The sequence below is a fragment of the Hevea brasiliensis genome, chromosome 15 (assembly GCF_030052815.1).
Source record: "Hevea brasiliensis isolate MT/VB/25A 57/8 chromosome 15, ASM3005281v1, whole genome shotgun sequence".
In the NCBI taxonomy this organism is placed as follows: domain Eukaryota; kingdom Viridiplantae; phylum Streptophyta; class Magnoliopsida; order Malpighiales; family Euphorbiaceae; genus Hevea; species Hevea brasiliensis.
This window is the reverse complement of record NC_079507.1, coordinates 46669887-46741975: the sequence shown is the minus strand read 5'-3', so window position 1 is coordinate 46741975 and position 72089 is coordinate 46669887. Positions and strand designations below refer to the sequence as shown.

Below are 72089 nucleotides of genomic sequence, written 5' to 3'. Positions count from 1 at the left end.
TTCATTTTTACAAGTGGCACCATGAGATGGTGACACATGGCATAACACATAAGCTTGCCAAATGTTTTTTTTTTTAATCATGTAAGATGATTAAAATCAAGATTAAATATAGGTTTGACACTTGGCACAATGTGATTGGGTCACTTAAACCTAGAGCTAATCAAAAGGTGACATGTGGCTAGGGTTTAATGTGTTAACCTAGCTATTTAAGTGTGGTTATGAAAAGAAAACATAACCAGCAGCCTCTCCTCTCAATTGTCACGCCACTTTGAGCCTCTCCAGCTATTTCTCTTCATCTCTCATCAATTCAAAGAGATTAGCCATCAATCTCTTGAATTAAGAACACTAGAAATTGTTTCTCGTGTCCTGTTTACATCTCTAATCTCTTAAAAGGCAGAACTTGAATTTCTAATTAATAGAAAAGGCTTTGGAAGCTGTTCAAGGGCTGCCATAGGTGTTCTTGGTGTGGACAAGCTAGAGGGACAACATCCGTGTCCTCAAGACGATCTCAAAGGCGCAGACACGCTGCAGCACATCAAGAGGTTAGTGTAATCGTTCTTGATTTAATCTAGGGTTCTAAAATTAATCTGATTAATTTTAAAATCTTAAATGGCAAATACAGATCCAAAAACATATTAAAAGAGTTTTAATATGTTGTTTATCATTGAAATCAAATAGATAAAAATAAATCTTGTATGGTGCATGTGACCCTAGGTGAAAATTTTTGAATTCAATGGTATAAACTTGTGTTTTTCACGCTTCCGTTCCTTCACCAGGCCACCAATACTAAAGCTTCAGATCATGATACATTTTTGTTCTTCCTGGGTGCATAGCATAAACACTGATATGTGCCTCTTTCAGGATAGTGGCTTTCAATTCCCCATTATCTGGTACACATAATCTTCCTTTGAAGTACAGACACCCATCTGTTTTCACTTCATAGTCAGTTTCTTTCCCTTCTAGGATTTTGCTCATAATAGCCTTTAGCTTATCATCTACCTTCTGCCCATTTAAAATCTGCTGTAGCAGGTTTGGCCTCACTTGCAACTCAGCCAAAATAGCTCCATCTCGAGCCAAGGATAGACGGGCATTCAATGATCTCAAAGCTGTGATGGATTTTCTACTCAAAACATCAGCAACTACATTTGCCTTCCCAAGATGGTAGTCAATTACACAATCATAGTCCTTCAGGAACTCAATCCATCGCCTCTGTCTAAGGTTGAGCTTGTAACACCCCTATTTGTATAGCCTGGTATATTTCACTGTTCCAGTGACCGGAGTCTGTCCGGACAATTAAGGGGATTAGAACCATACTTAAGACAACTAGAGAAGCCATAAACACAAAAAATTAGTAATGTTCATTCAGTTAAGTATAAACAAGAAAAACAGAACATAAGAGGTTAAACGAGCCGAGAGTCACAGCGATGGGTGACCTTCTCGGGAATGACTGCGAAGTCTTTTTAAACTCAAATTTCGAACCGTAAAATGTGACGCTGCGGTCCTTAGGACCATTATAAACACAGTGGAAAAGAGAAAATCACGAAAAGAACTATTAAGCCAGTCAAATAATTAGGTCAGGGAGCCGGAAGAAATATTAGATTATTTGCAAACTGGGATGAATCGGCGAGGGGCAATTTGGTCAATTGACCCCGAGAGCTGACTCCTGACCTAACTGTCAAATAAAATCGGAGAAAAGAAAATTTCGGAGTCAAGAATTAAATTAAAGAACTAATAGAAAAATAAATAAATAAAAAAAGAAAAAGGTGTAGGGAGATGACATCATGCATGACATCATGCATGATGCCATAAGTATTTTAACTAAAATTTTATTTAATTGGAATTTATGGTCTTCCATAAGATAAAGACATAAAAAAAAGAAAATAAAAAAAATATAATAAACCAAAAGTCTTCATCTTCCATTCTTGCCGCCTCACTCTCTCCCTCACCCTCTCCCTCACTTAAACCACCATTAAAGCTCATTTTGAGCTTGAAGAACCCTAAATCCCAACCTAGAAAATTTACTTACTAACCTTAAACCTTGTTGATTTCACTTGAAAAGAAGTTTGAGCAAGAAAAGGAAAGGAAAAAAAAAAAAGAAGAGAATTGAGGAAGAGGAATTTCAAGTGAGGTAAGCAATCTAAATTGAAAATTTTAGTTATTGGTTATGTTTGTGGTTTGAGTAACCTAGAAATTTATTTAAAATCAAAAGAAAACATTTGTAGAGGACCAAAGGGAATTTCAACCAGCCATGGATGTATGAGAATATGATGCGTTTTGAATGAATTAAATTTGTTAGTAAGCTTGAATGAAAGTGGTAGTAAGATTGAAATGCTTAAATGTGATTAAATGCAATGAATTAGTGTGGTTAGGGTTTGAGACCTAGGGTTTTGAGGCAAAAATTTGGAGAAATGGGTAAATGATATGTTTGATCTATTGTGAAGTGAAAAATGATCATTTGTGACCAAATGAGTTGTGTTGGAATGGTTGGAGTTAAAGCTAAATTCGGAGGGAGTGTGGTCATGTTGCTGGCAGCATGACCAAACTTCCTTTGAGGGACCAAAAATGAAATTTTACAAGTTCAATTGATATGGGACCAATTGGGGATGAAAATAAACACTAAATGACACAATTTTCATTGAGGAACCATGCCCAAAAAGTGACCAAAACCTAGTGAACAAATTGACTCAATTCGGAAAATCTTAGTCTGTCCTTGTACAAACTGACCAAATGAACAGTATTTGTTCGTTTGGCCATAACTTGAGCTAGGCAGGTCCAAATGACTTGAAATTTTACCAGTGGTTAGATGAGATATAGATCTAAAACTTTCATGAAGAATACAAACCCAAATTATGCCATTAACCAAGTCGTTTGGCCACCCAAAATTGGTGACCCAAAACTGCTAGAATCAAGAATTGCCCAGAATTCTGGGTTGAGTCCAATCCGGCAGCCATGATTCAAATGGCCATAACTTGAGCTACAAAACTCCAATTAGGGTGATTCAAAAAGGAGAATAAACTTAAGACAATATCACATTATTCCTCCTCCATTTATGGGGTTGAGATTGTTCATTTTTGTTCACACTTAGCATAACAGTATCACATTATTCCTCCTCCATTTATGGGGTTGAGATCGTTCATTTTCCTCCCTCTCTGGTTTACCAGTTGAGGTTGTAAATCGGATGAGTACTCATTAGCTAGCTAGCCACCTCCCTCATTGATTTCGATTAGTGAGGTTGTAGATTACTTTGTCATGGTGTACAACACGGCATTGATCAAAATTTTTGTGTCATGGCTTAAGTTGTGTATGAATTGGCAACACTCAGTTTCTTAAATTATTTGACTAAATTGTGTTATTATGAGCTTGGATAATTTGTGAAATGTGATTGAGAAATATTTAAACTGTGTTTTGATAATGAATGATTTATGTATTGTATTTCAAATTTTTATTATGCACCACTGAGTATTTTTATACTCAGCGATAGCTTATTTTGCTGTCGCAGATAAGAGCAAGGAGAAAGCAGCAGAGTGATCTGCTATTGAATTGAGGACTATACTGGTCTTTTTGTACGGGTATTATTTTATACCCTTGTAGTTAATTTTGATGTAAATATAGTAATGTTGTATGTATCAATGTAAAGTTGAGCAGTTGTAAAATAAATTTTAATATTATTTTTGAATTTTCTTCTGTAAATTAAGATTTGTATTTGTGAATTTCATACTATATACACTGTGGATGGAGTTATGAAATATTTTAAGTAGATAAATTTTTGAAATGACTTAAATTGTGTTGACTTGAGATTATTTGGAGGTTGGGAGTTGTGAAAAATTATTGGAAGTGTTTTTCTCAGGTATTTGAAGAACTGTTTTCTCCAAATACAAACGGAACTCTGTCAAAATTTTTATAAAATTTGCAGAAAAATTAAAATGGACAAAAATTTATACTAGTAATTAAACTTTGAATAAATGGTTTTAATTCCTACCAATATGCTCACCACTTCCAAAATGCTAGAAAATAGTTTTAAAATCCCTTGTAGTGTACTTAATGAATTATCAGTAGGTGAAGTTCGGTAGTTCATTAAGTATTCTACGGGATCATGTTAGGCCTTACAGAAGAGTAAGGTGTGACATGTTTTAGTGGTATCAGAGCATGGTTTTGCAATAAATTTTGACTATGCATGTGAATATTTCTTTGATAAGTACAACTGCTCAAGTGTCTTTAATTGATACGTATGACATATTTACATCATGAATATGCACTAACAGAGGTCAACCTCCTTGTGTTTGATCTCAGGAAGTAGAAAATTTGGGAAAACGAATGGAAGGAGGAGATCATTCCGAAGAATAATCTGTTGAGGCTGAGGTTCAAGGGGAAGCCCCAGCACTCCAGAACGTGGGTGGGTCAGCTACTCTAGCTCCTACTCTAGCACCGCAGTTCCCTGCTCAGTTTGTACAGCAGATGGCTGTGTTTTTCCAGCAAATGGCAGGAAATGTGCCACCCCAAGCTCAGATGCAAGTACCTGTAGCAAAACCACAGCCCTCAGCTCGGCAATATGAAAAATTGATGAAATTTGGGGCCACCGAGTTTAAACGCACTGTGGATCCACTGGAAGCAGAACAGTGGTTGAAAAGAATGGAACGGGTTTTTAGAAAGCTGCAGTGTACGGAAGAGCTAAAGTTCAAGTATTCTGTTTCCTTGTTGCAAGGGGATGCGTACGAATGGTGGAAGACCATCCCCCATAGCCTGGTTGAGCCACCTGTGTTAACTCGGTCGACTTTTGAGGAGTTTCGGCGTATGGGTTCCCGATGCATATGTGGATATGAAGTTACAAGAATTCCTGAGTTTGAAATAAGAGGATAGAACCATAGCAGAATATGAGAGAGACTTCTTAAGGCTCAGTCTCCACCCCCAGAGACAGATGTAAGAGGTTTGAGTCCGGATTAAGGCCGAATTTGAGGATGCAAGTTGTGGGTTTCCGACATCAGAATTTCGCTAAGTTGATCTCACAAGCCCTGGAACTGGAAAGTATAGAATCAGAAGGGGCAGTAAAGAAGGGTACACAAGAGAAAGAGAAGACTAAAAAGACTACGGGACAAACATCTGAGAGTGGTTCTGGAAAGAGGAAACAGTTTGGGGGATCCAGCTCCCGTAGATCTGGCAGAGGCAGATTCTCTGGCCAAAGACCACCTCGATCTGGTCAGCAGACCCAGCAAGCACCCCGAGGAGCTCTATCAGTACGGTAGTGTGAAACTTGTGGTAGAACTCATGGTGGGGTTTGTTTCAAAGCTACCGGTGCATGTTTTAACTGTGGAGGGAGCGGACATTTCGCTAAGGATTACACTAGTCCATGCCGGTCTGGACCTTCTGCTATATCTGAGGGATCAGCCCAAGTCTCTGCACCTAGAGGGTCACAGTCAGCTGCTAGAGGTAGAGGTAAGGGTCCTGGTAACACTCCTGGAAGTCAAAGCACTGTTAACCAGCCAGTATCCAGTGGCGCACCAGTCAGAGTGTATACCATGCGTCAGAAGGAGGAAGCTGAAACATCAGACGTAGTAGCTGGTATTTTCTCCATCCTTGACCAAGATGTACATGTGTTATTTGATCCTGGCTCCACACATTCGTATGTTAGTGCTAGTGTGATGTGTTCTACTGCTATTCAGTGTGTACCAATGGATTATGATGTGCTAGTAACTAGTCCATTAGGCTAAGAGGTCAGGGTAAATAAATTATGTAGGGATTGTCCATTGGTGATCCAAGGACACACTTTTCTGTCTGATTTAATTGAAATGCCCTTCAGAGATTATGACATTATCTTGGGCATGGATTGGTTAGTCAGGCATCATGCGATGATTGACTGTAGACTGAAGATAGTCACTTTTGGTCTTCCTCAGTATGGTGATGTAGTAATTCATGGGGAGAGGCAGCTATTGCCTTCAAACATCATTTCAGCTGCACTGGCCAGAAAAATGATTAGGAAAGGGTGTGAGGCGTACTTTGCACATGTGATAGACACCCAAGTGGGGAGTCCAGCACTGAAGGACATTCCTACTATATGTGACTTTTCGAATGTATTTCCTGATGAATTGCCAGGATTACCTCCAGAAAGAGAAGTGTAGTTTGAAATTGATGTTATGCCTGCTGTGGACCCAATCTCCATAACACCATACAGAATGGCACCTGTAGAATTGAAGGAGTTAAAAGTGTAATTGCAAGAATTGCTTGACAAGGGCTTTATCCACCCTAGTGTGTCACCTTAGGGACCGCCAGTGTTGTTTGTTAAGAAGAAGGATGGCACTCTCCGGTTATGCATTGACTATCGGCAGTTGAATAAGGTGACAATAAAGAATAGATATCCATTGCCCCGTATTGATGACTTGTTTGATCAGTTGAGGGGTGCAACTGTGTTCTCCAAAATTGACCTGAGATCAGGTTACTATCAGCTGAGAGTACAAGAGCAGAGTATTTCTAAAACTGCCTTCAGAACCCGCTATGGCCATTATGAGTTCTTGTTCGCCATTCGGGTTAACTAATGCTCCGGCTACTTTTATGGATCTGATGAACACTATCTTCATACCATACCTCGACCAGTTTGTTATGGTATTTATTGATGATATATTGGTCTATTCGAGGAATGTAGAAGAGCATGATAGACATTTGCGGATTATACTACAAACTTTGAGGGAGAAACAGCTATACGCCAAATTGTCGAAATGTGAATTTTGGCTGAAGGGTATCAGCAGAGGGTATTAAGGTAGATCCTAGCAAGATAGAAGCTGTCCTTAATTGGAAGCCACCCAGAAATATTATGGAAATTCGCAGTTTTCTAGGGTTAGCCGGATACTACCGTCGATTTGTGAAGGGATTCTCCATGTTGGCATCTCCATTGACCAAGCTGCTTAGAAAAGATGTGAAATTTCAGTGGACAAACAAATGCCAACAGAGTTTTGATGAATTGAATAGATGTTTGACTGAGGCTCCAGTCCTGACTTTACCTACACCGGGTAAAGAATATACAGATTATAGTGATGCTTCTCACAATGGGTTAGGCTGCGTATTGATGCAAGATCGAAATGTCATTGCCTATGCATCACGCCAGCTAAAACCGCATGAGAGGAATTATCCGACACATGACTTAGAGCTTACAGCTATTGTGTTTACTCTTAAGATCTGGAGACATTATTTGTATGGGGAGAAGTGCTACATCTACATAGATCATAAGAGTTTGAAGTATTTGGGCACCCAGAAAGAGTTGAATTTGAGACAGAGGAGATGGTTAGAGTTGATAAAAGACTATGATTGTCTAATAGACTATCACCCAGGGAAAGCTAATGTTGTGGCTGACGCCTTAAGTCGCAAGACTATGGCAAGTCTACGAGTTACTCCTTTATCTTTGGTGCATGAGTTAAGATTATTGCATGCCAGCTTAGAGATTAATGATGGTGGGCAGACAACAGTTGCATGGCATGTACAGCCAATGTTGATTGATCAGATTAGAATGGCTGCTCAGAATGATCAGAAGTATCAGAGATTGTTGGAAGAAGTCCAGCAGGGCAAGAAACCAGAATTCTCAATAAGAGATGATGGTCTATTGCTACACCAGGGCAGAATGTGTGTTCCTAATGATATTGATTTGAGGCAGATCATTTTGAAGGAAGCACATGAGTCTCCTTTTGCCATGCATCCTGGTGGTACAAAATGTATAGAGGGCTAAAGGAGCATTACTGGTGGATGGGTATGAAGAGAGATGTGGCAGAGTTTGTATCCAAATGCCTAACTTGTCAGCAAGTAAAGGCAGAGCATCAAGTACCCACTGGGTTGTTACATCCACTACCAGTGCCAAAATGGAAATGGGAGAGAATAACTATGGATTTTGTGATGGGACTTCTAAAGACACAAAAGAGTCATGATGCAGTATGGGTCATTATCGACAGACTGACTAAGTCTGCTCATTTTCTGTCAGTCCGAATGGACTACAGTTTAGACAGATTGGCCAGGTTGTACATCAATGAGATTGTGAGACTTCATGGAGTGCCAGTATCTATTGTATCAGACAGAGATCCTAGGTTCACTTCTAGATTCTGGGGTAGTCTTCAAAAAGCCTTAGGAACTAGATTGAACTTTAGTACGGCATTCCACCACAGACAGATGGCCAGTCTGAGAGGGTAATTCAGATCTTGGAGGATATGCTACGGGCTTGTGTGATTGAGTTTGAGGGCAGTTGGGATACACACTTTCCTTTGATTGAGTTTGCTTATAATAACAGCTACCAATCAAGCATTGGGATGCCTCCATATGAAGCTTTGTATGGCAGAAAATGTAGAACCCTGTTGCGTTGGGATGACGTGGGTGAAAGAAAGATGATTGGACCTGAAATTGTTCAGCAGACTGAAGAGAAAATAAGAGTGATCAGAGAACGACTTAAGACTGCACTGCATCAGACCGTCAGAAGTCCTACATTGATCTAAAGAGAATGGATATTGAGTATGCAGTAGGTGAGAAAGTTTTCCTCAAAGTTTCTCCTTGGAAGAGAATTATGAGATTTGGCAGAAAGGGGAAACTGAGTCCTCGTTTCATTGGGCCTTATGAGGTTCTGGAAAGAGTAGGTCCTTTGGCATATCGGTTGGCATTACCTCCAGAGTTGAAGAAGATACATAATGTCTTCCATGTGTCCATGTTAAGGAGGTATCGATCAGACCCATCTCATGTACTACCAGTAGAAGAAATTGAAGTAAATCTAGACCTCACACATAAGGAAGAACCCATAAAGATTCTAGCTTATGAGGTGAAGCAGCTACGGAACAAGCAGATACCATTGGTAAAAGTGCTATGGAACCATCATTCGGGCCAAGAAGCTACTTGGGAACGAGAGGAGGACATGAGGAGACAGCACCCACAAATTGCTCGTAAATTGATACTGTAAAATTTCGAGACGAAATTTATTTTAAGGGAGGGAGAATTGTAACACCCCTATTTGTATAGCCTGGTATATTTCACTGTTCCAGTGACCGGAGTCGGTCCGAACAATTAAGGGGATTAGAACCATACTTAAGTCAACTAGAGAAGCCATAAATATAAATAATTAGTAATGTTCAATTAGTTAAGTATAAACAAGAAAAACAGAACATAAGAGGTTAAACGAGCCGAGAGTCACAACGATGGGTGACCTTCTCGGGAACGACTGCGAAGTCTTTTTAAACTCAAATTTCGAACCGTAAAATGTGACGCTACGGTCCTTAGGACCATTATAAACACAGTGGAAAAGAGAAAATCACGAAAAGAACTGTTAAACCAGTCAATTAATTAGGTCAGTGAGCCGAAAGAAATATTAGATTATTTGCAAACCGGGATGAATCAGCGAGGGGCAATTTGGTCAATTGACCCCGAGAGCTGACTCCTGACCTAACTGTCAAATAAAATCGGAGAAAAGAAAATTTCGGAGTCGGGAATTAAATTAAAGAACTAATAGAAAAATAAATAAATAAAAAAAGAAAAAGGTGTAGGGAGATGACATCATGCTTGACATCATGCATGATGCCATAAGTATTTTAACTAAAATTTTATTTAATTGGAATTTATGGTCTTCCATAAGATAAAGACATAAAGAAAAGAAAAGAAAAAAAAATAATAAACCAAAAGTCTTCATCTTCCATTCTTGCCGCCTCACTCTCTCCCTCACCCTCTCCCTCACTTAAACCACCATTAAAGCTCATTTTGAGCTTGAAGAACCCTAAATCCCAACCTAGAAAATTTACTTACCAACCTTAAACCTTGTTGATTTCACTTGAAAAGAAGTTTGAGCAAGAAAAGGAAAGGAAAAAAAAGAGAAGAGAATTGAGAAAGAGGAATTTCAAGTGAGGTAAGCAATCTAAATTGAAAATTTTAGTTATTGGTTATGTTTGTGGTTTGAGTAACCTAAAAATTTATTTAAAATCAAAAGAAAACATTTGTAGAGGACCAAAGGGAATTTTAGCCAGCCATAGATGTATGAGAATATGATGTGTTTTGAATGAATTAAATTTGTTAGTAAGCTTGTATGAAAGTGGTAGTAAGATTGAAATGCTTAAATGTGATTAAATGCAATGAATTAGTGTGGTTAGGGTTTGAGACCTAGGGTTTTGAGGCAAAGATTTGGAGAAATAGGTAAATAATATTTTTGACCTATTGTGAAGTGAAAAATGGTCATTTGTGACCAAATGAGTTGTGTTGGAATGGTTGGAGTTAAAGTTAAATTCGGAGGGAGTGTGGTCATGCTACTGACAGCATGACCAAACTTCCTTTGAGGGACCAAAAATGAAATTTTACAAGTCCAATTGATATGGGACCAATTGGGGATGAAAATAGACACTAAATGACATAATTTTCATTGAGGAACCATGCTTAAAAAGTGACCAAAACCTAGCGAACAAATTGACTCAATTCGAAAAATCTCAGTCTGTCCTTGTACAAACTGACCAAATGAACAATATTTGTTCGTTTGGCCATAACTTGAGCTAGGCAGGTCCAAATGACTTGAAATTTTACCAGTGGTTAGATGAGATATAGATCTAAAACTTTCATGAAGAATACAAACCCAAATTATGCCATTAACCAAGTCGTTTGGCCACCCAAAATTGGTGACCCAAAACTGCTAGAATCAAGAATTGCCCAGAATTCTGGGTTGAGTCCAATCCGGCAGCCATGATTCAAATGGCCATAACTTGAGCTACAAAACTCCAATTGAGGTGATTCAAAAAGGAGAATAAACTTAAAACAATAAGGAACATTTTCTATGAAGGAAGTTTTTCCAAATTCCAACAGTAAAATGACCAATGGAACAGTGCAACTAGGAACACCAAAACTGAAAATTGACAATTTTGCCTAAAAGACTTAAGCTTTGAGAAAATGACCAAAACCAACAAGTTTGGTGATCAAAACGTGGTATGTGGGTGAAGTTGGAATTCCCATACCTATTAAGCTTTAGAAAGTCAACAATTTGACTTGAATAGTGTAGTGAATAGTAACCCAAAACACAAAAATTTTAAGAATGTCGAGTTTAGCACAATAGAGCTAGATAAAAGTGAAGTTAAATTTATTTTTGGATTTATGCTAAGTTATGGTACTGAAACACTATGAAACTGTGTGTTTCAGCTGAAAAGACTTGAAAGCTCGAAGAGACTGAGTCAAGGCCTAGAGGCGACTCACGTCAGGTCTGTGCACAGTAATTTTTGTTTAAATATATGATTCTTGAAAATTTGATTTTTTTTTAGTTAATTATGAATTGTGTTGCCATTTATGATTGTGAATATGACTTTGAAAATTGACTAGATTTCCAATAAATTATTTGAATAAATTGTTTTGAATTGATTTTGTATTCACACTTAGCATGACAGTATCACATTATTCCTCCTCCATTTATGGGGTTGAGATCGTTCATTTTCCTCCCTCTCTGGTTTACCAGTTGAGGTTGTAGATCGGATGAGTACTCATTAGCTAGCTAGCCACCTCCCTCATTGATTTCGATTAGTGAGGTTGTAGTTTGCTTTGTCGTGGTGTACAACACGGCATTGATCGAAAATTTTATGTCATGGCTTAAGTTGTGTATGAATTGGCAACACTGAGTTTCTTAAATTATTTGACTAAATTGTGTTATTATGAGCTTGGATAATTTGTGAAATGTGATTGAGAAATATTTAAACTGTGTTTTGATAATGAATGATTTATGTATTATATTTCAAATTTTTATTGTGCACCACTGAGTATTTTTATACTCAGCGATAGCTTAGTTTGCTGTCGCAGATAAGAGCAAGGAGAAAGCAGCAGAGTGAGCTGCTATTGAATTGAGGACTACACTGGTCTTTTTGTACGGGTATTATTTTATACCCTTGTAGTTAATTTTGATGTAAATATAGTAATGTTGTATGTATCAATGTAAAGTTGAGCAATTGTAAAATAAATTTTAATATTATTTTTGAATTTTCTTCTGTAAATTAAGATTTGTATTTGTGAATTTCATACTATATGCACTGTGGATGGAGTTATGAAATATTTTAAGTAGATAAATTTTTGGAATGACTTGAATTGTGTTGACTTGAGATTATTTGGAGGTTGGGAGTTGTGAAAAATTATTGGAAGTGTTTTTCTCAGGTATTTGAAGAACTGTTTTCTCCAAATACAAATGGAACTCTGTCAAAATTTTTATAAAATTTGCGAAAAAATTAAAATGGACAAAAATTTATACTAGTAATTAAACTTTGAATAAATGGTTTTAATTTCTACCAACATGCTCACCACTTCCAAAATGTGAGAAAATAGTTTTAAAATCCCTTGTAGTGTACTTAATGAATTATCGGTAGGTGAAGTTCGGTAGTTCATTAAGTATTCTACGGAATCATGTTAGGCCTTACAGAACAGTAAGGTGTGACAGAGCTCCTTTTGAGTTGGCAAATATTTTAGACTTTTGTGGTCTGTGTAAATGTAGCACTTTTCACCATATAAGTAGTGCCTCCATATTTTCAGTGCGAAGATAATTGCTGCAAGCTCTAGATCATGGGTAGGGTAATTCTGTTCATGTGGCCTTAGCTGCCTGGAAGCATAAGCGACCACCTTCCCCTCTTGCATCAATACACACCCTAACCCATTATGAGAGGCATCACTGTAGACCACAAAGTCCTTTCCTGACACTGGCTGTGTTAACACTGGTGCCTCTGTCAACATAGCCTTCAACTTCTCAAAACTGGTCTGACACTTATCATTCCAGTCAAATCTGACATTCTTGTGTAACAACTTGATCATTGGAGTAGCTATTAAGGAAAATCCCTTTACAAATCTTCTATAATACCCAGCTAGCCCCAAGAAACTTCTGACCTCAGTTGTATTCCTGGGAGGCTTCCATTCCATCACTGCTTCTATTTTTTGGGATCTACTCTAATCCCATCAGCTGACACTATGTGTCCAAGGAATGCAATCTCATTCAACCAGAAGTCACACTTGGACAACTTAGCATATAGCTTTTTTTCTCTCAGGGTTTGTAGAACAATTCTCAAATGCTCATCATGTTCTTCCCTGGTCTTGGAATACACCAAAATATCATCAATAAAGACCACTACGAACCGATCTAGGTATGGATGGAAGATACGGTTCATAAGGTCCATGAATACTACTGGTGCATTTGTTAGGCCAAAGGGCATCACTAGGAACTCATAATGCCCATATCGGGTCCTGAATGCAGTCTTTGGCACATCTGCATCTTTCACCCTCAACTGATGATATCCTGATCTGAGATTAATTTTAGAAAATACTCCTTCTCCCTTCAACTGATCAAACAGATCATCAATTCTAGGCAACGGATACTTATTCTTCACTGTCACTTTATTTAACTTCTAGTAACCAATGCATAACCTCAAAGTCCCATCTTTCTTCTTTACAAACAGCACTGGAGCTCCCCGTGGTGACACACTGGGGTGTATGAACCCCTTATCCAGTAACTCCTATAACTGGATTTTCAATTCCTTCAATTCTGGGGGCGCCATCCTATAAGGAGCAATAGAGATTGGTGCTGTACCCGGCAGTGTCTCAATAGCAAATTCAACTTCCCTTTCTGGTGGCAAACCAGGCAATTCTTCAGGGAACACATCTGGGAAGTCTTTTACTGTGGGTATGTCACACAGATCTGGCTTAGCTTGCCTAGTATCCACCACATGTGCTAGGTAGGCTTCACATCCTTTTCTCATCAGTTTTCTTGCAACTATCGCTGAGATGACATTAGACAAGAAATATGTTCTTTCTCCCACAACTGTGATCTCATTACCCCCAGGAGTTTTCAAAGAAATTCTCTTCAATTTACAATCAACCATTGCCTGATGACGGGACAACCAGTCCATTCCCAAAATCATGTCAAACTCATGAAAAGGCAACTCAATCAAGTCTGCTAAGAATTCATACCCCTGAATCCTTAACGAGCAACCTTTGTACACTTTGTTCACCATTACACTGTGGCCCAATGGATTAGTGACCAGGATGTCTTGGTCACTCTCCCCTACTAATATCCCCTTTTCTACAGGTAGGTTGATGCAGATGTATGAATGAGTGGATCCTGGATCCACCAATGCATGCACAGATGTATTGTAGAGGGAGAACATACCCCTGATGACGTCCAGGGCATCTTGCTCCTCCTGAGCTCTCATGGCATAGGCTCGCAGTGGTCCGCCTCGAGCCTCTCTGCTGGCTCAGATGCAGGCCTCTGTGATGGTCCCACTGCCTCAGATTTGCCAGATTTCCTACCTCTTTGTGGTATAGGAGCAGGTCTGTCTACTTGTGTTGGAGCAGCTGCAGTAGTTCTGCATGGACAGTTCCTCAACTGATGCTCTGTCGACCCACACCTTAAGTAGGCACCAGTCACTCTCCAACACTCCCCCTTATGCCACTTCAGGCAATGTGGACATGCAAAAGATGCTGGGGCTGGTCCCCTGAACCCCATCCCTGGAGAGCTGCCCACTGATGGTGTGGACTGACCTCTCCTAGGGGTGAACTGTGGCCTGGGCCCCTGGGTCTGACCCTGACTTTGTGGTTGTCCTGAACTTTGTGCAAGTGGACCTTTGAACTTCTTCCCAGGTACAGGAGATGAACTAGACTGACCCGGGCCCCTCTTCTGCTGTCTCTCTCTTCTGGTCTGCTCACTTATTCTTACTTTTTCAACTTTTATTGTAGCTTCCACTAACTTGGTGAAGTCTGTGATTCCCAAGGCAGTGATCATGATCTTTATATTGTCATTTAATCCCTCTTCAAATCTCTTACACCTTTCGACTTCATTAGGGACTATCTCCCTTTCGTAGCGGCTCAGTCTGACAAATTCCTTTTCATACTCTACCATCAAGTACTGCCTTTGCCTCAGGTTAATGAACTCTCTTCTTCTCTCTTCCAGGTATATACTACCCACATATTTCTTCTTAAATTCTGAGAGGAAGAAGTCCCAAGTTATTACTTCTGGTTGCATTCACTAGACACCGTATCCTACCATTCATATGCATCATCTTGCAATAGAGATATAGCAGCTTCTAGGTTTTACTCTGGAGTGCAGTGGAGTTGTTTTAAAACTCTTCCTGTTCTGTTCAACCAATTTTCGACTGTAATAGAATCATCTTCTCTCTTGCCAAAGAAATCCACTGCTCCAAATTTTCTTAGTCTTTCAAAGTGTGATTTCTGCTGTGGAGGTGGTGGTGGTGGTGGCATTACCCCAGCCATTTGTTTGAAGAATTCGGCCATTTGCTGAAACATAACCTGTGGAGGCTGAGCAGGCTCTGCTGGAGCTAGTGGAGCAGGTTCTCCCCTACCCCCAGTCTCAGCTACTGTAGGTGGAGCATGACTCTCCACTTCCTCCTCAACTGCCCTCTGAGATGTAGGGTCCATATCCTATTCAAAATAACAAAGATAAACAGATCTGCATTAGTGTCACCTCGACTCTTACAAATATAATGCATGGTATGTGTGACACCCCTTACCCGTGTACTGTATACCCGAGTAAGTAATGCCACACGGTGTACCGGCACACTCTAATATACCTTAATTAATTTTCATCATAATTTTGAATATAACTTGTGAAATATAATTCATTTATTGAAATTGTAATTTATTTGAGGTTCCGAAAATTTTAAAGAAAATCCGGCAAAGTACCGGCTAAAAATGGAGAAAACCGTTCTTCAGAACCTGTGAAAAACACTTCCTATATTCTTATTCATTCATCTCAACTCCATTTATCAAAATCTCAATATTTTTCAGTTCACATTCATTTCTCAATCATTCATTTCATGTGATAATCATATATATATCACATATAAACATTCACTTTTTCATTTACAAACACAATTCTCATTATTTACATGAGCATCAAATTACATTTCATAAGTTCATTTACACATGAGAAAATAAGATCAATTACAAAATACCAAAATGACACCTAGTGTCCTACCAATGCATCAGATTTGTGAGGTGACACGGACACTATGCAGAATCACAGATGGACTTACCCAATCTGTAGTCTCGGCTCTCGATCAAGATCTTGGTACCTACACGTTGCAAAAGCGACGCTAAGCATAAAGCTTAGTGGTGCAAATAATAAAATAGAAAGAAATAATATGCAAATAAAAATCATAATTTCTTAGCCATTGTGTTCATAAGAACTGAATAATTACCAACTTAATGTTTAGTCGAGGGCTAATTACGTTTTATGATATTAACTTCTTCATGCATTTTGTTTATTTATTTTCTTCATGATCTTGAGTTTCTTTGTATTCTATCGTAATCATTTCTGATATTTAATTTTCGTATTTTCTTTAACAATCAGTTCAATTACAGTTATACTTTTCCATGCTCAAGTAACCTATACAAATTGACCGGACTGGATAAACGGGTAAACTAGCACTGGGTACCAGGTACCTCGGGCCGTCACACCATCGGTCACAATGTGTCTCCCGGTGTGCAAACAGAATGGCTAATAAGCCATATAAGCAATAAGGCATAAAGCCAAGTAAAACATCATAATCAGTATAGCCATAGGCTATCACATCACATAATGGCAATGAAGCCATACATCATACGCAGTACTGCTATCAGAACCCTATTGGCATGCCAACCTATCCAAACCAATCACATTAGGCCTACTAGGGCATTTGATACTTTTGAATTCTTCAATTTTTGAATTTCAAGTTTTTATGTCACTATTCACTTCAATAGTCTACAAAAAGTTGACTTTTGCATAGATCATAGGTGCATTGGTTTTAACACTCCCAATGTACCACATTTTGCATTTAAAACTTGTTGGTTTTGGTCACTTTCTCAAAGCTTAGGTCATTTTGGCAAAATTGCCAATTTTTGGTTTTGGTGCTCCGAAGTTGCACTGTTCTATTGGTCGATCTACTGTTGGAATTTGATAAAACTTTCTCCATAGAAAATGTTCCTTATTTTGTCTAGTTGAATTTCTTTTTTTGAATCACTCCATTTGGAGTTTTGTAACTCAAGTTATGGCCAAAATAAGTTTACTGTTCACGCAATCGCTCATGCTGCACTTTTGGGTTTTGGCAGATTTTGGTCCAACTTTGGTCAGTGATTTGACCAAGTTAAGTTCATAATTTGGTCTAACTTTCTTCATATGAAATGTTCTACTATGCCTTAGATTTCTATCGGTTCAATAATCGACTAAATCTGAGTTTTCTAGAGAGAGTTATAGCCATCCAAACATTACTGCTCAAATCAAAATCTGCAGAGTTGCAGTTTGAGCGATGTGTGACTGCCATTTGGGTTAGGTTCTGGTCATAATTTGGGGTAGGTTTCTTCATGAAAGTTGTTTGTCTATGTCTTAACTTGTTGCTGTAAAAGTTTCAGGTCAATTGACCAAATCTACAGTGAGTTATGGCCAAATGAACAGTTACTGTTCATTTGGTCATTCTGCAGGGGCTGTTTGCAGGGTATCCGGATTGGGGCCAAGTTTTGGTCCTCTTGCTTTGGTCTTTTGGACATGGTTTCTTCAGCAAAAATGTGCCATTATAAGCCTAGTTTCATGTCCAATTGGCCAAACACCAATTGGACCAACACAGCCCAAGTTATGGCAGTGTAAGTGGACTGAATTTTCAGTCCCTCTGCTGCTGTCCTAGGGCAGCCTACCTCTTCACTTTGCAATTCTATTTTTCAGTCCAAATTGTGCTTAACTTACCTAAAATGGTCACTAATTGACCATTATAATGTTCTTTAATCAATTCAAATGCCAAGTCCAATTTTTCACTTCTCAAAACCCTAATTCCTATCTCCATTTCACCACATGCTTGAATTTACTAACTAATCCATTTTACTTATATTTATATACTTTAAACATAATCCCTAGTGCACTCCAAGTCCATTAAAGCACTAAATCTTGTTCCTTACTTAGGGGCAGCCGAAATCCATGGGCCACATACACTTAGTTTTTGTTCATTTAAGTCACAAGTTCTTACTCAATTCAAGTTGCTAATCATGAAAGTAAAAAAAAAAATTTTTTTTGGGTATCTAATGCACTAACCTCAACTTGAAGTATCTCCAAGCTTGCCAACTTTAATTTCTCTTCTCCCTTTTGCTCCCAAACACCTTAGCAAGCTTCTAGAATAAATTTTTGTGTTGAGAACTTGAGGAAATATGGTGGGAGTTTAGGGCTTCATGAGCTTGCCAAGCTCATCAATGGAGGAAGGGGAACATGGGTTTCGGCTGTTTTTTTTGGGGAGGGATGGCTGCTCACGTTTTTCTTTTCCTTTAGTCCATTTTTAGTCTCTTTTATTGGTTAGTCAAAGGATAGCTTAATTGTGATTGGTCATACTTTATAAATGACATCATCAAGATGTCATAAATGAGCTTTTCTTTTATTTTTCTTTTCTTTTCATCACTACTCAATTTTAATTTAATTTTTAGTAATGTTTATTCATATTTTATGTCATATTAATTATTTACTCAACTGGACAAGTCGGCCAAAAATCACCTCTGAAGGCAAAATGACCAAAATGCCCTCCGTTTGGCTTAACGGGTCAAAATTGTCTGTACCGATTGAAAAAATTTTCTAGGTATTTTCTTGGCATTCTAATGCCATGGGAACCTCAATAACCCTTCTCTGGAGTCCCAAAAATTATTTTATAATTTTTCCCCCGAGTCTAGGGCTCCTCGTTGCGAGAACCGCAACTTCCCTCTGGTTACCCATCGCTAGGGCACCGGCTCGTTTAACTTGGTTGTATTTTATTTCAAAAATTTTTACTAAATTTTTCTTATTAATATTTGAGTTAATTATGATTCCCAACTTTAGTTTAAATATTTTTCCAGATGTTCTAGCTGTCCGGACCGACACCGGTCACCGGAACAGTAGAATGTACGGAGTTGCTACGGGGAGGGTGTTACAGTATGGACTCGATCTAGGCCCAGAAACGCCTAAACCGTGCTCTGATACCACTAAATGTGATACCCCTTACCCATCTACAGTGTAGCCGAGCAAGATATGCCACACAGTGTACCGGAACACCCTATTTTAATTCAATCAATTTTTATTCTTCCTAATTTATTTTTTTTTCATAGTTATGGAGTACAATTTGTGAAATATAATTCATTTTAGTCATTTATTGAAATCATAAATTTATTTGAGGTTCCGCAAATTTTATAGAAAATCCGGCAGAGTACTGGTTAAAAATGGAGGAAACAGTTCTTCGGAACCTGTGAAAAACACTTCCAAAATTTTCAACCAATCCTAAACTCCATTTCATCATCAAAATCTCAATATTTTTCAACAACATTTCCATTTCTCAATCATTCATTTCTCATGGTATTCATATACAAGCAATAAATAAATACTCAATTTTCCATTCATAAACACAATTTTTACTATTTACATTAACATCAAAATACATTACATAAGTCTCAATTACACATGAGAAAATAAAAGTTAGTTACAAAATACCAAAATGAAACCTAGTGTCCTACCAATGCACTAAAGATGGTGAGGTGACACGGACACTATGCAGAGCTGCAGGAGGTTTCACCCAGTCTGTGGTCTACTGGGCTCTTGATCAGTATCTCCAGAACCTACGCATGGCAAAAGCAACGCGCTAAGTAATAATACTTAGTGGTGCCAATAATAAAATAAAAAGAAATAACAGGAAGTAAATATGCAGTGCATGTTTTGATATTTTATGCAGACAATTTTTTTTTTTTATCATTATTGGTAATCTTATTTATTATGTACTTGTTCTTTTCATTATTTCATTAAATTTGTTCACTTTCAGTTTTGGGTGCCCAAGTAACCTATACTGGATGACTGGACTGGATAAACGGGTAAACTGGCACTGGGTATCAAGTACCTCGGGCCGTCACACCATCGGTCACATTTGTATCTCCCGGTGTGAACAGAATAGCTAATAAGCTGTAATAATATTAGGCATAAGGCCAACTATCAACATAATGTTATAATAGCTAAAATCCATGAAATCACAGAATGACATAATGCCATGTGCAGTACTACTAACTGAACCCTATTGGCATGCCAAGCTATCCAAACCAATCTTGTTAGGTATATTAGGGCATTTCACACTTTTAAGTTTCACAATTTTTGGAATTTAAGTTTTAGTGTTACTATTCCATTCATTGGTCAACAAAAATGTTGACTTTTGTATAGGCAATAGGTACATTGGTTTTAATATCATCAACATACCACATTTTGCATTCAAAATTTGTTGGTATTGGTTGCCAATACCATTTCTAAGCTTAATGTTAGTTGGGCAGAATTTTCACTTTTTATGCCTTATTTTTACTATTCCATTGGTCAATTTTGCAGTGAGAATTTGGCAAACTGATCAACATGAAAGTTGTTCCTTATTTTGTCTAGTTGCATATCCTTTTTTGAATCACTCTATTTGGAGTTTTGTAGCTCAAGTTATGGTCTAAAAACCACAACTGGCCGGATTGAAATTTTTACGGGTCGACCATATCTACGGTCTGATGAGCGATCGCAACTAACTTGTTGGATAGGTTCTGGTCATAATTTGGGTTAGGTTTCTTCATGAAAGTTGTTGGTCTATATCTCAGCTTGTTGCTGGTAACATTTCAGGTCAATTGGACCATTCTACACTGAGTTATGGCCAAATGACCAAACACTATTCATTTGATCATTCTGCAGAAACAGACTGCAGGTCTCCCGGATTAGGGTAAGCTTTTGGTCTACTTGGTTTGGTTTTATGGGCATGGTTTCTTCACCAAAGTTGTTCCATTATGTGTCTAGTTTCATTTTCAATTGTTTTTGCACCAATTGAACCTGTAAAATTCAAGTTATGGCTGCCCAAACCTGTTGGACTCATGTTTAATTCTACAGGTCACCATAGGCAGCCACACCAACTGCAGTTCCCACTAATCAAACCACCTCATTTATTGTTTACACATAACCAAATGGTCACTAATTGCCATTAAAACTCACTTTCATCATTACATGATCAAAGTCTCCATTTTATGCTCAAACCCTAACTCCAATTTCTAATTCATGGCATACACACACCAAACTCATACCAAATCACTTTATCCATCATCTATACTCATCAATAACATAATTAAGTCACTTAATTTCATCAAAAACCAACAATCCTTAAACTTTCTCATGGCTGAAAAATTTAGAGATTTCATTTACTCAAGTTTTTCTTTTAATTTCACACAATTTCTACTTGATTTAGCATGCTTACAAGATTAAAGAAAGAAAAGAAATTGTTTAGTGCACTAACCTTTTTGAGCTTCACTTAACCTTGATTAAACCTCCCTAATCTCTTCTTCTTTGGCTGTCAATAGCTTTTTCTAGGTGAAAGATTAAATTTTTATGAAGGGACTTGGCAATTTTGGTGAACAAATGGAGAGGAAATTCAAGCTTTTAATCTTGAAAATGGTGGAACCTCTTCTCTCTCTCTCTCTCTCTCTCTCTCTCTCAACGTTTTTGGCTGCCCAAAGGTTGAAGATGCAGATTGGTTTTTCAATTTTTGGTCTCTTTTATCTCTTTTAATGAGTTTAACAAATTGTGATTGGTGGAGGAAATTTAAATGACATCATATGATGTCATAATTAGCATTTTCTTTCATTTTCTTTTCTTCTCTTCTCTACTCATTTCCAATTTAATTTTTAGTAATATTTATTTATATTTTAGATCATAATAATTATTTGCTTAACTAGAAAAGTTGGCCAAAAATCATCTCTGAAGACGAAATTACCAAAATGTCCTCTGTTTGGCTTAACGGGCCAAAATTATCTGTACCGATTGAAAAATTTTTCTAAGCATTTCCTTGGCATTCTAATGTCATAAGAACCTCAATGACCCTTCTCTGGAGTCCCAAAAATTTATAATTTTTCCCCTGGGTCTAGGGCTCCTAGTTGTGAGAACCGCAACTTCTCACTAGGTTACCCATCATTAGGGCACTGGCTCATTACTTGGTTGTATTTTATTTCTAAAATTTTTTCTAAATTTTTCTTATTAATATTTGAGTTAATTATGGTTCCTCACTTTAGTTTTAATATTTTTCCGGACGTTCTAGCTGTCCGGACCGACACTGATCACCGAAACAGTAAAATATACGAAGTTGCTAAAGGAAGGGTGTTACACATTGGGATTTTTAAAAATGCCTTTCATTATTTTTATTATTTACAAAAAATATTAAAAACATATTTATTGCAATAAATAAATAATTCATTATCAATAATATAAATTAACGATAATAATCTATTACTATTTTATATAACTTCAACACTAATTTTGTGATAAAAAGATACGTTGTTAATAATTTAGTAATAAAAGGCTTTTACACATTACTGTCGCTAATAACTTTTAGTGACGCATAGTTTGTTACTAAATCCCTAATGATGTTAATTTCCACAATAAACTATATCGTCGCAAATAAATCTTAGCAGCAATCTATAGCTAAACATCTACTAATTTCAATATCTAATATTATAATAATTAATATAAATTAAATTTTAATATTATATTAATAATAATTATACTTATGCTAGAAAAATATATTATAACTCTTAATACAACAATTCTATAATTTTAATCCGATAAGTATTATTAATTCATTAAAAATTATTTAATTTATTTTAATGAAATTAATAAAAACATTAAACGTGAATATTACTCTTAGTAATTTATTTTTTCAATATTTTTAAATATTTACAACTTTATAATATTAAACTTTATTTTAATTTTGGAATATATATATATAAGTGGAAAGGAGGGGGAATAATAGGAGAAACAAAAATGTCTTCCACGTAATAATAAATTACTATTAAAAATTAATATTATTAAATAAAAATTTATATTTATATAATAGACATGCAATTTTGGATCTATTCATTCATAATTATTTTATTTGTTACGGTTTTCTAGCCACTTTATTAGTTTTAAATAATTATTAAAATTAAAAATTTAAATTTTTAATTCAATTCAAATGGAAAAACCACTTTATTAATCGCAAATCTATAACTTTTTTTTAAATATTGATATTGATAAAAAAATATAGATCTTACCAAGCTTAGAATTTATTTTTATATATAAATAATTTTTCTTTTAATTAATTTTCAATAAAAATAAAATATTTTTATATCCTCAAATTATTTTTCTATATAATAAATTAAAAAATAATTTTAATAAAAAATTTTAATGAAATTATTATAATTACATTTGAATGTTAACTAATTTAGGTAAATAAAATGACTATAAGTAAAATAAAATTAATTAAAATTCAAGATAAAATTAAAAAAATTGCTTAGAATTTTTTATTAATTAGTCCTATTTTCATATAATTTTTTAAATATTGATATTGATAAAAATATAGATCTTACCAAGCTTAGAATTTATTTTTATATATAAATAATTTTTCTTTTAATTCATTTTCAATAAAAATAAATATAAAAATAAAATATTTTTATATCCTCAAATTATTTTTCAATATAATAAATTAAAAAATAATTTTAATAAAATTATTATAATTACATTTGAATGTTAACTAATTTAGGTAAATAAAATGACTATAGATAAAATAAAATAAATTAAAATTCAAGATAAAATTAAAAAAATTACTTATAATTTTTTATTAATTAGTCCTATTTTCATATAAGTTTTTTATGTTAATAAAATATTTTTATGTGTAAATTTGTTTAGGATTTTTAAAAAATACTACTCATAAGAATTATTTGGACTTTATTTAAATAATTAATCTTTTGAAATAAAAATAAAATTTCATTTTGTATTAAAATATAATAAAAATTAAAATGTCAAATTTAAATGCTCATTCATTTTAATTTTTTATCTATTTAAATAAATTTTATATTATTATCTAATGGCTAAATGACTAAAAAAAATTAAAACCTTTATAAGATTTTTTTAATTTTAATCAAATATTTTAATTTTATTAATTTAATTTCAAACTTTCAAATGAGTTTCTATTTGGATAATTAGCTTAATTGGATTACTTAATTAGCAAAAGCAAATCAAATATTTGCGTATATTATTAATATTAGCTAATCCTTTTATTTCATATCAATTTTAGCAATTATTCTTAAATTGATAAAAGTATTATTTTAATTAATTTCTTTATCATTTTGAAAAATTATAATTTTATTTATTTTAGTTATGTTATTTGTTTATATTTTATATTTAAATTTTTTTTCTTTTTGTCCTTTAAATTTTAAATAGAATATAAAAAAGATGTGAATTAAAAGTATAAATAGAAAGAGAAAGAGAAAAGGAAAAAAATTAAAAATTAAGATAATAATATTAAAAATATTATTCACTTATCATTTTTTTTTGTTAGCATGAAGTTTGTTAAAATTAATAAAAGTACTAAAATTATTGAATATGTTAATAAAATTAAAAAGAGTAGCTAAAATTAATAATTAATGAAAAAAATTGAATTTCTTTTATCAATCGATGAGTTCATTTTTTTTTTATTAAATTAATTACTAAAATAGAAAACAATAGAAAAGGTTTATAATTAAATTAATAAAATTAAAAGTTTTTACTAAAATTAATAATTGATATAAAGATTTTTTTTATTTTTTTTATCAATTAGCCTTATTTAATCATGTAAATATATGAATATTTAAAGTTATATTAAAAAAATTAATATATAATATATAATATAACAATATATTTTTAAGTTATATAATTTAAGTTTTCATTAATATATTTACCATAACAATGTATTATTCTTTGTAGATATTAAATGATTTAACTCTAAATCTTTTATACAAATATCTATACTTTGAAGCACAATATATATATTGTGCACGCAGATAAATGAAATTTGACAAATAGCTTATCAAATATAAATATCAAGATTTAAATAAATAATTAAAAATATAATTATATAAAAAACAATAAAATTATCAAAATCAGCTAGTGAAAAGGGGGAGTTTTTAATAATATATTCAATATCCAAGAGAAGTAAAAAAATAAATTTATTTTTTAGTATTAATAAATTTATTAAATTTTAAAATTTAAAACATATTAAATAAATAATAGATTACTTATATTTTTTTTTAATTTATTCATATATATATATTATTGGATAAAAAAAGCAGAACCAATATTTAATATCCTTTTTAATTTAAACTTTAAAAATTAAAAGAATAACTTGACTAAGTGAATTTTAAATAATTATTATTTTTATATTTTTATTTATATATATATATATCAATTAATCAATATTTTTTATTATGTGACATATTAATTAATTAATATCTTTTATTAAGTGGTATTCTTTGTCAATTAGCTTATATAAATTGATGAAAATTAATAATAATTGGTTGACAAGTAGCATACTTTAAAGTTTGTTATTTAAACATGTGACATTTATTTTTAAGCTTATTTGTGTGTGTGTATATATATATATATATATATATATATATATATATATATATATATATATATATATATATAACACCAAACCTAGAAGCTTACAACTAAGCAAGCAACACTTGGTGGAGAACTTTTCAAATCTCATTTTCGCCCACACGATATAAAATGTTAATAACTGCAGTTCGGAGGGCATTTTCGTCATTGAACTTTAGCTGCTCCAATATTCTTTTTCCACCTACCTGTATATGATATATTTTCATGAGTGTGTTTGCTACATTTTTTTATTCATTAGGTTGTTTTCATACACTTATCGCAATTTTCATTCTTAAAAAAAAAAAAATCTTCTTATTAAGTCTAAGGCTTGATTAGCATGTTCTTAGTAAGTATAATTTAAAATAAATTATAAATTAATCCTGAAAATATATCAAAATCACATATGAATCTTTTTTTTCTAATTACATATACAAACTTTAAATTAATTCTAAAAAATATACCAGGTTATTTTTTATTTTTCATTTAAATATAACTTAATTTCAAATAATTAATTTTAAGATGGTTGCAATAAGAATCCATATGATGAGTGTGAAGAAAAGAAATGTGGCAAGAAAAAGAGTGGAAATGACACCCCACTATTCTATTTCTGCTTACATGTTTCATTCTTATGCAACTCTCAACTCTAGATAAAGATGTACAACTAACTTTATATTTTTTTTTTAATTTAAAAAAAAATTATATATATTTTTTCTTTAACTTGTGTCTAAGGGGAGATAATTTCATAATATATTATGACCCTTATAATAAACCTGAATTTTTTTTACTATAATAATAGCATCTTTTATAATAAAAATTTTAAATTTTTTTTATTTTTTATAAAAAAGTATAATAAATGATAAAATTTTAATATAAACTTTTATTTTTTATATAACCACAAAAATATCATTACATTAATAAATGAAAATTTTTAACTTAAAATTGATCTATTTTTAAAAATAATTTTATAAAAGAAAAAATTACTAAACATTTTTTAATGATACTTTCTTCCCTTAAAACTATTAAAACATGGGTATATTTGAAAATTTTGGGTTCTTAAAATTAATTTTCCTTCTCAATTTTGATAGTGAAAAATCCTTTTGCTAAATATTAATATGTAGTTGTAATTATAATTGTTTCCAATAAATTATAATCTAAAGCTTCTACCGACTAAATCCTGTATAAGTGATTTCTTTATTGGAAAGTAAAACACAAAAATGATTTAAAATTATTACCTGGCTAGCAAGCTGCTAATATAATGATAATTAATTAATAATAAGATGATGATGACTTTGAATTCCCTTTAAAAAAAAATAGAAAAAACAATTGCAATCCATGAGAAAGTTGTGCCCAATTTGAAGACTTGAGGAGAATATATATATATATATATATATATATATATATATATATATATATATATATATATATATATATATATATATATGGGAAGTGGAGAAAGAAGAAGGTGGCAGTGATAGGAAGAAGAGGTGTTGGTTGCTGCATTATTTGCGCAACAAAGGAGAGAGTGGAAATGTGGCAAGGGCAGAGTGGAACCAACGCATAGAGTAGAGAGAAATTGCGACTGTTACATTACACAAAGTTCTTTGGTTGTTGTGTATAATATTATAGTAATATCCATTTATGTATTTTATCATATGATTTCTTGTCTGGAATATGCCTGGGTTACTGTTATGACCAATCTCTCCGTCTCTCTTGCCCTTTCTGCCCTTTTTTTCTGTTTCAAACTGCCCATCCTGCCCGTTGTTGAACACTTTCCCTCTTTCTCAAGCACCCCTCTCTCTCTTTCTCTCTCTCAAACCTGCTTTTGACTAAACTTCGCAACTGGGTATCACTGGTTTTCACTTGTGATCCATTATTTCTTTTGTTTTTTATGGGTTCAAATGATTTGAAGTGAGATGCTTTGAAATGGGTTCTCTCTGTTGCTATTAGTTTTGGTGCTTTTCATCTAGTTTTCGTGAAGATGGGTTTGGGTCCTGATTCTGTAAAGGTGAAGAATTTTGAAGATAAATCAAAGAGCAAGAAGAAGAAGGAAGATGAGGGGAGTAGAAAAGAGAAGGAGATTGGGTGTTGGGCTAAATTCAGCTTGATGGGAGGTTGCATGCCTAAAAGATCAAAAGTTGATAGCTCTCTAAGCGGAATCACTACTCAGTATGGTAATAATATCTTTATTTCCTTTCTTGCCAATTTTTGGTCAATTTATATTTGATTAGGATTGGTATGTTTTAGGTGTCAAGTTGGTTTTGCTCCTTTAGCGTTATTGTATTTTGGTTCCTCTACATCAGGTAAGAGATGCATACGTTCTTTGAACTTTTAGGACTGATTATTAGTAACATTCTTCTTTCATCAGGAGTTCAATTTCATTGGAATTTATCATGATAATGAAGTTTTTACTCTCCTTTTATTTATTTATTTATTATTATTATTTTTTTTTTTTTGTTGGGGGGGGGGGGTTGGTGCTGTTGGGAGGGGTTGCAATAACTTTTTCTGGCATTTAAGGATGAGTAGTCATGTCATGCATGTGGTAAGCAGGGAGCAGCATATCAAATTTTGTAAAATTATGGCATTTCATTGTTTCATAATTCGTAGGTGCCAGTGGTTTGAGCCAGAAAAAGTGAGACAAAGGTGTTCCAAAACTTGGGTAATTTTATTGAAGAGTTCAAATAAGTCTTTGTACAGTTGGGTAAAGCCTTAATGAAGATTGTTGATTTTAATGATCATTTATTGTATGTTATGATTGTTTGGTTATACACCACCTATATGATCTTTTGCCATTATGTCTATGAATTATTACTTTGATAGCAACTGCCTTGTCACTAAACTTATTTAAATTTTACTAATTGGTAACTCTCAACAATTAGTTCATCAGTATAAATGTTCAAGAGATTTCTAATCTGAAAAGCAACACCTAACTTTCTTTTCATTGCTTTGGTCTTTTCAGTGCAATCTAAATCTACAGATGAGAAGAGCACAGACCAACCAGTTGTTCCTGTGATGTCCTTTACAACTAGTAATGGAGAAAGTACCTCATCCACTCCAAAATTCAGTGAGGAACTGAAGCTTGCATCTCAGCTCCGAAAGTTTACATTCAACGACCTTAAATTAGCGACTAGGAATTTCAGGCCAGAGAGTCTTCTTGGGGAGGGTGGTTTTGGTTGTGTCTTTAAAGGGTGGGTCGAGGAGAATGGAACTGCTCCTGTGAAACCTGGCACAGGGCTTACAGTTGCAGTGAAAACCCTCAACCATGATGGACTTCAGGGTCATAAGGAGTGGCTTGTATGAACCCTTCCTCATTCATTTTTTTTTATTCATTTCTTGTTCTTTCAACGTTAGATGATTATTTTGCTTATTAGAACCTAATTTATTTCACAATATTTCAGGCTGAAGTTAGTTTTCTTGGCAACCTTCTCCATCCCAACTTGGTTAAATTGATTGGTTATTGTATTGAAGATGATCAGAGGTTACTGGTGTACGAGTTTATGCCAAGAGGAAGTTTGGAGAACCACCTCTTCAGAAGTATGTGATAGAGAAATTTATACACACCAATTTGCTTTACTTATCTTGGATTATGCTTATTCAAATTTATAATGTGGACATTAGTTCTTTTAACTGGTTTGATCTAAACAATGACCTGTAAGTGTATACTTCTGGTTCCTTCAGCAAGAGGGAGTCTTAAATGTCAGGTACACCTACTGAAAAATGCAAAGCCTTGAGTATAAACTTGCATTTTTATTTGAGGAATATTTCATAGAAACAAAGTTGGACTTGAGCAGTATTTTTTGTCTCTTCTGATTTTGTTTAGGAGATAATAAATTCATGACATGATAGATTTATTTTATTGAGGCACAGGGGAAAAAGTCAAATGCATAAAACTTAGCTTAAAGGATTGTTGCTCCATATGTGTAGTTTGCTGATTGACGGTGACTCCATGTGTAGAGTGAGACTGTCCACTGACGCAATTTTATAGAATAAGTGGATTGATGTGCTTGATATGTGCAGCAATCTACTTGAAGTAAAAACCACTGGATATTTACCACTTGCATCTGTAGGGAGGGGTACTTTTTTATGTTTTTCCCAGTACCACAAGCTTAGCCATATACAGGCAATGGGTTTGGCTGCTAAAATAGTTCTTAGGGCTTTTCTTTTAAGCAATGTCCATATGAGCGTTGTTTATGGCATCATGGGTGGACTGGAGATAGTGATACTAAATTTGTTTAGTTGTCTTAGTTTGGTAATAATTGATTTAAATCGGAACAAGAGTTCAACACTTTCTACGAAATTAATTTGGTAGAGGCATTATAGTAAGTGGGAACCCTGCAAACGTCCCTTGGAAAGGTGTTCTACTAATTGTTTGTGTGGATCTAGAGATAGTTGTATTTTTGTATCTAACTCTGAAGTTGATTTTGCTTAACACAGTGAATTGTAAGGGCTTCAATTGATTTTTCCATCCAGGAACCACCAAATAGACTTGGAATTTTGTGTTCTTGTGATCTCCAGTTGGACACATTTCTTAATGGGTTTTAACAAATTCCATTTCTTGGGTGGAAGTTTAGTTAAACTGAGAAGTAGCCTACCAGATTTCCCCCTAGATTATGGTGGGATGGTTTGTTCTCATGCCCTCTTGTTCTGGTGTCGCCTTTAGGTTGCTCAAGTGTCTCTTTCTTTGGAATATGCTTCTGTAGCTTTGTCTTTTATGCTGATATATATTCTTTGTAAATTCATTTGCCAAAAGAAAGATAACATCTGAAGTAGATTTTGAAAGATGATGAATTAATTGGATGAGATAATCATGACTCAATGTTTCTCTCTCTTTTTCAGAAGGGAGAGAGAGAGAGAGAAGGAAAAAAGGGGACCTGTTGGGGGGGGTGCGCGGGGGGGCGGGGTGTGGTGGGTGTGGGTGGGGTGGGGTTGTGGGTTGTGGAGGTGAGTTGTGTGTTGGATATTTCTTGTGTCTGCTTGATTTCTCTGCTCTTACACTTTGTTTCCTTTTGGTTCTCTCAAACAAACCAGTTTATTTGTTTCAGTTTTAAACATATGAATCTTCAAGATTGATGTTTAATGTTTTCTGGTAACAACCATTTTATATGCAGAAGGGTCCTTGCCTCTTCCATGGTCAATCAGAGTGAAAATTGCACTTGGTGCTGCAAAGGGTCTTGCCTTCCTTCATGAAGAGGCTGAAAGATCGGTGATATATCGTGATTTTAAAACATCTAATATCTTATTAGATGCGGTAAGTTGCTAACAGATCCATCATCAGTAAATTATTTTTCCTAATATCACCCTCCTTTTTTCCTTTTTCTTTTTCTTTTTCTCTTTTTTTTTTTAACCTCTCATTTTGAGAAAATGATAATACTATTGTAGGATTACAATGCCAAGCTCTCTGATTTTGGACTTGCCAAAGACGGTCCTGAGAGTGGTAAAACTCATGTATCTACTCGAGTAATGGGAACATATGGCTATGCTGCCCCAGAATATGTGATGACTGGTGAGTGGTGTTAAATTATTTTTGGTATTAATTTATAAAGGTATTTGGATGAATGGTTGTAATTGCTAGTTAATTTCTGAATTGCCTCCAGTGGCTACAACTATATAGAGAAATAAAAAATAGAAAAATGCGAAACAGCCTTGGTAAAATATAAAACTTCTTAACAACCATATCAAAATATAAAATTACTTGTTAAATTTCTTACAAATAAAAGAAGAATAATAATTGTGAAGGGGCCCTTCTTCCCACGTTGGATTTGGGTCACAGTTAGGACTTATGCCTATAGGGAATATACACTGCATCAATTTACTTGCAAGTTGCAATACTGGATGAGGCAACTATCTAATGGTCATGCAAAAATGTGGATGGTATAGATTGTTTGAAGTAACGTTTAAAGTGCAACACATAGCCTTAACTTGTGTGGATGAGTTGTTCTCATATTGACATTCAAATTAACAGATTTCTGCATTATTCAGTAACAAAATGAACCAATTGCCTTGTGAACTGCTCAGGCATAGCTCAATAAGGGCTTGACTCAAATTCATTTATTAGGACGAAGTTGACATCAAGCTTGTTTAAGTTCTTTAGACAAACTTTATCGAGCTAAAGCATATGGGCTTGATTAAGTACCAAAGCTTCACCATGCTCTTTTATATACAAACTAGTCGATAGCTGGCGTTGTGTGGGACCTTTTATATTATCATGTATCAAAAATTTTTAAGAAAATATAAATAAAAATTATAATCTTTCAAATCACCCAAAATTTTAAATAAATTACAAATAAAAAAGTGTAGTTAAAATATATACAATTTAAATGAAAATTTTAGAGTGTTGCAAGGAAATTTAATTTATGGATTTTTCGCATATATTATGAAAATGAGAATTGTAATGAGTAAATATAACATTACTTTAATAAAAGTTTATAACTTCATGTCTTTAACGATCTTTAGTTTTTTCTAGTGCTTTAATTCCACTTACTTTTTTCATGAAATAAATAATAATTGCTAAATTCTAAAAGACAGAGTAGTATACATAGAAAAACTATGGTAAAATAGCCAAATAATTAATATCATTTAGAAATACCACTAATTTTAGTATACATAAAATAATTAAATTATATATATTTCTATGAGAACTGTAATAAAACAGATAGCACTACATTTCTTACCTTTTTGATTTTGATTGTATATTTAAATTTCATCTTTTTTTCATAGAGAATCATATTTCACTTGGGAATTCAAGAAGGGTGGTGAAAAGAACTACAAAATTGACAATGGAAGGAGTAAACTTATATGAATTGAAGAAGAAGGAAAATAAAGCGTTGAAACCTAATTGTGATGTACAGATTAGAGTGTGAATAGACACTGGCAGGTGGTATAGGAGCCCAAGTGAATGAAACATATAGTTGCTGCTAGAAATATCCCAAATATGACATAAATCAGTACAAGCACCAACTTAGAGGGTGAATTTTAGTCAACATCGCGTGTGGTGAGATTTTTGAGTGATGATATGAAGTAAAAATGAAGGATAAAATGGATCTGTCTATGCAAAGTTCCCTTCTTGTTCATTAAATTAATGTTAGAATTTCAAAAGTCGGTTTGTAACCCTAATAAAATTAAAGTTGTTCATTTCTTATAATAAAAATGAATACATTTAAATGAGATACCAAGAATCATACCCTATTAAATAATTTTAACATGTGGAAATTTTGAAATGCCACATGGAAGAAACACAAACTTTTCACTGGGTGACCTCTTAATAATCATTTTCATACCTCAGCTTTGCATAGATACGTATCAATAGATATATATATGGATGGATAAGTGAAAGAAAGTTTTACGTCCTCCTTTTCACTGCATTATTCACATGTTTTTGGAGATGCCACAACCACCATCACCAAGGGCTGCAGAGAGGAGTGTGGGGTCTCTTTTCAAAAATAAACTTCTTTCCTCCTGTTTGTTAATGGGGGCATAATGATGGTGGGCCTCGACTGATCTGTTGGCTTTCATTCTTGCTTGTCTTCTATGGCATTGTCATATTCAGAAGTGATAATAGTGAATATTTTACTGAAATTTGTTATACTATAATAATTTTAGTCATGAACTTTTAAGATTCAGGCTTCAAGCCCAATGACATAAAGGCCGTTTGGCCTTGTGGGCAGTTTGGCTTAAATGCTAGTGAAGCCTGGCAGAACCTAAGTTCCAGTTGGCAGAGTTGTGTTTCAACCCAAGCTTGAACCCTTTTATTTATGACAAGCAGAGCTTGAGCACTCAGAAATTTGGCTTGTCCTGGCTCTTTTCCACCGCCAAAGTTGCTCCTTCACTTGAGGATGGAGGCAGCCATACAAAACTTGACTTATGTGCATAAATTATCAGATCTCCAAACTAATTTTCATTACTGGCTGTTCGTTTGTCTTTTTGTGGAACATTGCCTGTCATTTTTCCAAATTCCTAATTGTGGTTTGTTTTGTTTAAAGCCCTGCTATTGTCCATTGTATCAACGGTGCTTATTTTTGACATAAAAAGTCTATGAAGACAGTTATAACATTGCGGAGTTGGTATTAACCTCACAAGATTATTTGACATGCCCCTGATTATGTCATTTAGTAATCTACTGTATTTGAAACTTTCGCATTACTATTATTACAACTAGCTCTACCTTGATAATAAGTACATTGGTTAGTAGAAATCTTCCATACAAAAGTCATGGATGCACTGTTTGCTCATTATCTAATGTTATGCTGCTAATTCCTTATTGTCTTAGGACATTTGACCTCAAAGAGTGATGTCTACAGTTTTGGAGTAGTTTTGCTTGAAATGCTGACTGGCCGAAGATCTATGGACAAAAACCGCCCAAATGGGGAGCACAACCTTGTTGAATGGGCAAGACCTCATTTCGGAGATAGGAGAAGGTTCTACCGGTTATTAGACCCTCGTCTTGAAGGTCACTTTTCAATAAAAGGTGCTCAGAAAGCCATACAACTGGCCGCCCAGTGTCTTAGCCGTGATCCCAAAGCTAGACCCCGAATGAGTGAAGTTGTTGAAACACTAAAGCCTTTGCCCAACTTGAAGGATATGGCCAGCTCTTCCTATTTTTTCCAGGCTATGCAAGCAGATCGTAACAAGTCAAGTTTGCATAATAAAAATGGCATCAGAACACAAGGAGGATTTGTAACAAGGAATGGACAACCACTGAGGAGCTTATCCAGTATAAGTGATTCACGTGCTTCTCCATATAACCAGCCATACCAGTCACCGAAACCTAATGGGAAAAAATCATAGCAATATAGTTGTGTGTGTGTGTGTATCTTCAACTGGCTCCTCTTGGTCAGTAGCTTCATCAGTCACATATGTTAAGTAAAAGAAATAGTACAGAGGGTGGTTCCATCACTTTTCTCTGTGGAGAGATGATTTTTTGTTATCCATCTGTTACACTTGAAAGGTGAAATTACAGAACAATGCTCCTCAACTTATACGGTGCCATTGTGGTATGTAATCATCGAATCAAAGAGTCCCATGTGCTTTGCTTCCTGTTTGATTACTTTCTCTTATGAATTGTCTGTTGAGATATTGAAGTAGTATTGGAGATTGACAAGATGCTGGGAAATATGAAAAAGCTGTGACGGCTATTGGTGGTAAGCTTTGAGGTACAGTATAGGTGGATGAGAAGGGAATTTTAATTTGGTTTTTGATGTCATCATCCCAAGATGCTGGTTTTCACATCCCTCTCTACCTTCAAATTAACCTACCTTCTTTTTCTATTTTAAGCTCATTGTTGTTTCTATGCAAATGGATCTCTCTACTATGGAACTGATGTAAATAAATGGTTGTCTTCAAATATGGGTCTTTGAGCAATTTCTCTCTAAATTTACAGGGTACTTTGCAAAGGAAAGAAGAGGGTGATGCATATTTTTCCTTCTTCAATTGACAGCAAGTGTTGCCTCATTAATTTAACTGCAGTTCAACTCTCACTCCCTTTTTGTACGTGTGTGCTAAGCATATCTGGCTATGTTTGTGATGGCAATTGACTTGTATTCTTAAGGTATTCCGGTAAAAAGAGATTTGTTTGAGAGTTCCATTTCCAAGAGGATTGTATAGTTTTATTTTGGGACAGTCATGGTAATAATAATGCAATTAGAAGGGGGTTAATTTTTGCCAGTCATCCATCAATTTTGAGTGGTGTATTACTTTCGTCCTTCATTCTTATTTTGTTATCACAAAATCTCTAAAATTTGAAAATATTACACTAAAAAAATCTCGTCTTAATCTGGTCAGATGCTTAATGTGGTAGTGTCATGTGTCAAAAAAATAAAATAAAAGAAAAGCAGTAGCACATCTAAAAAATAAAATAAAATTAGCCAGTGAAAGGTGTTGTAGGTGGATGAAAATGAGTAAGGTAAAGAACATTTGGCGTGTATGGAAAAGAACATTTGGCGTAGAGGAGTTATGATGGTATTTTTTTTTTTATTGTATTTATTGACAATGTAACACTGTTATATAAACTTTTTGTTGAAAAATTGATGGGATTCTAGTATAAGGGATTTTAGTCATATAAATGTCTTGTTGAAAAACTGACCAAATTCTAGCACGAGGGATTTTAGCATAATGTTTTCAAGGTTTAGGGAATGTATAGTAACAAAATAAAAAAAGAAAGTGAAATACTCACAAAATTGAGAGAAAACCGATTAAAATTACAGATTGGAAGTGTATTTCTAATTGTAGACAGTGATACAAATCCTTGAGTAATCATGACAAAATATCAAATCTTACCATAATTTGGCCCAAAAAAATCTTTAAAAGTTCGTTTGGCGTCAAAATCATAGGCAGATACATACCTCAATAAACCAACCAACTGTACCAGCTTCGCAGCTTCCACCTCCAAGAATTTGTCTGTGCTAAGCCAAAAGGTGCAATTGCTTAAGTAATGAACTGGATAGGCAGACTTTTTTTTATCTCCTCCATTACAGGCTTTAAACCAACAAGGAATCGTTCCAATAACAGAATCATATCAAGTACTGAACCTATCAACCAATAGTGTGAGCTATTATGATGCACGAAAAAGAATTGATCAAAAAGAATTCAACTGAATTGAATGTTTATAAAAATTTTACTATACAAACAGGGAGAAATAATTCCACAAAATAATGAATTCAATTACCAGAACTATAACATCTCTTCGTAATTCCGTAAATACAAATTCCAGCCACTTCCGAATCAAGAGGAAAAAAAGGAATTGGAATGGGAGGAGGAATACCTTACAAAGTTTCAAAAGGGTGTCAATGTGAATTGAGGAACGAGGGGCTGTATTGTACCAAAACCTTGTTAACTGTGAAGAGATTTTGGGAAAAAAGGAAATTTTATTGATAGATTGAATGAATGAGCAGAAGCTCTGTTTATATACGTAAATAACAAGATGGCAGCAGCTTCATAAGACTAACATGAAGCTTCTCATAGACAACATGGCAGTCAATATCTGTGTGTTTGGTTCTCTTCTGAAAAGTAGGATTGGCAGGAATCTAAAGAGCTGATTTATTATCACAATATAGCAAGGCGTATAACCACCTGCCTAAGTGCAGTCATTTGCCCAACCTAAAGGCATTCATCCACCTGCTTAAGCTGAATGCATCTAGCCGCCTGTTTAAAGGCAGTTATTTGCCCAATCTAAAAGGCATTCATCCGGCTGCTTAACTAGCGAGAAACAGTAGTTTGTTTCTTAGCTTTCTAACAAATTAAGGAAGAGTCGAGAAAAACACAAAAGCTTGCGACCGACTTGCATGTGTCAACACAACCTGTTCAATCTGAGTCACTGAAGGCTTTCCTTCCATTCATTGATATTGTACTCAACAACAACCAGAAGACCAAAAATGGACAATTCTACTTTAACGCTGTTGAAATTCTCAGGTCCAAGGGGACAGGCCGGCCTGCTGCAATTGGCCTGAGCAAGGTGCATCTCCAAAATTTTGATTCGATTGCCTTGAACTTTATGTGACCATTGATTTTTCTTTCTCTTGGCCATGTGGGACTGTCCATATTTCAACAAAACCATGAAGAGTTCCAAGCAGAAGAATTATTGAGGGTAGTTGTTGAGAGACAGTCTTGGAAATTGCATTGTAGTCTTTGTTTCTTGTTCTTAAAGAAAGATCAAATTTTTGTCCCTTAAAGAATCTCAAGGGAGAAAAAAAAAAGGGTTTCTTAAAAATAAATTCCATATCAAAACAAAATTTGATTCATACCAAGAATGGAAAATCTTGATTCTATCATTGCCGACAATCATTTCTGGTTGTGTACGCATACGCAGATATCAGAATCCCAGTTGGCAAGTTTACCAAATTATTTATCAATATATAATCAATCTTTAAACTTTGCCGGAGAGATCAAACGAAACTGAAAATCACTATCCTCTGCTAATGTTCATCTGGCACACTTCTTGTTCTTGTTTATTTGGCATTCTATTTAAAATTATTTGACTTGACATTATTGATGATTAGAGGTACAATGACGTCTTATCCCAATCCCATTGACTCCTGGGTATATTAAACATAAATATGTTTATGTTAATTCAAAGCATTATTATTATTATTATTATTATTATTATTATAAGAAATTCTTAAATGAAAAGGGGATTGTAAAAGTTTGAACCCTAAACTACCTCCCAAAACTGCCTATATTACAAGGGAAGTACTATCATTAGGCTACTAGTCCACTAGTAAAGAATGATGTTTCTTCCATATTAGGGATGGCAATATGTCAAGTGTTTGTGGGCACTTAATTTGAACGAACCCTATTAAAATGGGTTTAAATAATATATAATCAAATTTAAGACGGATTTAAATTTGAAAAATAATACGAGTTAGATTTGAGTTTTGCATATTGAGTATTCATTACCCGAACCTGTTTATATAAACAAATTTTTCTAGTAATGTGCATTGCATGTTGTAGTTGTTTATTGTCATATATATATATATATATATAAACTTCCATACTAATTAATAAATAAATCTTAAAATATTCTGATATTTTTTTTATTTTCTTAAGTATTAGTATATTATACAAAAAAATTAAGATACCTCTCTAAATTAATTAATGCTATAAAATATACACATATATACACTATCAATCTTAGATTCAGACTACAAAAATATATATAAATATAATCACCCAGATTCTGGCAATATATATGATATATGAATTTGACCTTAATTCTTTGTTTATTGTGCATATTCTATAAAACCGTTAAATTTTGGAAGGAGTAGTTAGTTATTAAATAAATAAATGTGACTTAATTTAAAATTATAATTTATTGAAAATGTTTGTAGATAGGATTTTATCCATGTAAGAACTCCTTTTGTAAATAATAAAGTTATATATTTAATTAATTTATTAGATTTTATTAAAAACTAAAGATATTTAAGTTTATAATGAAGTTATATTTATGTTGATTTCCATACAGTATGTAAATTGCAATTCCAATTAAAAATATTCGTTTATAAAATAAATTTTAAATTTAAATAAAAATTAACATAACCAATTAATTTAAAGTTTTTAAATAATAAAAATTAGTCACGTATTTTATTTTTTTAGAAAATAAAAATTTCTTATTTTAGTTTTTTTTGTTAAATTTTCTTTTGAATTGAAGTTAAATATAAGTAGATTAAGAATTTTAAATTTATATAAACTCAAATATATTTATTTTAAATAATAAAAAATTATAAATAATATAAATAATAAAGGATATTTTCGACAAATTAAATGTTCTCCCTTTCCCTTCACGCATTTATATATATTATAGATAATTAATTAAAAATAAAATATATTTTTTATAATAATATTTATAAATTTTTATATTTTTTATTTTAAATAAATATTTTATGAAATTATTAAATTTTTAAAATATGAATTATTGATGAAAAAATAATTTATATATATTATTAATTAAAATGTATAAAATTAAATGGAATTTGAATTTTTATCAGTAATAATAATCGGGTTTGGAACGATTCGAATTATTGAGAATAAATTTTAATTGAGTTCGGATTCAAGTTTTGAGAACATTAATCGGGTTCGGATTTTCATAAGGTGATTTTCACAGATATCCTATTTATTACTATCTCTATCCCCTGCTGAAGTTTTGATTTTTATTGGAGTATTAATAAAACTACAGTTTAATTTATTTAATTTTTTGAGAAATAAGTTAGTCCCTGAGGTGTGTTTCTGTTAATAAAATAATTCTTTTGTTAAAATTCAATGTTACTAAATTATATTCGAAGCAGTTGGCCCAAATTTAAGGCACTAAATTGTTATAGATATTAAAACTATAAAGACTAAATTAAGGACAAAGCTGTTACAAAAAGTCAAATGTGATATATTAAATTGTTGTGAATTTTAATATAAGGACTACAAACATATTTCAGATACTAACTTGATTTTGTCACGACCCAACTTATGGACCGGACAGGCATTAGGCCCTAGGCCAGCCTAAAGCCCCCGAGGCCTGTAGTAAGCCTAACTATTCCTTAACCCAACTCTAAGGCCCATTTGGGCCCAATTTCAAGAATTTAACCGGGCAGAGTCCGGTCATAAAATAGACAGTTTAACGGAGAGTTTTTGACTCACTCGACCTATAAACATAATATATAATCAATTGGAGAGCTCAGCTTACCCTCCACATACTCATAATAACATAAAGTCAAATGGGAGCTCAGCTCCCTCATCCAGTCCAACATACATGCATATAATAAGTTTACAGGTCCAATATAGTAAATTATATTACAGACCCAAATCAAATAAATATTTCTAACACATGCGAAAATTCTAAAAGTTAACAGAATCATACAAACATTAATAAACAACCTGCGAAGAAGAAAAGTAGGTTAACCACAATAATAATCCTCCTGTAGCCCGAAAAAATAATGAACAAGAGTGAGCGTTTGACTCAGAGAGTAAAATATCAATTTTAACCATAATCTCTATAGCTATCTAAAGCTAATGCACCCTGTAGAGTGAAATGCAACATCGTCAATATTTTCACATCATAACAGTAAAAAGGTAATCTGGAGCACTCACACACCCGATAAGGTCAAACAATACATATATGGGAGCTGATCCCCTATACAGCCCTCTTAATCCAACCTATGCCAGCGAAAAACTCAAGCCGGACTTTTGCTTAATGAAGAACTCAAGTCGTGTCTACCCCGAAGGATCGGGTCCCAGCGAAGATCTCAAGCCGTGTCTACCCGTCCTGTCCATAGCCAACACAATACCACACGCACGCCAACTCACGCACACTGCTCCAAATTACCACAACAACATCCATGGCACTTTAACAATTGTGAATGCAATATAAAACGTGCCTAGAGTTTAACTACATAGATACATATTTATAAGTGATGCATGAGCATGCTTGAACATATAATAATATCGAAATTACAATTAAAATTAATATTTTACTCACAGACTCAACTTAAGTCACTGTGGCGGCTGGGCGGAGGAGAAAGGCTGTCCCGGCTCACCTGAAAATTTTATTACAATCATTTAATAAATTTAACTCAATACAAACTAAGAAAAAGATGAAAGATGTCCTAAGTCGTGCCGAAAATCTGGCAGAATCTCCCCTATACCTAGGACATACCCAACCTGCAAAGGGCTTAAAACGCACTTCTATATCCACAAACCATACACCTATAACTCAATCATATCACACAGCCCCTCCTGGGCCCATCCAAACAGTCATCAATCACAATATGTAAAATTACACTTTAGTCCTTATAATTGATCCTTTTTACAAAAACTACCCAAATAAGCTCTAAAAATTCTAAAACTTTTCCCCGCGATCCTTAGCAATATTACTAAGCTAATGCGAAAAGAATCAAAATTTTCTGAGCTACCATGAATATTTTATGGATTTTTAATCCCATTTAAGCACTAGAAAATTAAGAAAAAGTGAGGTTCGGGTTTACCTATACCGATTCCGATCTCGGAAATGCGCTCGGGACGTCTGACAACGGTGGGGTAGCCAAAATCTCTATCCAATTCCAAGACTTTTTTGGTAGCCGGTCTATTTTGGCGAAAATTCACAGACCTGGGCAACCATCGAATTTTCCTAAATTGAAAGTACCTACACGAAGCCCACAACACGGGGGGTAGTATATAATTTTTACGAAAATTTTTAAGCTCATTTAATGCTCGAAAAAACACTACGAAGTTTCGTGGGACTCATCAAAAAACGGTGTCAAAAAATTTCAAAATTTATATTGCAGCGAAGCTCTCGACCAGTAAAGCGCTCTGGTATTCTCGGTTTTCCTGTGGGGTTCACGGTTTGCGAGAAATCTAGGCCAAAAGTCGAAATGGGCCAAAACTTCCCGAATAAAAATTGGGCAAACCGCTCAATGGATTTTGGTGTTCTAGGTGTCTATGGAAAGCTCTCGAGGTGTAGATGGTGTTTGACACAAGACCCGGCCTAATCGGTGGCCGGATCAGTCGGATACTTGTCGGGAAGCTGAAACGGCGCGCTGTGTGTCGGGAGTCTTCATGCGCGCTTTCCCGGCATTCCGGTGGCGGCCAGCGAGGAGGGAAGGGCGAGGTGGCGCATCGGCGAGCTAGGTAGGCTGGGGTGGTGGCTGGCCGGTGTGGGGAGGAGAGAAGAGAGAGAAAATGGGAGAGAGAGGAAGAAGGGTTGGGACACGCGGGGAAGAGAAGAAAAGAAGGAGGGAGGCCGGTCCAATTCGACCAGTCCGAACCGGTCCGGTTCGATTCGGCCGGTTCGATTCAGGATACAAAATTTTGAATTTTTACTTTGCCTTGGGATGAAAACGAGGACCAAAAATTTTGAAAAAATTCTAGAAAACTCAGAAAAATTCGTAGGGTCCAAATATATTTTTAGTTTTTCCACGTGGTCTTTAAATTAATTTTTAAAAATCATCAAAGTTTTATATTTTCGAGAAATCAAACCAGATTTCTAAAATCCGAAAAAATTTCAAATAATTTTCTAAAATTTAAATAAAATAAAATATTAATATTACTCACAAAATAATAAATTTAAAAATTTGGGGTGTTACATTCTTCCCCCCTTACAGAAAAATTCGTCCTCGAATTTTACACAAGGCAGAATAAAGTATAGAATTACACATTGAATAGATGAGGGTACTTGCTATGCATGTCCTGCTCTGACTCCCAGGTGCACTCTTTCACTGACTGGCTCCTCCACAAAACTTTAACATAGGGGTTCGTTTTGATCTTAGCTGCCTCACTTGGTAGTCCACTATGGCTACAAGTTGCTCCTTAAACGTCAAGTTTTGTTTCAGCTCTACTACATCCGGCTGTAGCACATGAGAAGGATCAGGTATGTATTTCCTGAGCATGGAGATATGAAATATAGGATGAACATGAGAAAGTTTGGGTGGTAACTCCAACCGGTAGGCAACTGCTCCAACTCTATCAGTAACCTCAAAAGGTTCAATATACCAAGGTGCCAACTTGCCCTTCTTTCTAAATCTCATGACTCCTTTCATCAGAGAAACCTTCATGAATACGTAGTCGCCTACTGCAAACTCTACATCTCTCCGTCTAGGATCTGCATAACTCTTCTGCCTATTGAAAGCTGTTTTCAATCGTTTCCTAATTAAAGGAACCATCTTTGAAGTGTACTGCACTAGGTCTACATCATGCACCTTCGTTTCTCCCACTTCCGTCCAACACAAAGGAGACCTACACTTTCTTCCATATAGTGCCTCATAGGGTGCCATCCCTATGCTGGAATGATAACTATTGTTGTAGGCAAACTCCACCAAGGGTAAATGATCATCCCATTGGCCTCCAAAATCCAAAACACACATGCGAAGCATATCTTCTAGTGTTTGGATTGTCCTTTTGGACTGTCCGTCTGTCTGAGGGTGGAAAGCGGTACTAAAGTTCAACTGCGTGCCAAGTGCCTCCTGCAACTTTCTCCAAAATCGAGAAGTGAACTGGGGCCCTTTGTCAGATATTATGAAAGCTGAAACTCTATGCAATCTGACTATTTCTCGAATATAGAGCTGGGTGTATTGTGTCATAGAATATTTAGTCTTCACAGGCATGAAATGAGCTGATTTAGTTAGACGGTCTACAATCACCCATATTGAATCATATCCCTGCATAGTACGAGGCAACCCAGTCACAAAATCTATAGTAATCATTTCCTACTTTCATTCTGGGATAAGGACCTCTTGCAGCTTCCCTGACGGCCTCTGGTATTCAAACTTCACCTTCTGACAAGTTAAGCACTTGGACATGAAGTCTGCTATATCTCTCTTTATGCCATTCCACCAATAGCTATCTTTCACATCATGGTACATCTTGGTGGAGCCTGGGTGGACATTGTACAGTGTATAGTGTGCCTCTCGCATGATTTCATTTTTGAGATTGTCCACGTCGAGCACACATATCCTAGAACCTTACATAAGGGCGCTATCATTGGCAAATCCAAACCCTGCTATACTCTTTCTATGATCTTTATCAGTTGTTGGTCTCTGTGCTGGGAAACTCTAACTCTGTCTTGCAGGTTTGGTCTCATTGAAAAATGAGCCAACAATACCCCCTCATCTGAAAGATCTAAGATCAGACCTTGATTCATCAACTCATGTACTTCCCGAATCAACGGTCTCTTCTTCGCTGATATGTGTGCCAAGGTGCCAGAAGATTTTTTACTCAAAGCATCTGCTACTACATTGGCCTTCTCAGGTTGGTACTGGATGGTACAATCATAGTCCTTCAGAAGCTCCATCCATCTCCTCTGTCTCAAGTTTAAATCCCTCTGTTGGAAGATATACTTCAAACTCTTGTGGTTGGTGTATATCTCGCACACTTCACCATACAGGTAATGTCTCCAGATCTTTAGTGCAAATACTACAGCCGCCATGTCCAAATCATGGGTGGGGTAGTTCTGCTCATGCCTCTTCAGCTGCCTTGAAGCATAAGCCACTACTTTTCCATTCTGCATCAAAACACACCCTAAGCTAACTCTGGAGGCATCACAGTACGTGGTATATCCTTCACCACTCATCGGTAGTGTCAACATAGGGGCGGTGGTTAGACACTCCTTAAGCTTTCGAAAACTCCCCTCACAATCATCTGTCCAAATGAATGGAACATTCTTCCGAGTCAACTTAGTTAGGGGAGCTACTATCCTAGAAAAATCCTGCACAAAACGCCTATAGTAGCCAGCTAGGCCCAAAAAACTTCGCACCTCAGTGACTGTTGTAGGCCTAAGCCAATCAATTACAGCCTCAATTTTTTTGGGATCCACTTGAATGCCTTCACTAGAAACCACGTGTCCCAAGAATGAGATGCTTTCTAGCCAAAATTCACATTTTGAAAATTTGGCATATAGCTGGTGCTCCCTCAAAGTCTGCAACACCATCCTCAAATGCCACACATGTTCTTCCTTGATTCGAGAGTATACCAAAATGTCATCTATGAATACGATGACAAAACGGTCCAGGAATGGCCTGAACACTCTGTTCATCAAGTCCATGAAGGCTACTGGTGCATTAGTGAGTCCAAAAGATGTCACCAAGAACTCATAATGACCATATCTTGTCTTGAATGCTATTTTGGACACATCCTCATTCCTGATTCTCAACTGATGGTAGCCTGATCAAATAGATCATCGATCCGAGGAAGTGGATACTTATTCTTCACAGTCACCTTATTCAGCTGTCTATAGTTAATGCACAACCTTAATAACCCATCTTTCTTTCTCACAAATAGAACAAGAGCACCCCAGGGTGAAGTGCTCGGACGTATGAAACCCTTGTCCAAAAGCTCCTATAGTTGCTCCTTTAACTCTTTCAATTCTGCTGGTGCCATCCTGTAAGGCGGTATTGATATGGGGTTTGTACCCGGCACAACATCAATGCATAACTCTATTTCCCTTCCTGGTGGTAACCCTGGAAGCTCCTCAGGGAAGACATCCATGAATTGTCTGACAACAGGAACATTTCCCATTTTGACATCTTCTACAGATGTATCTCTCATCAATGCCAAATACCCTTGACATCCACGCCTCAACATTTTTCTAGCACTAATTGCTGACACCAAATTATATGGAGCCACGCTCCTGTCACCATCAAAGCTAAATTCTTCCACACCAGGTATGTGGAAATACACCTTTTTGTTCCTGCAATCTAAAGTGGCATAATGAGTTGCCAACCAATCCATTTCCAGAATTACATCGAAATCCATTACTGGTAGAGGAACCAAGTCTGCTAAGAGGATTCTTCCATCCACTACTACTGGGCTATCCGAAAAAACCATATCTACATCTATGTTGTCACTAAGCTGGGTAGCTACAGACAAAGGGCATTCTAAAGTTGTAGGGTTCCTAGCCAATCTCATGGCAAACACTGGGGAGACAAATGAGTGCGTAGCACTCGGATCTATCAAAACACGAGCCTCATAGGAACAGACTAGAAGAATACCTGCCACAACTACATTGGAAGCCTGAGCATCCTGGTGGGTCAGGGTGAAAACCCGAGCTTGACCCCTACCTTGGGTGGCAGAGCCCTGATACTGACTTCTACCTCCTGATCTACCTCCAAATCCACGTCCCCCTTGTCCTCGGCACTGTTGGCACTGAACTGACTGCCTGCCATGCTGAAAGCACTAGGATACAGCTGACAAAGAACATTTGCAACAGAACCCCATGACCCCATCGGTGGCTCGCTGAACACGGGGCATTCCCTAGCAAAGTGACCTGGTTGGCCACACCTGAAACATACTCCTGAACCCATCAGACAAGTTCCTAAATGTCCTCTTCCACATTGTGCGCAAGGTGCCAAGGAGGATCCTGAACCAGACCCAGAATTGCTATACCCCGAACTATGACCACTGCTGGATCCATACCCTGGTTTGAATCCTTGAGATTTATGTCTTATACTACTCCTCTTTTTCCTACTTTTTCCTTTGTAATTACTTTGGCCTCCGCTATCCGGAGCACCCATGTGGGGAACACCTGAAGAACCCTCTGTTTTATTTTTCTTTGCTCTTCCGCTGTCATCTCCTGTGTAGTTAATCTCAATCTATCGGGCTCGATCCACTACCACATCAAAAGACTGATCAGACATCATAGCCAGGTTTGCATACCTCCTGTCCAGCCCCTTTAGGAACTTTTTCATCTTCATACTTTCTGTAGCCACTACTGTAGGGGCATATCTGCTTAGTTCCAGAAATTCTGTAGCATATTCATCTATAGACCTGCCATTCTACCTTAAGGCCTCAAAGGGCCACTAATTTTGATCTCTGAAACTTTCTGGTACAAACCGGTTGATAAACAGTTCCATACACTGGGTCCATGACAAACCTTCCATCCGAGGTAATATGTAGTCATTCATCCATTGTCCAGGCAAAGGCCCCATGACATGCTGCACACACTTTATGAACCTCCTATCAGTCAACTGCAACTCCATCCCTACCTGTTTGCAGGAATCCAAAAATTGATAAGCATCATTTGCCACATCATAAGTACCAGGCACCAATTTCTTGAAATTAATTATCTGTTTGTAAGGTTCTCCTCTTAGTGCGGTGGACTGCTGTTGTTGGGGAGGGTGGACCATATACTGTGCCATCATATCGATGGTTCTCTGCAAACCAGCTAGAGTAGCTGCCATTAGGTCTATGGGACCTGGGGCCATAAAAAACTGTTCCTGAACTGGTGTTGGCTACTCCTCTACTTAAGCAGCTCTAGGCCTCCTATCCCGCCTCCTCGGGGCAGGCACCTCATCCTATGCTGACACCTCGTCAGGCATATCTGGTTCTAGTGCAGTGGCAGCTCTTTTATTTCTATGCATTTTCTTGAAATTCAGCAGCATTAGCCCACAAAATTTCAAAACTGCATATTACACAGCTCTATAGACTCATATTTACACACAATATATGAAGCAAAAACTAGAAGCAAAGATGACAATGCAAAACAAATGTGGACCCTATTTTTCGTATGTGACTCTTATTAGACTCTTCCCAAAACTTTAGACAATTTTTCCCTACGAATCTAGAGCCTAAGCTCTGACACCACATTTGTCATGAACCAACCTATTGGCCGGACCGGCACTAGGACCTGGGCCAGCCTAAAGCCCTCGAGGCCCGTAGTAAGCCTAACTATTCCTCAACCCAACTCTAAGGCTCATTTGGGCCCAATTTCAAGAATTCAACCGGATAGAGTCCAGCCATAAAATGGACCTTTTAACGGGGAGTTTTTGACTTACTCGACCTGTAAACACAATATATAATCAATTGGGGAGCTTAGCTCACCCTCCACATACTCATAATAACATGAAGTCAAATGGGAGTTCAGCTCCCTCATCTAGTCCAACATACATGCATATAATAAGTTTACAGGTCTAACATGGTAAATTATATTACAGACCCAAATCAAATAAATATTTCTAATACATGCGAAAATTCTAGGAGTTAACAGAATCATACAAACATTAATAAATGACCTGCGAAGAAGAAAAGCAGGGTAACCACAACAATAATCCTCCTATAGCCTGGAAAAATAATGAACAGGAGTGAGTGTTCAACTCAGAGAGTAAAATATCAATTTTAACTATAATCTCTATAGCTATCTAAAGCCAATGCACCCTGTAGAGTGAAATGCAACATCGCCAATATTTTCACATCATAACAGCAAAAAGGTAATCTGGAGCACTCACACACCCGATAAGGTCAAACAATACATATATGGGAGCTGATCCCCTATACAGTCTTCTTAATCCAACCTGTGCCAGTGAAGAACTCAAGCTGGACTTTCGCTTAATAAACCAAATCGGGGTCCCAGCGAAGAAGTCAAGCCGTGTCTACCCCGAAGGACCAGGTCCCAGCGAAGATCTCAAGCCGTGTCTACCCGTCCTGTCCATAGCTAACACCATACCACAAGCACGCTAACTCACGCACACTGCTCCAAATTACCACAACAATATCTATGGCACTTTAACAGTTGTGAATGTAACATAAAATGTGCCTAGAGTTTAACTATATGGATACATATTTATAAGTGATGCATGGGCATGCTTGAACATATAATAATATCGAAATTATACTTAAAATGAATATTTTACTCACAGACTCAACCGAAGTCACTGTGGCAGCTGGGCGGAGGAGGAAGGCTGTCCTGGCTCACCTGACAATTTTATTACAATCATTTAATAAATTTGACTCAATACAAACTATGAAAAAGATCAAAGATGTCCTAAGTCGTGCCGAAAATCCGGCAGAATCTCCCCTATACCTAGGACCTACCCAACCTGCAAAAGGGCTAAACGCACTTCTATATCCACAAACCATACACCCACAACTCAATCATATCACACGGCCCCTCCTGGGCCCATTCAAACAGTCATCAATCACAATATGTAAAATTACAGTTTAGTCCTTACAATTGACCCTTTTTGCAAAAACTACCCAAATAAGCTCTAAAAATTCTAAAACTTTGCCCTGCGGTCCTTAGGAATATTACTAAGCTAATGCAAAAAAAATCAAAATTTTCTGAGTTACCACGAATATTTTATGGATTTTTAATTCCATTTAAGCACTAGAAAATTAAGAAAAAGTAAGGTTCGAATTTACCTATGCCAATTTTGATCTCGGAAACGCGCTCGGGACGTCTGACAATGGTGGGGTAGCCAAAATCTAGATCCAATTCCAAGACTTTTTCGATAGCCGGTCTGTCTGGCCGGAAATTCACAGACTTGGGTAACCGTCGAATTTTTGAGAATTGAAAGTACCTACATGAAGCCCATAACACAGGGGTTAGTATATAATTTTTACTAAATTTTCTAAGCTCATTTAATGCTCGGAAAAATACTACGAAGTTTCATTGGACCCACCGAAAAACGGTGTCGGAAAATTTCGAAATTTATATTGCCGCGAAGCTCTCGACGAGTGGAGCGCTCTCGTACTCTCGGTTTTCTCATGGGGTTCACGGTTTGCTAGAAATCTAGCCTAAAAGTCGAAATGGGCTAAAACTTCCCGGATAAAAATTGGCCAAACCGTTGGATGGATTTTGATGTTCTTGGTGTCTATAGAAAGCTTTTGAGGTGTAGATGGTGTTTGACACAAGACCCAGCCCAATCGGTGGCCGGATCGGCCGGATTCTGGCGGGGAAGCTGAAGCGTCGCGCTGCCCGTCGAGGGTCTTCGTGCTTGCTTTCCAGGCGTTCCAGGCGGCGCGCTGGCGAGCTAGGGAGGCTGGGGTAGTGGTTGGCCGGCATGGAGAGGAGGGAGGAGAGAGAAAATGGGAGAGAGAGGAAGAAGGGTCGGGACGCGCAGGGAAGAGATGAAAAGAAGGAGGGAGGCCGGTCCGATTCGATCGATCAGAATCGGTCCAGTTCGATTAGGCCTGTTCAATTCAGGATACAAAATTTTAAATTTTTACTTTGCCTTGGGACCGAAAACGAGGCCCAAAAATTTCGAAAAAATTCTAGAAAACTTAGAAAAATTTGTAGGGTCCAAATATATTTTTAGTTTTGCCACATGGTCTTTAAATTAATTTTTAAAAATCATCAAAGTTTTATATTTTCGGGAAATCAAATCCTATTTTTAAAATCTGAAAAAATTTCAAATGATTTCCTAAAATTTAAATAAAATAAAATATTAATATTACTCACAAAATAATAAATTTAAAAATTTAGGGTGTTACAGATTTTTATAAAAAAAAAATGGAGCAACTAAATTGTAGTTTTACCATATCTCAAAGAATAAATTGTAAATTATTATTTGATTAGGGCAATGTACAATTAAATCCCTGAAATACAACAAAACTAACATAATATCCATGCAATGCATGGGTAGTTTATAATTTTTTTTTAATTTAATTTTTAATTACATGTTAAATAAGTTAAATTATTATTATTATTAAATTAATTTTAAATTAAAATTTTCCTTTTATTTAATTTAATTTGAATAAATTTTTACCTATTATAATAATAAACTTAATTAATTTATGATGTAATTAATTAAAATACCTATTTAATTATTTTTTACATATATTAATAATATTTTTCATGATTATTTCATTTAAAATGTAATAAAAATACTTTATCCAAAAAATAATTTAAATTTCATAAAATTTTTATATTTTATCTCATAATTTATGTAAATCGATATTTATTTTTTGTAAGTTACAGAAAATATATTAAATTAATGAGAAAATAATATTATTTTAAAATATATAAATATAATATCTTTTGTTATTAATATAAAAAAATTAAATTACTAATAATGAATTGAATTATTTAATTTTAATAGTAATGAAAATATATAACATTATTATTGATTAAAAATAACAAGCCATTATATTATTTTTTAAAAATACTATACTTAAGTGTAAATTTTTTTTAATTAATCTGATATATTTTTTATAAAATAATTTTTTCATAAAAATGGTTATCACTTTACATAAATTTATAATATAAAATAAATATATTTTATAAAAATTAAAATATTAAAATATCATCATTTTTTATTATTATAATAAATATTAAAAATACATACTATTATTCAAAAGATAGATTTTATAATTTTAATACTGTAATTTTAATTATTTTTAATCATCTTTATTTGTAGCTAAATTTTCGATGTAATAATATTTGTAATTTATCTTTGAAATTTTACTTTTATATAAAAAAATATAGTTGAGAGATAATTTATGCATAAAAATATAGATATTTAATTAAAATTTAAAAATAATTCTGTTAAAAATTAATGATAATAAAATATGAATAATCAAAATATTAGTTATCATTGCATTCGATATATAATTATAATAAAATAAAATATTTAAAAATTTAAAAAATATTAAATAAGAAATTTATAAAAAATTAATAATTAATTAAATATATTTAAATAAATAAATTTTGAGAATGATAATCAATAATTTTTGAAAGAAATAATAAAAAAAGTGTAAATAAAAAAGATATAAAAGCATTTAGATAAAATAAAAATACTTAGTGAGGGAAAAATGCTTGATGTGCATTAAATATCTCATATGACATACTATACATAGACAAACAAATAAAAACTATTTAAATAAAAAGTTAATTTATAATTAAATATTATTTAATTGAAAAGCAACAACAAAAGCATTCAAATTCAATTTTTATAATAGTAAAATATTTTTTATTAACTTAAACGTTTTAATTAAATTGTTATAAGTTAGCCATAATGATAATAATAATAAGCATTAATTAATTTTAGAGAAGTGAAATAAAAAAGAATACTAAATTATTAACATAAAAAATAATACATACTATTTATAAATAAGTCAAATCTCTATATTTTATTTTTATAGTTTTTTAGGTATACTATACTTTTTATCTGTTAAAATTTTTAACAAATATTTATAATAAAAATAATAGAAAATATAACAATGCAATAAAAATATTTATTAAATATAAGAAATAATTTAAAGTTGATTAAATTTTATGATAATTGATTATAAGATCACAAATTAATAATCAGTTTTCTTTAAACTAATAGATCAATGACCTATTATTATTATTATTATTATTATTATTATTATTATTATTATTATTATTATGAAGGGTAACATGGCAAATAATATTTTTATATAAATTAATTTATAAGAAAATAATATAAATAATTTTTAAATATTACATTTAATTATAAAAGATCCTAATTTTTAAAACTTAATTTAAAAAAAAATAATTTAAATTATAAATATTAAGGTAGTATCGTAAATAATAATAATAATTAAAAGAGAAAAAAATTAAATAATAATTAGTATTTATAAAATAATATAAATAATTTTTAAATATTACATTTAATTACAAAATATCTTAATTTTTAAAAATTAAATTTTAAAGAAAATAATAATAAAAATTATAAATATTAAGACAGTATTATAAATTATAATGATAATTAAAAGAGAAATAAAAAATTAAATAATAATTAGTATAAAGGAGAATATTTATGATTTATTATGAGATCATAAATTAATAGTTAATTTTTTTAAAATTAATGGCCATCAATAACCTATTATTATTATTATTATTATTATTATTATTATTATTATTGAGGGTAACAGATAGCAAAAAATATTTTTATATAAATAAATTTATAAAAAAATAATATAAATAATTTTTAAATGTTACGTTTACTTATAAAAGGTCTTAATTTTTAAAAGTCAAATTTTGAAGAAAATAATAATTTAAATAATAAATGTTAAGGTAGTATCGTAAATAATAATGATAATTAAAAGAGAAATAAAAAATAAATGATAATTAATATTTTTAAAATAATATAAATAATTTTTTAATATTGTATTTAATTATGAAAAGTCTTAATTTTTAAAAAATTAAATTTTAAAAAAATAATAATTTAAATCATAAATATTAAAGCAGTATTATAAATAATAATAATAATTAAAAAAAATTAAAAATTTAAATAATAATTAATATAAAAGAAAGTATTTATGGAAAGTGACACGTAGAAAATTTTTCAAGAAAAGTGTCACATGTCATTTTCTTATTAATATCTCTCCGTTTTATATATATAATAATAATTTAAATTATAAATATTAAGTTAGTATCATAAATAATAATGATAATTAAAAGAGAAATAAAAAATTAAATAATAATTTATATTTATAAAATAATATAAATAATTTTTAAACGTTTCATTTAATTATAGAATGTCTTAATTTTTAAAAAATAAATTTTAAAGAAAATAATAATTTAAATCATAAATATTAAGATAGTATTATAAATAACAATGTTAATTAAAAGAGAAATAAAAAAATTAAATAATAATTAGTATAAAGGAGAATATTTATAATTGATTGTAAGATTACAAATTAATTATCAATTTTTTTTAAACTAATTGTCATTAATAACTTATTATTATTATTATTATTATTATTATTATTATTATTATTATAGAGGACAACATATAGCGAATAATATTTTTGTATAAATAAATTTATAAAAAAATAATACAAATAATTTTTAAATATTAAATTTAATCATAAAATGTGTTAACTTTTAAAAATTAAATTTTAAAGAAAATAATAATTTAAATCATAAATATTAAGGTAGTATTTTAAATAATAATGATAATTAAAAGAGAAATAAAAAAAATTAATAATAATTAGTATTTATAAAATAATATAACTAATTTTTAAATATTTTATTTAATTAGAAAAGATCTTAATTTTTAAAAAAATTAAATTTTAAAGAAAATAATAATTTAAATCATAAATATTAAGATTGTATTGTAAATAATAATGATAATTAAAAGAAAAATAAAAAAAATTAAATAATAATTAATATAAATGTGAGTATTTATAGAATGTGACACATGACAAATTTTTAAGAAAAGTGTCACGTATCATTTTTTTAGGAATATCGCTCTGCTTTATATATTTATATATATATATTCGTATATTAGTCCCTTATATATTTTTGAGTAACAATTTGGTCCTTAAAGTTTAATTCTATTACCAACTTAGTCCTTACATTAAATGCTTTTCAATTTAAAACAATTTAGTCCCTAAAGATTTTTTTATTAATAAAATAGTCCTTAAAATTTTGTTCAATTTGCTAAATAATCTCTACATCTAAATTTTATATTTAAATAATTACTTTTTATATTTAAATAATTGAAATGTTTTTATGCAATTATTTTAATATAAAATAAATAATTACTTACATATAAATTTTAGAAGTAAAGATTATTTTATTAGTAAAATAAAAGTTCAGTAACTAAATTATTTCAAATTAAAAAACAATTAACAGTAGGGGCTAATTTGTTAACATAATTTAAATTTAAGAATCAAATTATTACTCACAAATAAATCAAGAACTAACCGGTAGGTTTTGTTATACTTAAGGGACGTAGTTGTAAATTATCCTTTTTATTATTAGCTAATGAATAAAATACTCTAAACGTGTTTTTTTTTTATAATCTTTTTTCAAAACATTTAATTTTGGTAGTTTTATCATATATTTTAGTTTCAATGATCAAATTTTATATAGAAAAATAAAAAAAAATTAGTTGCAAGTCCTACCCCTCATGCTATGATAAAATTATTTTTAAATTACTGATAAAATATTTTTATTTCAATTTTGACAAATTCTAAAAGATTGGACAGAATTGCACTAAGTTTTAAAATAAATATAAAATTACAAAAACACGGCAAAGGTACCATCAGCCCATAGTTTGCATCGCTTGAAATTCAGAAAGGAAGAAGATAAAAATTATTGTAAATTCAAGTATATACCCAGAATGAAAGCTGTATGTGGTGGGATTTCTCCTGTTACTTGTCGTGTGTGTGTGTCTATATATATTTTGTCTTGTATTCCTCTTTGCTTTCTCAGCTTCCTGTCCTTGGTATGCAACTGTGGCCCTTCCTCTCCCCTCCTACCATTCTCTGTGTGTTTGTATCTATAAAAATATAATGTTATGTTACTTTGAAAGATTAAAATCTCTATGATATATATGAAAGATTAAAATCTCTATGAGATCAAGCAATCTTCATTCTGGTATACTTTTTAATAAGAATGGTTAGAGGAAGCTTTTCCTTTCATTGAATGTCAAATTTTAATGCAGTGATCATCTATGGAAGAGCACAAATATAATAATTTTCATTTTCTCCTTCATCCCTTCTTAACAATCTCATGATTTTTTTTTTTTAATTGTCTTTTCTTCAGTGAAACAGATTAGATATTGTAACAGAAATGGGCAACTTTTTATGCTGCGTACAAGTTGACCAATCTACAGTTGCCATCAAGGAGAGATTTGGCAAGTTTGATGATGTTCTTGAACCAGGATGTCATTGCATGCCTTGGATTCTTGGAAGACAGATTGCTGGCCATCTCTCGCTTCGATTGCAGCAGTTGGATGTTCGTTGCGAAACCAAGACAAAGGTATATGCTTCTCTATATTCATTGTAGCTTGTCTCCTTAATTCATTCCATTCCAGATATTTTGTGCATAATGCATGAAAAGATGCTGCGTATTTCTGCTGTTGTGCAGGATAATGTGTTTGTCAACGTGGTTGCATCAGTCCAATATCGTGCTCTAGCAGATAAAGCAAGTGATGCTTTCTACAAACTCAGCAATACTAGAACCCAGATCCAAGCCTACGTTTTTGATGGTAAGAGATACGATGCATCATAAGCCTTGCAAACAAATACACAATTATGTGTTTTCATTATCAATATATGAAGAACTGAAGTTTATGCAAATTTTCCAGTGATCAGGGCCAGTGTTCCAAAACTGAACTTGGATGATGTTTTCGAGCAAAAGAATGATATAGCAAAAGTTGTTGCACAGGAGCTTGAGAAGGTAAGGATTTGACAGAATAAACGGTAGGATCTCTGGGAGTTTTTTTCCTGTGCAACTGTTGGTTAAAATTCAGCAATTTTAACGATTTGTTATAGGCAATGTCTGCTTATGGATATGAAATAGTCCAAACACTCATCGTTGATATAGAACCTGATGAACATGTGAAACGAGCCATGAATGAAATAAATGCAGGTAACGTATCAAACAAAATTTGCTCCTAAACAAGAAAAAAATGGTGACTTAAAATTTGAACTAATTTTCTGATTAAATTCTTGAACTTGGGCAGCTGCCAGATTAAGGGTAGCAGCTAATGAGAAAGCAGAGGCAGAGAAGATCGTTCAAATCAAGCGAGCAGAGGGTGAGGCTGAATCCAAGTACCTATCAGGACTTGGTATTGCCAGGCAGCGCCAAGCAATCGTGGATGGTCTAAGAGACAGTGTGCTTGGCTTTTCTGTTAATGTACCAGGGACAACATCAAAGGATGTTCTGGACATGATCCTCATAACACAATATTTCGACACCATAAAGGAGATTGGTGCGGCCAGTAAATCTTCAGCGGTGTTTATCCCTCATGGACCCGGTGCAGTTAATGACGTTGCCGCCCAAATTCGAGATGGGTTGCTTCAGGCAACCTCTCACCGCTAATCATGTCAATTAAGAAGTGTTTTTCTTCTCTAATTTGTTGAATAAACTAGATAAAGGAAAATAATCTTCATTTCCCATAAATCTCCAATCCTTGCCCAGTTCAAACAGTAGACTTCCCAAGTGATCCAATGACGCTGACCTTGCATATAAAGGCAAAGGATTATTTTTTACAGAATTTCCCAAGTAAACTAACCACCATTGTCAACACAAGCAGAAAAATGACAGCCAAACCAAAACTAGATGTTCTAATATGAACTTAAAACAGACATTTATTTGAAGCTGAATTCCCTAATCATTGCGCGAGCAACTTAATATTAATCAACTGCTAAGGCACGACGGGCTGAAATCCCTCAACCAGATGGGGCATGGGAATTAGTTGCATCCTACATCCATATAGCTCGATTCCACATAACAAGCGCTCGGTCAATTGTACCATCTAGGCAGTCCACTCTTTTAAGGATCCCATCAATTATCAATGATCAATGCTTACCACCAGTGCATTAATCAGCCAAACTACAATTATTTGAGCATGTAGCACCCAGGAGCTTAAGGTCATAGGGATTCAATCCAACTAACTAGGACAATGATCCCGACAAAAACAATAGTAACAATAATAAAAGTTAAATTACTTGGGCTAACCAACTTCAACAATGAATCCCAAATGAGTAACAGGAAGTAAAGCCTGCTGTTTACCAGAGAAAATAGGCATAGCCATCAAAGAATTGGAAAGAAATTATGAACTAAACCCTCAGAAAATAAGGGTATTCAACCTCCGTTCAATTTGGAGTAAAGATTGTGGGGACTCTGACAGTAATGGCATGGGTTTTTGACACCTCTCATTTTATTTTTACATCCAAAATCACCAAAACAGAAAGAAAGAGGCATCACCATGAGAACTCAGACAAAAGGGTTGCAACCAACCTTAGGAACAGCAAAAGTTAGTCCAGATAGAACTATACTGCACTTCTAATGCTCAACCTACTACCTTCAACACAATTTGGCTAAATGCTCATGGCTTGAGTGCAAGAGCCAATCCGAACTTGGCACTCTTTTCAATAGCCTTGCTATCCACCTCTCCAGAAAGGGTGAAGAACGATTTTGGCCGCCACTCATGCTGAATGAGAGCACTTACCCTGCCAAGGTTGTTCACTCGTGCCTTCACTGTGGTCAAAGGATCCAATGCATGCTGGGAACCAACTGTAATAGTATTCTCATTGGTTGAGAAGCTATGGCTCACCTCTGCACCAACAGTATGTGCAGGGTTCACAATATGGTAGTAGGACGCTTTCAGGGAATCACCTTTGTCGTTCCTATACAAGAAACAAAAATACATTATTTGTATGGCAAGCCAAAAATGTGGAACATTTGCCATGGAGAAGTGAGAATGCCAGCTTGTCATATCTAGAGCTGAATTGGTGACTAAACATTACTGATATCACTTGCAACTAAACATTCCTCGCCTCATTTCTATAATATCCAGAAGATTCTAGAATCAGCAAAAAATTAGTCACCTTGTTCTAAATTTCTCAAACCGACCTCACCACAACTTAAAAGAAAAAAGGTTGTTTCCACGCAATATTTTATAAAATCCAAAAGTTTATTCAAGAATTACATGTGAAAATCTTTGGCAATGAACAATGGTCATGTTGATTAGTTGATGAAACATTCTGAATAAAGAAAAACATTTACACGTATCTGTAGGCGTCACAACATGAAAAAAGAAGCCCGCATTAATTTCAATAAGCAAAGGCCTGAGCTTCTGCATGCATGCGTAATGTTTAAAAATAGAAATTTCCCTTTCTGCCCACCAACACAAAAGAAGAGGGGGTGGGGAGAGAGATTGGTGACTCACAGGGTTAATGAAGCAATCAGGTCTGCATTTGAGTAGCTAAGTCCAGCATTGCATTTTGTGAAGTTCCCAGTTTGGGTGTCAAATGACAGATCCGTACCAAGTGAGGCAACATTGGTTCCAATCACACCAGAGAAGTTAACAATAGGGTTGGGTGTCAACCCAATACTAGAACTTACAGCTGCATAGTCATGCAGATATTGAATCTCCACCTGTTACAATGTCATGAATAGATGAGACAGCAATCTTAATCGTTAGAATTTGCATATAAAGGAAAAGCTATGAGCAATACATAAATCATGAGAATTCATTTCACAAGTTCTCATCCTCATCAGAATAGTATTTTCTTAAAAAAAAATGCAAGATTTACACATAGATTTATAAGAGGGGAAAATAAAACTCACCTTACCAGACCTTTGATCAGGAACTCTGAAGCTTAAAATTGCCTTCAGCCCAGGAGCAGGTTCATCAAATGTAATGGTTGTAAAAAGCTGAGAGTGATGCAAATTCAAAGTAAGAATATATATGTTAACAAGGAAACTTTGTGGAAAAGCACTAGAGGAAAAAAATGAATAATAAAGAATCTTCTTAAGAGAATATCCATAAAATACATAGTAAAAAAATAGGACTGCAGGGATACAAACAAGATTCAGCACTCCGTACAGAAACAGAATAACAAAAAAATCATAATTCCCCATCTTAACACTTGACATCCTAGAAAATTTCATGCGGGGTAGAGATATGGGAAAACAAACCAAGAAGTTACCACCTAACCAAATAAATCAGAGGGAGAGCCTTAGACCTGGGCACTTAAGGCATATTGGGAAAAATATTTAACTTTTGAACAGAACAAATAAGACATCATAGCATGAATCTTAAATTCAGCTCACTTGATATTAGATCATTTGCACTGTTTGCAAACTTCAGCAAATGCTGTTTTGTATGACTTACCAATGGATGTCTCCAACATAATGGTAAAATTCAGTATAATAAGAAGCAGACAAGAAAGAGTCATACTAACTTGGACCACTAACTCTAGTAAAAGAAAAAATGAAAAGAAAGAAAATGTGAAAGGATAGTTTAAATTATATCATATTTGAAATTCTCGAGAAAAATTTTGAAATGAAGAGATTTGGATTTATTAATTGATTTTATATTAATCAACTGAATACATAGGTTTTCTTTGGTTGGGAGATTCATAAATGGAATACATGAATTAATGTAAATAAAAATTTGTATCTAGAATGAATTAGAATTACTTAAATAGTAGTTATTAAAGGGTAAAGGCGCACTAAGGCACCAAGGGGCCCTAGAGCCTGGACGCAAGGCGTAGGCTCGCGCCTGAGTGAAGTGAGGTACAAAAGTAAAAAATAAAAATAAAAATTCCATAAAAGTCAAATAAATGTAAATATTACATCAAACTTCAAATAACATGAAATTAAAAAATAATAATAACTAACAAGCATTCAAGTAATAATAATTTTGCAATCCAAATAAAATAAAAATAAACTACTAAATGTTTAAATTAATATATTAAATCTTGAATAATCTTTTAATATCTCCAAACTAAAGTCAAGCAATCATAAACACCTTCATCCTCTTGATATTCATTTTCAAAAATCAATATATTCATCATTTTCCTTATCTATAAGAACTGAAGGAGTATTAATTTTCAAGTTAGTGGACAATACTTTTCCCTTTTTTCTTTGGCATGTATCTTGAAATAGGTGTACATGTAACATTTTTTAAAAAAGAAAATAAGAGTGATAGTGCTAAAAATGGAAATATGGGAGATTTGTTATCTTGGTTGTACTAGTTTGATGAGATTTTGATGACTAGTTATCACCAACGATGCTAATTCTAAAAACTTCCTGGTGCGTCAATGTAGAATTTTTATAAATCGACAAATATCAAGTTTAAGTAGTAGTGCTTTGCCAATAAAAGGGCTAGCTAAAGGTGGAAATAAAGAGGCATGCCTTTTTAGAGGCTTGTGCCTAGAACAAAGGTGCACGCCTAAGCGCATAAGGCGCTAGGGTTGGAGCCTGATGAGCCTTGGGCCTGAAATGCGCCTGACGTGCGCCTTTAATAACTATAAGGGCGTAATTTCAAACATATTCTCTACGATTCAGTTAAAATCATTTTTTTCTCCTTTTTTTGAACACAAACATTTATAAAATGATAGTATTACTTAGATTCAAATCCTTGGATCTAAAATTCCCTGAATTGCTGTGTTGGGTCATTATGCTGCAGTCTTTCCGGGATATTTCAAAACTTAAAGTCTAGTAAAATATCTAGCTCCAATGATTTTCTGCATATTTTGCAATTAAAAGTAAAGCAGAAAAGGCTTTAAGTGTCAAAAAGATAAGAAACATGCTACATATTTATAGCATGTTCATCAAATTAGAGGCACATCCCATATAAAATACCAATGGTGCATGATTAGATCTAGCCTGAAAGCATTCATCCATAAGCAACCTTAAAAATAATACAGACCAAAAATCAACACTCAATATTGAATTTTGCAAACATTTATAAACCAATTCAATTTAAGGCAATTGCGCATTAAAAAAAAAAAGAATATAATCAAATGAGAATATATATAAATATCATACATTAGAATCTGTGTCCACTTTGACATCAGTAGTGATATTCTTGTTCTTCAGCTGAGTATTGACATCTGCCAGAAACAGGTCACCTTTCTTTACACCTGTAGATGTAATGGCCTGCCATAATAAAGATTAGTAAATAAATTAGTAACAGAATTCAATTATGGCAAAAATTCAACATTTTATTCATAGATAAGCAAATTTAACTGAGAAGGCAAGTTAACACATGCAACACTAACTTCCAAAATGAATTGAATTACAAATTGCTTCAGTTCATAAACTTCAACATGTTAAGCAAAATTCAAGAAACCCAACGCTCCCAGCAGATAGTAGCCTGGTTATAAATATCAAATCTATAACACAAGGGAAATAAAACCCATGATTAGGCTGTCTGGGAAGAGCTCAACAAATAATAATTACAAACTTTGCAAAATAAATTCAGCAATAAATATACAGTGATACAGTGCTAGCTCAACTAAATACAAAAAAAAAACAAGTAGAAGATTGGATCTAAAGGAGGAACTCACGACTCCAGTAGGTGAGTAGGTAGTGATGGTGAACTTTTGATCCGTCTGATAGTCCTTGTAAAGAAGATCTATTTCATTTCCGCAAAACAAAACCAAATTACCCATCTGAAATTTGACATTATCATATCAAACAGAAAGGAAAAGATGGTGGGAAATGGTACCTACCTCTGGCTTTCTTGCCGATTTCAGTGTAGAGACCGGGACCCTTTCCCATGATTGATCTCTGCAAAAACTTAAAAACAATAACAAATAGAGAGAGAGGTATTGAAATTGAAAATGGAAATCAGAGCTTTTGGGGTTCTCTTAGTTTTATAGGAACCGAAAAACCCTAATTTCAGCTTTTCTCATCGGTGCGATTTTTTCTATTTTTTTTTTCTTTTTTCTGCTCACTAGGAAAAAAACTCTGGCCGTTGGATGTAAGAATAAGTGAGTGTATACTGTTGATTTGGAGATATTATTTTTGGAGGATTTTGCAAATGATCACGTGAGCCTCCTTAAAACAGAGATAAAAACGAGTTTTTTTTTCCCCTCTTTTTCACCCTCACGACTTGGAATTTTTTTTTATATGCTATCTTATCTTCTTCAATTTGGCTCCGCTCAAACTCAAAGCTCCACGTCAGCTGCCCAAGTAGGAGTTGTAATAATTAATTATAAAATTACTATTACAGTCCACCTAAGAAAATGCTATATTTGTCCATAATGATGCTTTAACTTAATTTGTATAAATTATTTTTGTAGAAAGTAAATATGATCGAATTAAAGCTCAATTTTATTTTTATACTTATTAAGGGCGTTTAATTTAATTTATTTTTAATTTTTTATTTAATTCAATTTAAAATCAATTTAGCTAGAAAAATAAAAAAATAAAGAAATTAAGCTTCTTAATTTTTGAGCTTAAATAAAGAAATTAAAAAATTCAGTCACAAAATTAAAAAAAAATAAACTTCTTAATTTGTGATTTAAATGAAAAAAATAAAGAAATTTAGCTAATAAATTTTAAGTTTTGAGCTAAATTGATCTTGAATTAAAATTTTTAGATTAAATTGGATAAAAAAATTAAAAATTAACTAAAATAAACTTTCTTAACAAGTATAGGAGTTAAATTAATCATTTTGCCAAAATTTGCTCTTAATGCTCTATTTATTTCATGGAAAAAAAATATTTTTTATATTTTTTAGCGTTTGGAACTCTTAAATAAATTAGTCAATAAAATATATTTTTCTAATCAAAGAGAAAATTAAATTATTTTATGAAAATTGACTTTTATTTTTTTAAAAAAAGAAGTCATTTTTTATTTTTTTAAGTTTTGATAATTTTATTAAAATGTAAAAATACTTATACATATATAAAATAAACACATATCATTAATTTTACATTGTAACTAAATAACGGAAAATATTTTCTTAGAAAACATTTTTGATGAAAAATATTTTTTAGATATAAGTTATTTTTTGTAAAATAAATAGAGCCATTAAAAAAATAATACGCATAATATAATTTAAACGGTAATAAATTAATGGATAAATTGATATATTATATTACATTAATTAAAAAATTACAACTTATTAAGTCTTAAATTACTTCTTTTACACAAGAGAAATAGAATAATTTACTTTTTGAAAAGTTGATTTGATAATGCAAACTAAATAAGAGAGTAAAATTTTTTGAACTTGTTAGGAAGTTCTATTTCCTTAAAGCTTATTGGATTAAAAAGTCCAAAACTTTCAAACTTTTCATGATTATAACCAAAATTTTTGTTTTGTGTGTTGTAATAACTTAAAAAAAGAATTAAAATAGATAATTTATAAATTAGAGTATTATAATATTATTTTATTAAATAAATATATTTCATGAGATTTATTTTTTTAAGTTTTAAAATTTAATTTTTGAATTCTATAATTTTATGTTTTAGATATTTCAAATTTATTATTATTATTATTATTATTATTATTATTATTATTATTATTATTATTATTATTATTATTTTAAATGTATTAAATTAGAATTGGACTTAGTTGAAAATAATTTTTGAACTTGTTTGAAAAGATCTATAAAGTTTGTGTGTCAATTTATAGTTTTGCTTTTAAATTAAAAGAAAAAAAAAACACAAAAGATAACTTCTTTCTTTCTTTTCTTTTTCCGTCCATAATTTCCTTCTTCTGTCACCGTTTCCAGCATTCTTGGTATTAAAATTCTCCTTTCTTTATAGGCATTGTGTAGATACCAAGCTTGCGTGGTATCGTTTCCACTTTGTGTGAATTAAGATTCAAAAGCTTTAGTCTATTTTGACTTCTGAACTAATTTCTATCAAACTGAAATTTTTCTCAAAAATCCAAATATGCCAGTGCATTGTACACTTCAAGAGCTTCGAAACGATACCAGTTTGAGAATTTTTCGATACTGAAAAATTTTTGAGATCCATGAGCTTATTGGTGAGATTTCAAATCTTTAAGGCTATCTTTTTGTTAAATAAAAATTTTATTCTAACTCCTAGTATTGTAGGCTTCGCATAGGTGTTTTTCGTTTTGAAGAAATTTCACTGACAACTAGGACTGCAATTTCGAGCCAGACACGTGGGCTTAGGAGTGGCCACGGTCCGGTTTTGAATCAGAATTGAACCGGTCAAAACCGGACCAAAACCGGAATATACTTCGAACTGGACCGAAACCATCCTTCTATGGTTTGGTTCAGGTTCATATTTTTCAGAAACCATGAACCGGCGATTCTAAACTGGATTGAACTGACGGTTCCAAATCTTACTAAACCGGCTATTTAAATATAAAAAAATTCAATAAATATCTTACCTCACTCTTAATTCATTTATATATATCATTAATTCTCTACACAATTATTCTCTACACTCTCTTCAATTTTTAATACTTTTTCAATTTCTCTCAAATTCTATAAATAATTATTTTTTACACTCCTTTTAATTTTCAGTACTCTCTCATTTTTCCTACTTTATTATTTTAAATACTCATTAAAATTTTCAATACTATCTCAATTACTTTGTTATTAGTTTATATCCTTAATAAAATTTCTAATATCCTCTATTTTAATTTTTTTTTCTCTTTTATACTTTTTTAATTATCAATTATCATATAATTTTTTTAAAAAGGCAAGCAATAGAACTAGAAATTTTGATTTTTCTAAATCCTAAAGGGATACATAGACAAAATTAAATTCATATACTTTTTGCTAATTAAAAAAAAATTAATTTCATCGTTAGCTTTTTAATCAAGTTCAAGTCTTTACTTATTAAATTTTTCTTAAAGATAAATTTTTTTTTCTTTTTTTTCTTTTTTTATTTTAATTGAAAGATTTCTAAGAAAAATTAAAATATTTTTACAAATATAACTTAAATTCTGAATTAATAAAATTTTTCCCTAATTTTTTTGGTTTAAGCTACCCTTAAACCGCCCCTAAACCGCTCTTAAACCGTCCTTCAAACTGTTTTGAACTGTCTTTTTTCGAACCTCCCTTCAAACCATTTTAAACTGGGGCTTGAACCGGAACTGGTGGTTTAGGAACCGTTTTTCAAACCGTCATCTAACTGATTAGTTTAAGTTCTTGATTTCATTGAATCTAAACTGATGATTCATGAATCGTAACCGGAGGTTCTGAACTGTGGCCACCCCCATGTGGGCTGCCGGATCAATATTACAGTGCTTCTCACCATTTTCAGACACCCCATACGTGTTTCAGATGTCAGAATTGGCTTAGGTAAATCCGAACTCTAAATGCATCATTTTACCTAAAGTTAAGTTTAGTATAAAATTCATAAAATATTCGTGAGTAGCTAGAAAATTATGATTCCAATTATATTAGAATAATAGCATTGTTAAGGACTGTGGGGCATAATTATAGAACTTTTGGGGTTAGTTTGGATAGCTTTTGTAAAATATTAGTTTTAAGCTTAATAACTAAATAATGTAAATATGTGAGATTTAATTATTTTGGCATGCCCCAGAGGGGCATTATGATATTGTTGTATTGTGGGCCTAAGGCCTTGGAGTAGTAGGAAGTGTTGTTTGAGCTGTTTTGTAGGTTAGGTAGATTATAGGTACAGGAAAAACTCTGTCAGATTTCTGGCATAAATTTGGGATATCTTTGACTCTTTAAATTCTTATTTTGTTTTAATATTGATAAATTCATGAATATAATTGTTAGGTGATCCGAGTCAATCTTCCTCCTCTGCCCAGTCACCTTAATGATCTTCGAGTGATTTGTGAGTAGATATTGATTTTATTTATAATTTCAATATTATTAAATTATATTCAAGGCATGCTCATGCATTCACTTATACATATATATATATATATATATATATATATATATATATATATATATATAGAGAGAGAGAGAGAGAGAGAGAGAGAGAGAGAGAGAGAGAGAGAGAGTGAGAGAGAGAATTAAATGCTAGGCATGCTCTTGTATTGCATATTTTATTGATGAACTTGGTTGTGAATGTTGCCTTAAGGCAATTTGAAGCTCTGTGTGTGTGTGTGTGTGTGTTGGAGTACGTGGTGTGGATATAAATATGGGTAAGACGAGTAGTCGCAACTGGAGCTTGACTCGCTGGAACCCAATCCTTATATGTGGATAAGTAGAGGTGAGTATGGCTTTGAGTTGATCTCACTGACCCCCACACTTGGATTATTAAGAGAAAGTCCGGCTTAAGTTGACCTCGCTGACAGATATTGGAATTAAGAGAGCTGCATAGAAGAATAACTTTTATATATGCATATATTTATGTGATACACGGGTGTGTGAGTATTTCAAATTATCTTTTGTGCAAATATTATTTGACTTATTTGAAATTATGTGTGTATGTTGCATTTCATACATAGGAATGCATTAAGTTTAGATAGTTATAGAAATTGTTTTTAAAATCAATATCTTACTCTATGAGTCGAACGCTCACTCCTGTTTAATTATTTTTCCTCAGGTGATAGGTGAAATCATTGAAACTATCCTGTTTTTTTTCCTCGCAAGTTAACCAGAAATATTAGTTTTATTATTGTTACTTTAGTGTAATTCTAGAACTCTGCATATACCAGTGGTGTATTATTCTTATCTGAAGTTGTAACAACTAAATTTTTGGAGTTGTAAACTGATTTATGTTGATATGCTTGGATGCATGAGATATTCATTCCTTTGGATGAGGAAGCTGAGCTCCCATTTGATTATTTATCTGCTTTGAGGATTGTGAGGTGGAGTTAAGCTCTACATATTATTGTTTTATTGGTTTATAGATCGAGTGAGTTAAGGCTTCCCCTTGGATAGTCTAATTTATGGCCGGACTCTATCTATTTGATTTTTTGAAATTGGATTATATTTATGGGGCTTATGATTGGGCTAGAAATAGTTAGGCTTACTACGAGCTTCAGGAGCCTTATGCTGACCTAAGTCATAGTACCGGTTTGGCCCAAAAATTAGGTCATAACAAAGTTGGTATCAGAGCTTGGGCTCTAGATTCATAGGAAATGTTATCTTAGGTTTGTCATATACAGAGCATAGATCCTGTTTTGTCTTTTTTATAATTATTTGCTTCTAGTTTTAGCATTTCCCTCGGTAGTATTTCTTAGTGTGTGTCTAATGTATCTGTTCTCATGGGACGACAAGTGATATAATTGGAGTTAGTGGACGTGTCGATATCTGTCGTAATGATAAGTATCCCAAGAGATGATGTGATTAGTCAGTATAGGGCCATGTGGTATGTCTAATTAATGTAAGGCACGAGTATATGGAATGAGTCATGATAGTATAGTTGCCCTAAGTGAGGGTGTGGGTGCCAATGTGAATTGCTTAGTTAAGGCAAGTTTATGGTATTAATTAAGTGTTCTATCAGGATAGTTTTCCATATGGTTTAGAGATCATAGTTTATTGGACGGTACTACAGTAACCTATGTAGTGCTCTCATTGTTTGTATTATAAGCTACAGATTATAATACAGACATGAGATTATTATGTAAAGTTGCGTGCAACCCCATGGTGTTTTATGATAAGGTTTTGTAAATAGCTTCTTTTTTGTATAGTTGCACCATAACAGAATTTTGTTCTTGCAGAGGAGTCAGAAAACTCCTAGTTGTGGTTTGAAACCCTTAGGATAGAGTATCGAATGTTGCTTTTAGGTAATAACTAGAATCAATGACTCAGTTATCCTAATTTAAACACAACGTTATAGCTTGAGTCACCATGAGATTAAAAGTTTTAGTATGGTTGTAGTATAATGGACTATCTAGTTTTTTGTATGGGATCTTAGATAGTTTTGGTATTATGATGGACGTTTTGCCTAGAGTTTAATGAGGTAGCATCTCCTTGTTGTGGCAGCGAGGTGTAGAGTATGACTTTGCTCCCTAAAGGAGACCGAAGATTATGAATAATGTTCATAGCCTATGAAATGATATTTTAGAAAAGTTTACAATATGATAAGAGAGTAGATGGCCTTATATAATTGTGGTAATATGATAGATGTAATACCTCTCTTGCAATCAGTTGTGCTACTGAATATGGTAGTGTCTTTTCAAGAGAGACAAAAGATTATTACTATTGTAGTGACCTATAGAATGACATCTCGGATGAGACTGTAGTGTGATAGAAAGTTTTTGGCTTAAATACCCTGGGAAGGATATAAGTTCCACTTGTAGGAGTCATAATTGATCAAATCATGACAGATGTGGTTCTTTTGAACTTAAGGACGAGAATTAGGTACCTAATACCCTAAGTTTTGATTGATTAAGTAGAATAGACGATGGAACTCATGTAGACCCCTCCTTTAAGGTAGTTAAGGGTATGAATTTCAGGATCAGAACAAAAAGTGGTGAAAAGTCTTGAAAAGAAGTGTGCAGGGTAGTTAAGGTTTAGTGATTGAAGGGTAAAAAAAAAAAAATACAATAGTCAAAATATTAATGTGGACAAGGTAAATAGGGTGAATTGGAAAGTAAAACTAAAAAGAATAGGATAGAACCACATTAGTGAGAACAATTGTTAACATTTGTAAGACTCATAACAGGTCATAGTTGGAGCAATGTTAGGGGCCTGAATATGAAGCTTAAAGTTATAGGACCGAATTAGCCTCTACTTACTCCCTATTCTTAAGGTGAAGTTGATAGTAATGAGTCAAGATTCCTTTAACAAGTTAATAGTATTGAGAAGGTTAGGTGAGGAATACAACAATAATGAGCAAAAGCTAGAAGGTGTGCAATAGTATTCTGAACTGTCTTATCAGGTAAAGAAAAGAAGTTAGTAAGTAGTAAGTTGAATAAAAGTTAATCTAATGAATGAAATAGGCATGATGAGAGAAGAGAATGATAAATAATAACACATAGGCTTTAGGTTAGACTTTTGAGATAATGAGAAGATAGTTAGAGGTTCGTTATAAATGTTAAGTAAATGTCTTTAGTGTGACCAACATAATCACTTTGCAGTAAAGTAATAATGACAAAATAGTAGAGGGGGTAGAATGTAACAACCCTATGTTTATTAGTTTCGTACATTCCAATGTTTCGGTGACCAATGTCTGCCCGAATAGTTGGGATGTGTAAAACCATATTTAAGTCACCTAGAAAAGCCACAAATAAAAATTAATAATAATTACATGAAGGTAAAATAGAAATCAAGAAAACAAGACATAATAGGTTAAATGAGCCGAGGCCACAGTGATGGGTGATCGAACAGGGAAGTGACTGCGAGGTCAGTCGCTACCCTATTTTCGAATGGGACCCTATAGCACCCCAGGCCTAGGGATAATTGCGAAGTTAGTGAAAATATAAAAACCATAGAAAAGAATTGAGAACAAATTCAAATAATTATATCAGCGTTCAGGAAGTAATCTAGCGTTATTGGTAAAACAGATCAAGTCGATAAGGGGCAATTTGGTCAATTCACTCTTAGAGGTGGCTCTTGGCCTAAATATCCAATAAAATATGGGAAATTAATATTTTGAAAAATAAATTATAAGAGGAGAGGTGTATGGAAGAAAATGAAAAAGGAAAAGAAAATTCAAATTTTTCTTAGGAATTATGACATCACTTCTTATGCAAGCATGACCCAATTAATGTTATAATTTTAAATTATGAAAAATTCAAGATATTTATGTATAAATAAGGACAAAAATTAAAAAGAAAATAAATTCCTTCTTCTTCCGCTATCCTAGCCGTCCCTTTCTCTCTTCCCTCACCCAAAATTTCCTTCATTGTTGAGCTTCCACAAGCTCTTAAAACCCTACTTTTCCCCATAATTTCCCTAAAAAAGTTATGAAAAATCTTTAATTGAGCTTTAAAGAGAAGTTTAGAGGAAAGAATTCAAGGAAAACTAAGAAGAAATTGGAGTTGGGAAATCATCAACTTAAGGTAAGTTCCTTTTAAACTTGAACCTCCTTTTCAATTCATTGAGTTGAGGTTTAAAAAGACGATTTTGCATGAAAATTTGAAAGAATCATGTGGATATGGAAGACCACAAATTTCAGCTACTATAGAGGGATTTAGGATTTGATGGAATTAAGGGTGTAAATAAGTTTAAATGAGTATGTAGAAGTGATTAGTGAAATAAATTGGTATGAATTGTGCTAATTGATGAATTAGGGTTCTTGGCAATTGGGAAACTGGGGAAAATTTGGGGATTTTAGTGAATTGATGCCAATTGACATAATTGATGCTTAAATTGGTCAATTAGAGTGTTTATGAGTGTGGTTGAATGCATGGAATGGAATTGAAGTGTGAATGTGGTAATGTCCAATTTTGGACAGCTTGACCTTGGTCCAATCAAATGGTCATAACTGAAATTCTGTTGCTCCAATTGGTGTGAGCCTAATTGCAGATGAAAATTAAGACCCAAAGCAATAATTTTCATGTAGAAACCTTGCCCTAAAACTGACCACAAGTTAGTGTAAAATTTGGTTAAATGTGTATTAGGTACCCTGCCACTGGACAAAACTGACTATATAAATAGTACATGTTCAAATCGTCATAACTTGGTGTAGAAAGGTCCAAATGACCTGATTTTTATATCATTGGAAAGTATAGACTTAGTAGAATAACTTTCATGAGGACTTAAATTCTGATCATAACCTAGTCAAATTGCTAACTAAATTTAGCTCCCCAAATCTGCCAGAACCTAATGTGCCTAGAATTTCTGGGTTTTGACCAATCCAGTCAGCCTTAGTAAAACTAGCATAACTTGAGGTACAAAACTCCAAATGGAGTGATTCAAAAAGGGAATGAAAGCTAAGACATTAAGGAACAACTTTGATGGAGAAAAGTTGGCCAAATTTTCACTGTAGATAAGTCCAATGGAACAGTAACCCAAGTGACTAAAACTGAAATTTTGGAATTTCTCTTAGGGAGTTTTGAATTTCGATTGGCAATCAATGCCAACACAATTATAACCCAAAATATGGTATGTGAGTGCAATTAGAACTAATATATCCCTTAAGTATGAAAAAGTCAACATTTTGAAATGACTAGTGAGGTGAATAGTAACTGTAAATGCACCAAATGCAAAGGACTCAAATTTAATAAATCTTATTGGGGTAGATTAAGTCTATAAAATTTAATTGTTAAATTATTTATTAGAAATGAGTTGAATGAGTATTGAAACACTTTAAATTGTATGTTTCAGCAGAAAAGGAGACTAGGAAAGATAAGAAAAAAGTGAGTCAAGGCAGTGAGGTGACTCATTAGAGGTTTGTGCACAATAACTAACCCTCTTTTATTTTCAATTTTAATTTTGAATTGAACAAGTTGTGAAATTAATTTATGGCCTCATTTGTGTTGAATATGTTGCTTGACAAAATTATGTGCTGCTAGCCTAAATTTTTGGGAAATTATTTTAAATAAGATACGAAAGTGAATTGAATGATATTTTGATGCTTGGAAAATTGTTGAAATGGTTTGAAACCACAGTGTCATGACTATATGTTTGAATTCCTCACTAGCTTACTTAGTGGAATGAATTAGATTTGTATTCCCTCTCTGGTTGAAGTGTTGAGGTGTGTGCCAATTGAAGACGAATTTAATGAGTACTCATATATTTGTGCTAGCTAGCCTTGATATTCCCCATTAGCCTTTGGTTATTGGGACGAATTGGAAATCATGTCATAATCAAAACTGTGTGTCTTTTTAGAATTTTGTTTTATGATTGATGGAATGAAATATGTTTTTATTAAGAAACTTTCTAGCTTTAGAAATAAAGTATGATTTTATATATATATTAATATTTGAATTGATGTACTTGGGAAAATTGTGATTTATTTGCCGTGTAAATAACTATTTTCATTAAATTGTGTACCACTGAGCCTTTCGCTCAGCAATAGCGTTTTATTGTTATCGCAGATAAGGAGATAGATAAAGTAGTAGAGTAGGCTGCTTGGGACTCGAAGTGACTAAAATTTTTTATATCATTACCGAGTATATCAATTATACCCTTGTAACTTTTTATCTTAATGTACATGTAACTGTGTGTATGTATATTATACTTGAGCAGTTGTATAATAAATTTTGAAATTTTATTTTGACCATTGTAAATATTTGTACTGTCAACTTATTATTTCTTATTAATGAAAAGTTTAAGTTCTTCTTCTTTTTTTTTGTTTACATTTTTTTAAAAATAATGAATAGCTCAAAATTTTGGTTGTTGAGATTAAATTGTGATGAGAATATTGGAGTTGTGGGTATTAAATGTATTAGGAATGTTTTTAACAGGTTTTTGAAGAACTGTTTTTCCAAAATATAAATGACACTCTGTTGAATTTTCTGTAAAATTTTTGGATATTTCAAATTAATTTAAAATTTTGATTTATAACCTAAACTTTAATTAAAGGTTTAATATAATTAATCAGCATTATCCACCACTGTAAAATGATTGGAAATTGGTTTAAAATCCCTAGTAGTATATTTAATGGGTTATCATTAGGCAAAGTTTGATAATTCATTAGGTATACTACGGAATCATGTTAGGCCTTACGAAGGGGTAAGGTATGATATGTTTTAGTAGTATCAGAGTTAGTTTTCAAAGTATATTTTGAACTATGAATTTGAGTATTTTTCTTGATAAGTACAACTGCTCAATGTCATTGTTTAATACATATGGTGCATTACATTATGAATATGAACTAATGGAGGGAAATCTCCTTGTGTTGTTTGTTCAGGAGATAGAATATCCTTTAATTGAATATGGAGGAAGGAGATCACTCAGTTGAACAATCAGTCGAAGTTGAGGCACAGGGGGAAGC

At 33.3% G+C, this 72089-nt stretch overlaps 3 protein-coding genes across 9 annotated transcripts; 2 read left to right on the top strand and 1 right to left on the bottom strand.

The window, feature by feature from the left end:
• Nucleotides 1-26851: 26851 nt before the first annotated feature.
• LOC110668343 (serine/threonine-protein kinase PBL34) lies at nucleotides 26852-34750 on the top strand. Of its 4 annotated transcripts, none has more exons than XM_058135853.1 (6): nucleotides 26852-27567; nucleotides 28353-28687; nucleotides 28792-28927; nucleotides 30502-30641; nucleotides 30773-30896; nucleotides 32111-33653. In XM_058135853.1, exons 1-6 carry the CDS (start codon nucleotides 27375-27377, stop codon nucleotides 32251-32253), a joined length of 1071 nt encoding a protein of 356 aa, XP_057991836.1. In that variant the 5' UTR covers nucleotides 26852-27374; the 3' UTR covers nucleotides 32254-33653. The 4 variants fall into 4 exon arrangements, with proteins under 4 accessions (XP_057991836.1, XP_057991837.1, XP_021685227.2 ...); XM_058135854.1 differs by lacking the exon at nucleotides 32111-33653 and adding an exon at nucleotides 33691-33834 and having other exon boundaries at nucleotides 26854-27567; XM_021829535.2 differs by lacking the exon at nucleotides 32111-33653 and adding an exon at nucleotides 33660-34750 and having other exon boundaries at nucleotides 26856-27567.
• A 19361-nt stretch (nucleotides 34751-54111) lies between these two features.
• LOC110668342 (hypersensitive-induced reaction 1 protein) lies at nucleotides 54112-55955 on the top strand. Of its 4 annotated transcripts, none has more exons than XM_058136040.1 (6): nucleotides 54112-54177; nucleotides 54594-54809; nucleotides 54918-55038; nucleotides 55138-55229; nucleotides 55325-55421; nucleotides 55516-55955. In XM_058136040.1, exons 2-6 carry the CDS (start codon nucleotides 54621-54623, stop codon nucleotides 55872-55874), a joined length of 858 nt encoding a protein of 285 aa, XP_057992023.1. In that variant the 5' UTR covers nucleotides 54112-54177; nucleotides 54594-54620; the 3' UTR covers nucleotides 55875-55955. The 4 variants fall into 4 exon arrangements, with proteins under 4 accessions (XP_057992023.1, XP_057992021.1, XP_057992020.1 ...); XM_058136038.1 differs by having other exon boundaries at nucleotides 54158-54273; XM_058136037.1 differs by lacking the exon at nucleotides 54112-54177 and adding an exon at nucleotides 54281-54425.
• Nucleotides 55956-56476: 521 nt separating this feature from the next.
• LOC110668341 (mitochondrial outer membrane protein porin of 34 kDa) lies at nucleotides 56477-61203 on the bottom strand. The gene is made up of 6 exons (XM_058136041.1): nucleotides 61022-61203; nucleotides 60857-60924; nucleotides 60336-60446; nucleotides 58128-58214; nucleotides 57727-57935; nucleotides 56477-57184 (listed from the first exon to the last, which is right to left on the bottom strand). The coding sequence occupies exons 1-6, from the start codon at nucleotides 61068-61070 to the stop codon at nucleotides 56884-56886; spliced, it is 825 nt and encodes a 274-aa protein (XP_057992024.1). The 5' UTR covers nucleotides 61071-61203; the 3' UTR covers nucleotides 56477-56883.
• Nucleotides 61204-72089: the final 10886 nt, after the last annotated feature.

Bases quoted from the DNA above. Each gene is read 5' to 3' on its own strand.
- LOC110668343 (XM_021829535.2), top strand. From the start codon at position 27,375: ATGGGTTTGGGTCCTGATTCTGTAAAGGTGAAGAATTTTGAAGATAAA. The intron at 28,928-30,501 runs GTATGTGATAGA...TTTTATATGCAG, and splicing joins GGAGAACCACCTCTTCAGAA to AAGGGTCCTTGCCTCTTCCA. The intron at 30,897-33,659 runs GTGAGTGGTGTT...TTATTGTCTTAG, and splicing joins CCCAGAATATGTGATGACTG to GACATTTGACCTCAAAGAGT.
- LOC110668342 (XM_058136040.1), top strand. From the start codon at position 54,621: ATGGGCAACTTTTTATGCTGCGTACAAGTTGACCAATCTACAGTTGCC. The intron at 55,230-55,324 runs GTAAGGATTTGA...GATTTGTTATAG, and splicing joins TTGCACAGGAGCTTGAGAAG to GCAATGTCTGCTTATGGATA. The intron at 55,422-55,515 runs GTAACGTATCAA...GAACTTGGGCAG, and splicing joins CATGAATGAAATAAATGCAG to CTGCCAGATTAAGGGTAGCA.
- LOC110668341 (XM_058136041.1), bottom strand. From the start codon at position 61,070: ATGGGAAAGGGTCCCGGTCTCTACACTGAAATCGGCAAGAAAGCCAGA. The intron at 60,447-60,856 runs GTGAGTTCCTCC...TTATTATGGCAG, and splicing joins CCTACTCACCTACTGGAGTC to GCCATTACATCTACAGGTGT. The intron at 57,936-58,127 runs GTGAGTTTTATT...ACATTGTAACAG, and splicing joins CTGATCAAAGGTCTGGTAAG to GTGGAGATTCAATATCTGCA.